Source organism: Ambystoma mexicanum, chromosome 5p, assembly GCF_040938575.1.
Source record: "Ambystoma mexicanum isolate Mex_15411 chromosome 5p, UKY_AmexF1_1, whole genome shotgun sequence".
In the NCBI taxonomy this organism is placed as follows: Eukaryota; Metazoa; Chordata; class Amphibia; order Caudata; family Ambystomatidae; genus Ambystoma; species Ambystoma mexicanum.
The window spans coordinates 1,180,530,979-1,180,603,067 of record NC_090930.1 but is presented as its reverse complement, the minus strand read 5'-3'; positions in this window follow the sequence as shown (position 1 = coordinate 1,180,603,067).

Genomic DNA, 72,089 nt, shown 5'->3' with positions numbered 1-72,089 from the left:
AACAGTTTTCTTGTTATTGTTTTTCGGCAAACATTTTTCTGTCGGTGGGCTGTATCATGACCGAATGGTAAACAACATGACAGTCAAGCTTGAAACATTCCTTAATGCTCATAACCCTTCTGTCAAATAAATGTTTTTGTAATCAACGTGTCATTTTATACTATCAGCAGTTTCTCTTAGTATTGTTTGCTTCAACTCTTACACCAACATTGACACACATGTGCAGTAACAGACATGGCATTAACACTTGAAAGTTTCCTTCTAAGTTCTCAATGCTCATTTTCTCCTCTTCCATTACAGCATTCCCAGATGCTTTCCTCTCCCAGCTCCCGGCATCCCTCTAGTTTCTCTATAGTCACAATCTCAGCTACAGCACTCTATCCTGGAATCCTATAAGCGCTATCTTGTGCTCACTATGCTGGGTCCGCCTCCCACTCATTGCCTGGCTTGTGTTGTGGACATACTTGGTTCTATCATATTGCTGTTCCCTCGCCCCCCCACATTTGGGTCAGGTGCCTCTGCTCCCGTATACTTCTTTCCAGCTCTCCTGTTCCAAGCAACCCTCCTTGCTCCACGTACAATGCATCTAGTTGTCTTGTCTCCTCTTTCTACTCTAGCTGTTATTTGCTTAGCCATGATTCCCCTTCAAGCGCATCCTAGGGTCCTTTCACGTTTGTACTGAATCAATAGGATATGTGTCAATTATCTGCTGACTAGCCATCCATTGAGGCTTGGGACTCAGCCTTTTAGCTGATTCATCTCCTGCTTGAATCAGCAGATCAAACATTGCTCTATCTACTCCTTCGACACGTGTTCCTCGACATTGCTTTTAGGCTTTGCAGCTTTGCGGCATGGGTACACTGATGTACAGAACAGGAAAGAGGCTCAGTGGGCCAGGGAATTGTCCCCAGTTTATCACCGTTGTTTGAAAAACACCTTAACTTGCAAATCCTCCCCACCATCACGAAGACAAGTCAAATTCACGATAATTAAGAATCAAACAAGGGGCCAGAATCTGTTAGTTCTTATGGGGCAATACCCTTATTGGGAATAGAAGTAGCATTGTTTTAAAAAATGCCTCGAAAATAGGCCCAAAAGATAACCCATGGCCTTACGAATGAGGATCATCAGCATTATGTATCCTCAAAATCTTTCTTCATTTCTTATACACACATTGTTTTATTCGATACACGTATTCAATGATAGAAAATGTACACTAGGCAGTATTAACTGTAGATGTCTTAAGGGCATTTGATAGGTTAAACTGATACTTTTTGTGTTACATATCAAATCAATTATAATTCCCAGGTATTATAGTCATTTACTTCCTGGTGGGGCGATCCGGCCAATCAGGTGACTAGGAACGCACTCCAGTGCCATGGAAAGGGAATGGGGTCTCTGTATGGGGCCTTGCTTCCCTTTCCATGGTGGCCATCTTGGAAAATATACTTTTTTGCCATCCCGGGTTACCTCTTTGGCAACAGGGGGTGTTGATAACCTTAATCCCCTGTTTCAAGGGCTGGAATGGGAGGAACACTCACTTGGCTCGGGCCGTTAACTTGGGCTGCTGGATCGTTAAGCCCCCTACCCCCCGTTCCAGCCCTTGAAACGGGGGATTAACACTATAATATCAGGAACTCCAGGCAAACATTTTTATCAACAGCGTTACCATTGAATCATTCATTATTGACAAGGTTATTCTGCAGTGTTGGCGTCTACCCACTCTTCATTCCAATTTTGGGTCTGAAACTACCAGAACACAATTCAGACAGTACAAAAACATTCCATCATTCACTTAAAAAGGATGTGCAGCCAAAATGAAACTTTGTGTCAGAGGTCTGCATCCCTTGGCTCTCCAGATATTTTGAACTACAGCCCCAATCAGCCCTAATCAGAACAGTCGTTTGTGACGGATCATGAAAGCCAAAGTCCAAAACAGCTGCAAAGCCACATATTGCATATTCCTGCTCTATGCAGTTGATCCAATCCTATGCTTTTGAAACCAAGAAACTGCAGAATGAATGCAACAATATACTGAGCAGGTATGCTGGATATAACATTAATATAAGTATAGCAGAAAATATGCAATAGAATGAAAATGTGTATTTAGAATTTGCAATATCAAATCTGTGCTACCTGGAACTCCAGTGTAGTGATGTTCCGTGCCTGCCTCTGGGGGTGTTGGATGGGGGTCACAGAGAACCAGTGTCATGTTGATGGGTCCAGATGTGATATATTGAGAATCCCCCAGATCACCACACTATGTCCCAGCTTTGTGGGGTAGGACTGTTGCTGCATCCGTGCATAGGCCATGCCTGCTTTGATGTCCAGCTCACTAAAGCTACATTTCTTAATCAGCCTGGTATGCAGAGACACAGCATACAATCCAGCTCAGCTGCCACATCAGCCTAGTGATGTAATGATGTCCATAGGCCACCCACCCAGTGACTGGTGAATCACACATGTCCACACCAAGAAGGTTAATGTGCTTCCTTGAGAGCTGAGGCTGCATCACACTGCATAGAAATTGATATTCATAAAACGAATCGCATGTGCATGTTACCCCAGTAAGCATGGCCCTGAGGGAGGGGGGTCAAGTGCAATAATAACTGTGGAGACTTTTGTTTCTGGGTGGGCGGTGAGAGCAGGTGAGAGAGACAACCCCATCAAGTCTGTCTAAATCTCCTCCTTCAGCAAACTCATCGCTCCTTTAGCTTCTTATATCACCCTTCTTAACCCCAGAACTCCTCTCGCATTAGCAACTACTTATCTACCATTAATCATTGGATGGCATTGCATTGCCTGATGCTTAATTCTTCTGAAAAAGGCGACTATTCTCGTAAACTTTAACCCTGCACCTCGCAGATTTCCTTTTCTATCTCTTGAGCTTCTCAGCTCACCTCCAAGTTGGGGACAAAGAGGGGACCATGAAAGACTGCATTTCTACTGTAGCCTACTGCTTGTTTCCCCTTTAAATGAAGTGCAACACTTTACCACTCGCTCCCCCTAGAACTCTGTGCTCATTTTCTATGTACAAGAATGCCTTGCCATGCAAAATCACTCCACAATTAAACTCTTTCTCAATATTCAATGCATCCTTGCACTAGAACCACCTTGATGTGAAGCGCTCTGTCCCCTTGCACTAGCGCCACGACTCCGATGTGAAGGGCTCTGTTCCCTTGCACTAGCTGCACCACCCTGATGTGATGGGCTCTGCCCCCTGGCAATAGCTCCACCACCCCAATGTGAAGGACTCTGCCCCCTTGCACTAGCGCCACCACTCCGATGTGAAGGGCTCTGTTCCCTTGCACTAGCTCCACCACCCCAATGTGAAGGACTCTGTCCCCTTGCACTAGCTCCACCACCCCGATGTGAAGGACTCTGTCCCCTTGCACTAGCGCCACCACCCCGATGTGAAGGACTCTGCCCCCTTGCAATAGCTCCACCACCCCAATGTGAAGGACTCTGCCCCCTTGCACTAGCTCCACCACCCTGATGTGAAGGACTCTGTCCCCTTGCACTAACTCCACCACCCCAATGTGAAGGACTCTGTCCCCTTGCACTAGCTCCACCACCCCGATGTGAAGGAATCTGTCCCCTAGCACCAGCTCCACCACCCCTATGTGAAGGACTCTGTCCCCTTGCACCAGCTTCACCACCCCGATGTGAAGGACTCTGTCCCCTTGGACTAGCTCCACCACCCCAATGTGAAGGACTCTGTCCCCTTGCACTAGCTCCACCACCCCTATATGAAGGACTCTGTCCCCTTGCACTAGCTCCACCACCTCAATGTGTAGGACTCTGTCCCCTTGCACTAACTCCACCACCCCGATGTGAAGGACTCTGTCCCTTTGCACTAGCTCCGCCACCTCAATGTGTAGGACTCTGTCCCCTTGCACTAACTCCACCACCTCAATGTGTAGGACTCTGTGCCCTTGCACTAGCTCCGCCACCCCGATGTGAAGGGCTCTGCCCCCTTCTATTCTCTCTTTTTCTCTCTTAGATTACAAACCATTCTCAAACTCAAACCCCCCCTCCACTCTGTGCTGACTTTTGGTATCAGTCAGTTTAAGATCTCCCTAAATTGACATCTCCTATCAGTAGAACGTGGCCAGTAGTAGATAGATTACACCCCTCGATTATCAAACGAATCCTTAAAGTATCCCCACTTTTAAAGCTATAAATGGTACAGGTTCATGTTGTATATGTGTATCCTTTGACCACCTGATCAGGTAGAAATCATAGCGGCGTCTGTTTCACCAATTAAGTTCATAGAACTGTTTTTAGGGGCAAGCCCCCCCATAACCCACTTCGATGCTTCTCCACCCTCACTACCCTTAAATGTAAGTTAAAATGTACTCTAACCCAATACCCTCTTAAAAATGTAGCATAAAAAATGAAATAAAACGGCCTTTCACCAAATGTGTTAAAACGGCCATGGAGAGTTGGGCAAGTACCTACCTATCCTGGCTGATGTTCCCACAACTCACTCCAACAGCAGTTCACATAGCATAAGGGTGCGCATAGCTCTAGTATTTAAAGCAACAAGAAATGGCAGTGTGCCACCCACCCTATACCCCTGTAAACAGCGCCTCTGGAGTACTATGCTGTTTTCACAATTAATAGATGAAAACAAAATGGCAAATGTGATCACATGATCACTACACTGATGACTCTGCTGCTCCCGGCTAGCCAGGCACAGAACCCGCAAAGGGCGGCGTCAGATAATATCTATGGAACACGGGAACGGCTACAGCTGTCACTGTGCAAGCCTTTAATCATTAGATCGGCGTGCGGTATTAAACTGAATTTCAGTGCAACAGATTTCAAAAGGGCCTCAAACAGTGGGCCTGATTCATGGAAGCGTTTTATAATGGTGCAATCCCATAGGAAAATGTTCTGGGAATCAGGCCCAGTGTTGCTTATGCTAATAAGGCCCGGTTATGGCTGCATGTGACAGCCATCCCTCAATCTTACAGGAGCAGGGAGAACACTAAACTAGCCTCAGCCCTTGTTACTTTCGCGATGAACGAACTCTTTCACCCACCGAAACTACCAAGCCACACCTCTTTCCGCTTTAGTAAATGTTCCTAATTATCAGTGATTGCTCAGCAGAATGCTCTACTTTATAATTCCAAAGGAACTTAGATGAGGTGAGAATTTATTTTAAAATGTTCTTTTCACCTTTCCTTGCGTGAACATGAATACATAATGTAGTCACAAACTACAGGAACCTTACATTGAACAACTAGAGTTGGCAGGGCACCCATTTCAAGCTTCACAGTGCATGCATTATGAACTTGTATGTCGCCCCTGAAATCAATGCCATTTCCAAATGCAAAGGACAGCAAAGCTGGGGTGCATCCTTCTGAAAGCAGCCTTTTCCTTGGCCTCGCTTCCACTAGAAATCGTACGGCTTTCAGACACTTGGCCAATGTTATCATAATCCATTTATAGTGAAAAAGATAGCACAGAACTGGCTAAACTAATAATGAACGCACGCGAGGGATCCAACCAGTTAAGATGCCATCATCCAATAGCTGTGTGTTCATTTCGCCCAGTATCATGTACACCCGGTTAGGCAACCCGAGCATTTTTAAATGTAGCGATTAAAGATTTGTTGGATGCAAATGTTTCCGTTCAACCATGTTAATATGTACATGCTTAAAGGGGCAGTGGCATAGGAAGGTCCCTACCATAAAACGAGACACCATTGTCATCCATTCATCTGGGTGATGATAAAAACTGAGATTACTAAGTTTAAAAGAGCAAAGAGTTTGGCTTGAAATGCAGCATGCAAAGCTGATAATATGAATATTTAGTGGTATATGTTATTGGGACTTGTGTGTAGCTAGTATGTGTTGCTGGCATGCATTTTTGATGAATCTAGCAGTGCATGACTGCACAACACCTATTGTAGTGGGCTGCAGATATGAACATGCATGCCGGGAGTAAGATCGGGTGTCTTCTAACAACGAGGGTATTGAGCAAGATTGTGGGAGACAAGTGGGTGCATACTGTGCGGCTGAGGGCAATGTGGGTTGTGCTGCTAGAGCTAATGCCAGCTGAAGGGAAGAATCTTGTTGGACATCGGATGCAGATTTGATCATGCTTATCGGGTGGCATTTAATGCCTAGATCCAGAGGCGTTGCTAGGGGCGGGCTGAGGGGGCTATATCACCGGATCTTTTGGTTGTAGCCTGGATAGAAGCTCAGGGGTTACAACTGTAAAGGCTAGCTAGCCCCCAGTCCAGACAGTCCCAAAATTAGCATAGCCCCGGATCTTTTCCAAATCTAGCAACACCCCTGCATAAATCCTTGAGATGTAGACTGAAGGTACGTGGTGAGGGTGGCCAATGAAAAGTCAGTTATGTTTAGAAGGTTCCATGACTTACTGTGGCTGGTGAAAGTTCAGTCAGGTAGGGAATATCTGATAAGTGCCGAAGAAAAGTGGTAGGGGACTGTATGGGTACAGCTACAGCACCCCAGTGCAGGGGGTGGCCTGGAGGCAGTGCATGAGGGTGGCAGGGTGCGAAGGTACCTGGGCCCGAATGACAGAGGGTGTCCAGGTGCACGATGCCAAGAAAAGAAACAGATCAACAGGGGAGAAAGGGGGCAAAGGCAGAGGCAAAGTGGAAGGTCTTGAGATGCTTCCGGAACTGGAGATGGTTCTTCAAGTTTCAAGGTGGCCGGGAGGCTGTTCCAAAGCGAGGCCCAGCCGAAGACAGAGATCTACCCCCAATTTGTTTCTTAGCAAAACGACTAACCATGAGGGAGTTAGAAGTAGAGGAGCGAAGGGCTCGAGAGGGGAGGTATTTACAGAGGGATAGTTGAAGGTATTTTGGACCCAGGCCCCACAAAGCCTTTTGGACATGCAATGGGTTTTGAATTTAATCCTTGCAGCCACTGGCAGCCAATGAAGGGATTTAAGGGCTGGAGAGATACGATCCCAGGGCTTGAGGCCATGGACAATTCTCACAGTCTGTACATTTATCCCTTGCAGAAGCTCAAAACACATTGGGTGTCATTCCGAGTTTGGAGGCAGCCATGGTGCTATTAGCACCATGGCTGCCTCCTCACTCGGGTCCGGGTCCGGGTCCGTGGTGTCGGAATGGGGAATTACCGGGACATTCTGACCTATGCAGACCCGGTAAGTCCCCATTTTGAAAACCATTTCCCATTCCAACTGCGAATGGGGAAGGAGCTAATAGCAGGCCCGTAAATTGAGGGCCCGTTATTAGCTCCATGGACCATTAACGGGTCCCGCTAAGGCCAGCTGGTAAAACCAGCAGACCCTGGTAGGACCCGCTAAGGGACTTCATAATAGGGCGGTAGGGGGTTAACGGCACCAGCATCCTTACCGATGCCATTAATAACATACCGCCAGCGTCGGAATGACCCCCATTGAGTATTGTAGGAATAGACTGAACAATGTAGAAATTAATTTAAAAATGTCAATCTTTTTTATTAAATCATCATTCTTTAAAAAAAAAAAACTTGAAGGCTGATTGTGTGTAAGTCAATAGTTCCACAAAAGTAGTCTGTAATCACATACATCAAAACAATGTGACACATACGTTGAATATGTTTAGCAATAGAAACACAACACACAATAGGAATACAAACATGTCAAACTGCACCCATTTGTGACTTCACTGGCCCTACATGTTTCTGTCCACCTAAAAAGGCAAATGTAATGGACATTCCTCAGGGGCTGAACTTTGAAGGTGACATGATTCAAGACACTTGAATGAGAGTAATATGGCGAATTCAATAAGCTTTAGAGTGCTTCCTCAATCTAAATAAAAAAGAGAGCAATATTATTTTTCAAATATAAGTGACCAATACTAATGTATCACACAGATAAAGACATGGAATATACTTCATCTGCATTTCGAGTAGGTAAAACAAAGATTTATAATATGGAGAGTACCTGCAGGGTGCACATAATATCTCCTGATGCTAGGATCTCCAATATCCTGTTTTAAGACAACAGCTGAAATCGCCTCATATGGCAGTTCTGCAAGGCAACACCCATACGAAAAACTGGCCCAGACAACATGCAAAAAAACAGGCTCTTCATGCCCAAGTCTCAAAATATGGCCAAATGAACATGACAATCTTTCACATCTTTGGTGAAGAAAGACATTCTTGGCTGTAAAATTCCACCCGGCTGCTTCAATGCATGACCTCTTATTTTGTGTCCAAAGTGAACGATAAGTGTGTCTATGGGGTCACAAGAAAACTCTATTAATCTCTTGCTGCCAAAGTCAAAGTATATGACTATGTCCAAAAAGCTTGCATGTTGAACAGGGCTCAAGTCGAGGGTACACGCCGGTGGGACGCAGTCCACCCACTTTTTTCAGAGGGTGTACTCAGTGCCCCCAGCTAAAATGAGAAACATTGACATTAAATGTCCTTTTTGAATGTGTGAATTATGACCTCAGGATCAAACCGCAGTCGTCAGGTTTGCGGGCCAGACACTTCACCGCTGCACTTTATAACGTGATAAAAAATAGCAAACAACTAAAGGTGAAATGTCCCATTTTGATACTACAAGTTCCAGGGAAAACATATTTATTGGTTCTTGGAGTTTAAAACATGGACACATGTTAATATTTTCAAAAACACTATTAGAAGAAAGTATCCACGCTTGGTGTTGTGTGTGTTGATTTTATGAAAGGCATACCCATTCGTCCTGCGCAATTTGGGTGGTTATGCAAAGCCAATTTAATGAAATGTCTATATTTCACGTTGATATGCTCATTTCTGGCGACGTCCCATCCCATTGCATTTGTTGATGAGTCCCCCCACTTTTATTTTTAGGACTTGACCCTTCATGGTGCATGTTGCTAATTTATTTACCTTATTTTCTCTCGTCCTAGATCCCAAACCCTTCAAAAGTAAGGACTTCTCAGAGTGGTCAAAGAAGTCCGCCATTAAATATATGGAGGGTAACGTGACCCGCTGATGTAAACATGTTCATCATGTGTAACCGGGACTGACGTCTGCATTTCCGAAATGATCTAATCACGTCTTAACCAAACATCACTACGTACTGTAATATATCACATTTGAAAGGAAGCCAGTGTCTGCACTGTTAGAGGACCTGCTAATGTAAACATGTACATCACGGGTAGGCACTGTGGTTAAATACATGGCCAGATGATATAATCATGTCCTTCACGAATCTGAAAAAATGTATATTGTAATCGCCTGCACAGTTGCTACTGAGGAAAGGAAGAAAACTGCCATAATATTGAAAGATCCTCATTATTTGGAATACCAAGAATCTATTTAATAAAATTGTTGACTACAAATTGATAAGATGCCCAATGCCCAATGGACAAATGCCAGGCATTACATGGTCAAAAAAGTGGTAATGCAGCCCATCACTCCAAGGCTCAGTCATATGTATAGTTACACTGGAAAGAATATAAATCTCTCAGACAATGCTTGTCCCATATGGTCAAATATTTGCTAATGGCAAACCTCCACTTTGGAAACATAAGTTGTATGCACCCCATTGAAATCATTGAGACCCCAGATCGAAAATGCTGTTCTTTACTAATAAACCCTACACTATGCTAGGTGGAGCAGAAAAACTCAGACAGAACATCAAATGTCAAACTGACATAAATCCGTAGTGTCTTAAAGCTTTGTTAAATACAAACCTAAGGACGTAATTTCCTGATACCACATAGAAGTAACGGGGGCAGTAATATGGATAGGGGTAAGCTAGCATAGAAAGAGAAGGGGAGAATACGTCACCACAAAACGTGTGTTTTGTATTGTTGATATCACACAAAATACAGCCTAAAATTATTGGGAAGCTACCTACAGCATTCTTTACTGATCTGAGAAGTTACCTTCAGGGTTCAGTCTCGGTAGGATGGGTTGCAATGTACTGTTTGTCAGGGACGCCATTTGGGGTTGACAGAGGTCACAACTCTGACCCCTGAGGTCTCCGTTGTTAACACTGTGGTCTACATTGTTACCCCTTAAAAAAAACAAAAATTAAGAAAAATGTGTATTTGTTTAGAAGCTCCTGGGCTGTGGCCAGTGCAATGTGGATCTTTGCTTCTGGAGTGGCTGGAATGTATGTTAGGCCTCTTAAAAAATGACAGGGGGTTACACAAGTGTAACACTTCGAGAAGTGACTCTAAATAAGAAGGACTAGGAATAACAAACTATTTGTCTTTCTGGAATTCTATACAATAATGGCTAGACTCATTGAAGCGGTGTAAGGTCATGTTCTATCGCTTCCCATGATGTCACTTCGGGGTGGGGTCAAATGACATCACTTCCTGTGATGTCATCAGAGGTCAAGGGTCATGTTTTGTCACTTCCTGCTACCCCTGGCATTTTGGTGAAATTACCTCCCTGCTGTTTGTATTGTTCCATGGACATAAAAGGTACATTATTTCTGCATAGAACCAGAAAAACGTATCTGCTGTTCACTTCCTTCACTTTTTTTAAACCAAATCAAAGTTCAAAATGGGTTTAATTAGTGTCTTGACAAATAGAGATAACATATCATATTCACGTATCCCTCCTAGGTGGTTGCATAACTCAAGAGCAACGCAGCATTTGAGGTTCTTACTTATACATATTACTAGAATTTCTCACATTTCTAATCAAGTACATGTTCTCAATTCCCTGTCCACATCCTACCATACATTGTCTTTAGAAATGTAGTTTGTTATTAAACCTGATTACCAACATTGCAAATGTGCAAGTTCAATCACTTCTGGAAGGTTTTTCCATTACCATGTTAGTGCTGCATCCTTCTCCAAACTCTGAAACCGAGAATACTTTTAGCACTTCTGTCTTAACTCCTGGAAAATCTGTCACGCCAAGCACATATGTGAAGGATGGAGAGGTATACTCAAATCCTGTTGTGTGACTTGTTCAAGTGATTTTGGGTGCAAACGTCACACTTCAAAAGGTTTTAAAGATACACAGTGCATCATTGAGTGTATCCAACTGCAGTGTTAAAAGACATGGGGCCTCATTACGAGGCTTGAGCTCCGGTAATGAAGGGTGCCGGTACGGGACCGGCACCATTCATTACGGGATGCCTGATTACGAGGTCCCCTAGCGGGACCCGGAACAGACATCTGGTAAAACCACACGTCCTTTCCGGGTCCCGCGAGGGGACCAAGGAGCTAATAACGGGCCCGTTATTAGCTCCATCCCCATTCCCATTGAGCCCTATAGGGGCTCAAATGGGAACGGGGAATGGTTTTGTGCATGAGGAATTACCAGGTCCTCCAAGGTTGCAATGACCCGGTAATTATTCATTCACAGAACCCGGTACTGGAACCCGATATGGAGGCAGCCATGCCCTTATTAAGGGCATGGCTGCCTCCATACTCATAATGAGGCCCATGGTCTCGTACATTCATGTAAAAAAAGGACAACATGTGATACCAGGCTGTAATTTGCATACTCCCATATGCACCAACAGCCTTCAGAGGTCTATATTTTTGATCATAAATGTTCTATATCCCGTACACCCCTTACCTCGCCATAGAGCTAAACAATTCATAATAGTTATTACTATTGTACCGATATTTTGCTAATTCCCTACAGTTACCATCGCTTCACTATTCTGCCCATAAGACTATTAATATTATGTTGCTTACCAGAGTGAGTGGAACAATGACTTGACATGCTTGTCTGGTGCAATTTACATGGCACAAGAGTCGGGATGTGGGACAAATGGTACCTGCCTTACTTCAGATAAGGAGAAGATTCTGATGGGATGTGAGTGTGTTGCTTAGTTGACTGGTAAGCAACGAGGTTGGCTGTCAGTACGTAACAGGAACAGATTGATACACAGAGCGCTGATGGTGGAGCTGCAAGTGCCTGGCAGAGAAGAGACTGGCAGTATGTCAGATGCTTTTTTGTTGTTGCAGAACACTGGCTGTGGTGCTGATGGTGACTGGCGTGAAGAGAAGGTACTAATGGTGGTTGGAGATTGCTTGGTGGACTGGAGATTAAGAAGAGATTGGCTGTGTGGCAGATGCTGTCACTATGGTGTTAATACTGCCCACGTGGTTTGACATGTAGATACTGATTGGATGGCTAATCATTGCTTGGTTGACTGGAAATTAAGAAGATGCTGGCAGTGTGGCACAGTGGCAGATGCTATAATTTGAGGGCACCGAAGGCTGCGTATGGGGTTTTTCGTACTTGGCAAACTTGTGAATGCTCTGATTTAATGATCCCTTGTTGCTTTGCTGACTGAGAACCAATAGGTTGCTGACAGACGCCAAGAGCATACCGGAAAGTGTTTTAATGGCACTGAAGACTGCTTATATGTTAGCAGTGTTGCAGTGTGGCTCAATCAGTGATGAGAAGAGAGTGATCATGTTGGACAATGTCAAATGCAGTTTTGAAGACTGGGTGTGGTGCTCGTTAGGTCTGTAAGATTTGAATAGAAGAATTGGTTAATTGTAAAGAAAGCTATAACCTAGAGCTTGTTTGAGGAAGAGGGTGATTTATCTTTTAAAGGGAAACCCCCTATGCTAGCATTATTCAAATCTATCTGCTTAACCTCTATAGGTTCACATGTCATTGTCACCCAATCACTAAGTATCTTTTCTAAACATGTATTCCATGAATAGTTGTTACCTCTTTTCAAGTAGATGAACCTCTCATTTGATGCAGTTGTAGTCAGCAATGCAAGGACCACATGCAGCAGATCTAGGACCTGAGCATATCCTCTGGGTACATAAAGGAGATACTGCCCGGCCTAATGAATGCCTGCCACCTTCTTGTTAGATAAATAGGTCTTTGCCATGTCAAGCTGTGACTGCAGAAGAATCACTGTTTCATGGTTCTGTGGGTAGTTCTCAGCAATTACCTATGCAGATGACGGGCTGAAGAAATGCACATCGCTTGGCTTGAACATGCCGGCAGCAGCGGGACTCCCCATGTTATCTTTATAACGAGCATCCAACTCCCTTACAAATCTAAGGTGGAGAAATAGACCTCACACAACATCTCTGTTCAGCCTTGAACGTGACTGACGCGCTGATGAATATGATTTCTTTCTCTATGGATTGTCGTCAACATTCAGTTAATGCATTCTGTGAGATGACTCTTGATAATCTGTTTCATCTCCATTTTTCAAACATTTCTGACCAATGGGGACTGAGTAGGGATTGATCCTTACCAAACCAAAAGGTCAAGTTGGAGGGCAATTTTTCCTTAGTTCTTTTTTTCCAGGTATAGGAACAAAGTCCTTGCTTAGCTGACATGTATTAATGGAATGAAATGTAAGTACACTACCCTATCTTTGTGATCAGTTTACATTAAACCAAAATGCAAGTTTGCAGTGTTTTTGTGCAACTATTTGTTTAACTTCAATGCTCTGTATGGCTAATTCAACTATCCAAATTCACCGGACGTAACAACCTTAAACCTAAACTCCAGAAGTGTAATACACAAATAACCGCATTTTCCGTCACAACTTTTGGCACACTCAATCTGTGGCTGTGTCTCCTGCATTTTGTGGGAACATTTTCATTCACAAAGCATCACTGATGTAGCCCTCGCAAGTTGAGTGTGTGCAGTAAATGGTATATGGTCCGAGTCACAAAACAAGTGCAAGACACCGAAATGTCAAAAAACCACAGAAACAAAAAATGAAAGATATCCATGCACACTTTTTTTTGCAGGTAATTTTATGTCTGCAGCTGGCCTTTCTTGCGTTTTCGGCGAATCGGACACAATTAGAGCCACCCCAATGTTGGACATTTTCGTAACTACAAGTTCACTTGTAGACTGTAAAATGTTTAGCGAATGAGGCCCTTTGCAAGCCATTCCAATTAGTCTTTCAATCTTCAACTTGTTAACGGTCCAAATAATTTGAATAGGCATTAAAGAGTTCAACTGCCTTTTTAAACTTGCTAGACACTTGCCTAAACAGATATACATTATTTGGTCAAAAAACCCGGTGATTTCCTGCTCCCTCTGCAGCCCGAGACGACCGGCTGATGCCCAGAAGTTCGTCAAAAAAACACACCTGCTCTTTTCCTTCTACGGTTCCTGTGGTGCTCACGCATTTCCTCTCAATACCCGTCGCCGTACCCGCCCACTGTACTTCTCACACTCGCAATTAGGCCAGTCTCTGTATGCATAAGCTCCACAGACATATCTGGACAAAATAAATGAAATAACATAAATGAACTGAAGCAGCCATCTTGCTGAAAGGGCCCGACTGCTTTGTCTTCTACTGGCTCTAGAGTGTTAAAACAGGACTGCACCTGGCTTTTCTACTTCAAAATGTAAAGGGTTTGCCTAAGGACTGTTATGAGTTTTGTAGAACACTGCAAAGGAAGCCTTGCCAGGTCCAATAAAGACAGCCTTCAGAATGCGACTGTAGACATAACTAGCTCATAAGTATTCTCCGCGCGCCTTAAATGTGTTCTAATTTTGAATTAGCAGTGACCCCTGTGGCACGCGTACTCTTTCGTTTTATGGGGTGCACGGCATACCGCCTCATTAACATGGAATCCATTTCCCCCGCTATAAACCACTTTGCGAATGTGCCCGAGTGTGGGCTGTGTGACACAACTGATAAATGCGGTGGCAGGCCGCACTTCTAGCTCTTCTGGGTATAACTAATCGGCAAGTCATTTTCATGCTGCCTTCATAAACAGGAGCGCGCGGCTGTCACGTCGTCGCGTTTGTGGGGTACGTGGCAAGATGGATGCGGCGAGTTAGGCGCCACCTTCACATATGAAATGTCAGCTGCTGAGGAATCCGGCGCGGCTAATTGATATTTAATGAACCTGTTAAAAAGTAATTATATTTCACACAAAGAAAATGACTATCAGTTCAATGTGCTAATAAGAATACTATCCAATTAGTGTTTACATCATTATATGGCACTGTTTACTGTTTGCATGCTAAGCATCGCACTCTGCGGAGTGTAGATCACAACAGCCCCATTAAATCGACGATACACGTGTTTAATCGAGATAAACTACATATGTCAGAACCCGGCGCATAAAGCGTTGAAAAGACACTAGCGGTTTCAGTATGAGTTTTGATAAGTTTGATTGGCATAGGAATATATTTGATAGCAGTAAGTATTCGTGCATCCCTCACTACTGTATATATACAAGGTGACAATGATGTTACTTCTCTATATGGTTATGCATCGCAGCGCGAGTACAAGGATGTTAAAGGTTGGCTTCGCGAGTCAAATGAACATCGGTATTGAATTGCAAATGTAAACCAAGTTACAGACTCATACGCTGTTTCACAACATTGTACAGTTTGTTTTACAACATGATGCAGAGATAAGGTCAAAGAAATATAATTATCCTGAAGTTTCTTTTGTTTTCAAGTGGCTGATAGGGCTTTAAGTGGGGTAAGAAATCGAGGGGGTACCCTCATTTGGGGGCCTGGCTAGCGGGATGGCCGTGGCCTGAAAAGTATGCAAACAAATATATACATGCATGGAAGCATTTATATATTTCTATGCGTACCTTACTATGGTTTGTGTACTAGGCAAGCCATCTTTTATAAACATAGAAATATATTACATATTTCTATGTTTATAAAAGATGTCTTGAAAAGTACACAAACCATAGTAAGGTACGAACATAAATATATAAATGCTTCCATTTATATAGTTGTTTACATGCCTTACTATGATCTGTGTACTTCAAGATGGCTTGAAAAGTACACAAACCATAGAAAGGTAGGCACACAAATAAATAACATTTATATATTTGTGTGCATACTTTATGATTTGCACACTTTTCAAACAATCTTGTTTAAACAGAAATATTTCTATGTTTATAAAAGATGGCTTGAAAAGTACACAATTCAATCCATCTTTTATAAAGCTTTGACAACGGACAAAGTCTGAGGCGTCTTTGTCTGTCGGCAAAGCTTTATAAAAGATGGCTTGAATTGTGTACTTTTCAAGCCCTCTTTTAAAAACATAGAAATTAACACAGAGTCCCCAGGTTTGCTGAGGGTCCTGGGTAGGGAGCGGTGAAACAAAATGATAGTAACTTCCTCTTGTGACCCCTCTCGCGAGGGGTCACAAGAGGAAGTTACAATCACTGAGAAGTGCCAGCCATTCACATGTGTGGCTGGCTGGCACTTCTGCCAGCTTGCCTGACTCGAAAATGGTGGGCACATTGTTGTTGCGGCTGCGGCAGGATTATGTGTCGCACAAATGTTGTGGTGGGACCCCGGGATCCCGGCAGGCCCGAGCCTACTTAAAGCACTGCTGATAGTTAGGAGACCATCAAGGTTGCACAAGTGAATAGCATGACACACATGGGTCTGAAATCTGCAGCTCTTCAGATATTTTGAACTCTTGCTCTCAGGAGCCCTCTCGATTGGCTTAGCGGCTGATGGGCCTAAAGAAATGCAGTCAGCTGGGATCAAGAGAGGAGTAGAGCAAATTCCTCTGATGTAGCTTAAACTTTGGGGATTCAAAGATGTAGACAGAGGCTTGGAGTGTTGGCTAAGTAGGGCTTGCGGTACAGAATGGTATAGAGAGAGCTCCAGGCGTTTGGGAGATGGGCAGTTGAGGTTAGACCAGGAGCAGGCTGTTCCGTGAATCACTGCGTGTAGCGAGTAAATGAGAATGGGCTAAATTCAATAGATCACAAAGGAATCTATTGAAGCAGAAAGCAAAAGGGCTTTGTTTTGTCATTTCCTGGTAGAGAAGAGCAGCATGCATTTAAACAACTCAAGTTCAAAAGGAGGAAGATGAGGAAGAAAATCATGAACCTGACCTAAGTTCAAGAAAAATATCAAGAACCCAAACCACAAAGATGAATAATGTTTTAAACAGAGATATAAAGGTACCAATCTGGAGCAAAGGAGCAAAAGGAAGGAGACTGCATAGATATCCTTACTGCCTTAAGAAGGTTGGTAACCAGTTGGGATTTTAAAGACACCTATGATGAGCAAATCAGAGACAAATTCATGATAAAGTGTTACTTGAGGAGGCAACAAGATGGTACCTAGAACACACAGAAAGGATTCCAGTCGATCTGTATGAAACGATCTGCATACCCTCATCGCAACTTCATATCAGCTATGATGTTCTGGTATGTATATTACTCCATCTCAATGGAATATAGCCGTATCCCTCCTGGGGCACGGCCACCCATGCGCATACACCCTCATTATCCCACTAGTTGACATCATAACGCACATCATCTCTGCCTCTAGAATACAGCTGAGTCCCATGAAAAAATGCAGTGCAGCTGGGCACATAATCAGTCTCTTTGACAAGCATGCTCTCCTGAAAGCCTATCACAGCACCCATCCACTATTGTAACGCTCACCTGATTCCCGTAGAAGCGCCGGTCTTGACTGGGCGTATACCGTATCTTCAAAGGTGATGTGTAACACACGGCTGGCTCTTTGGGCTGGACCTCTGTGCACTGTATGTCTGACTCGAAGGGTAAGATGTCTTAGGTAAGTGAACGCTGTGCTCTCCATCTGCCTCGGGGCAGGGTGCTGTAACCAGTTTCTTCACTGGATAAGGGGAGCAGGCCTCTTGACTTCAGAGGACTGCTGTCCGTCGTTTACTGCACGAACGGTAAGTTTCGAGTAATTCTAATGTCTTTAAAGTCTTTAGTAATGATGTCTCTTGTTTTGCAGGGTTCCGGCGATGGCGGATGGCGGGCTGAAGTGTGTTGAAGATGGAGCCCGTGTGATGAATAGAAGCGCCTGGAAGCACGTAAGTAAGCGCTTGTTGCCTGCTTCACGATGCGCTCTAACTGTCTTTTTATTTTGCAGGTACAAGTTCGGAGCGGCTGCAGGGTGCCGGAATACCCACTGGGTTAGATGTGGAAAGGAGTAATGGCACGTGAGTATTAAAGTTCCCCAATGTCTTTAAACGCACCTTGTTTTGTCTTTCAGATGCGGGATGCAGCGCCGAAGGCCTCCGGAGCGTGCAAAGAGTTGGTAAGCTTTTGTCTTTCAGATGCCGGAATGCAGTGTGAAGACCTCCGGAGCGCACGAAGAGTAGGTAAGCCTTTGTCTTTCAGATGCCGGAATGCAGCGCGAGGCGTTGGTGACAGCCGATGGACCAGGTAAGTGAAGAGCTGTCACTGAAGACCGTAATGCTAACCTGTTCTTTCTTGTCTTTATAGGTGTTGCTGAAGACTGGATTCAGGATGGTAAGCCTTTTTCCTTAGGCCCAGGATCAGATGCAGAAGACACGATGAGCGTTCTGCTGCAGAGGATGCAGAATAACGCAAAGCAAGATTCATCCATCGGGTGTGGTTTAAATAGCCTCCTGTAGAGTTTAGGTGTCTCCTTCCACAGCCACGCCTAGGTAAGAAAAGAGTTCCTGCTTTCCAGAAGAGTTCCAGTGTTCTGAATCTAGGGAGTGGCTCCTGCCCCACCCAACAGGAAAAGTAGTTCCAAACAGAAGAGGATCAGAGGCTCAACTGGCAGGCAAGTAAGCAGCATGGTCTGCTGCAGGTAAGTCCACCCAAGCATTATGAGCCCGGCGCTTCCAGCGCTGGGACTGGGCATATTTATGAGCCTGGTGCCACTGGCGCCAGGACTGGGTCCAAAAGGTCCCAATTGGGACTGGTTGGCACTCGGAACCTGGGTTATGGATCTGCTTCCAAGGGAGTTGGGAAAACCCTGACCTTTTGGAAGCAGAGATCATGACAGTACCCCCCCCTCAAGGCCCCTCCCAAACCGGGCTCTCCGGGGGTTTTGGCTTGTCAGGAAATGTTCGGTGAAATCTTTTGATTAGGCGAGGAGCGTGGACATATTCAGCAGGTTTCCAGGATCTCTCTTGGGGGCCGTAGCCTTTCCAGTCAATTAGGTAAAATAGTTTAGATTTGGAGATCTTGGAGTCCAGAATGCTTTTGACTTCAAACTCGAGTTCTCCATCAACTAGGATAGGTTTTGGAGATTTAGTTAGTCGGGTTTGAGGTTGCACGGGTTTTAATAGAGAGACGTGGAAGACCGGATGTATCTTCATGTGCAGGGGCAAGTCCAACTTGACCGCTACTGGGTTTACTATGGTAGTGATGGAATAGGGACCAAGGTATCTTGGGTTGAATGTGCGTGGCCCTTTTAGAGGTAGATATTTGGTGGATAACCAGACTTGATCCCCTACTTGATATTGAGGGGCTTCCTTCCGATGTTGATCTGCTCCTTTCTTGTATTGTTCTTTAGCCCTTTGAAGGTGAGAAACAGCTTCCTTAAAGGCTTGGGTGATTGTAGAATGCAGGTAGTCTACTGCTGGTGTTTCAAGATCTTGGAGGGGATCCAACTCCGAGGTTCGAGGGTGACCGCCGTACAAAAGAAAAAACGGGGTTTTCCCAGTTCCCGAATGGACAGAGTTATTGTAGGCATATTCGGCTATCCAAAGGATGTCTTTCCAAGTTTTTTCAGTTTGTTGCAGCATGCAGCGTAAATACTGTTCCAGAGTTTGATTGGTCCTCTCGGTTTGTCCGTCGGTCTGAGGGTGGTGACTGGTCGATAGTCTCACATCAATTTGAGCCGACCGACAGCAACTTCGCCAAAAATGAGAAATAAATTGACTACCTCGATCCGAAATTAGAACCGAAGGAAAACCGTGCAGTCGGACGATGTTTTCGAGAAATTCTCGGGCCAGAGTTGCTGCTGTTGGCAAGCCTTTGAGCGGAATGAAATGCGCCATCTTGGAGAATAAGTCCACGATTACTAGAATCGTATTGTATCAGGAGCATGGAGGTAGATCGGTGATGAAGTCCATAGAAAGCGTATGCCAAGAGCGAGGTGGGATGTCAATAGGGCGTAAGAGGCCTGCTGGTCTTTCCTTTTGACTCTTGTTTTGGGCGCATACTCCACAGGACATTATAAAGTCTCTGATATCTTTTTTCCAAGACGGCCACCAGAAGTAGCGCTTGATCTTTTCTGAGGTCTTGGCCATACCGGGATTTCCTTCCATTAAAGAATCGTGATAACAAGAGATTACTTTTTTCTGTAAATCTGTGCTGGGTAGGTATAATCGTTCTTGGAAATACAATAAGTTGTCCTTTACTGCAAAGTCCTTTCCCTGCAGATGCCAATTCTGTATGTCTGCTGGAGTTACAAGTTGCCTGGCTTTATCCTTAACTTCCTCTATGGATTCTGCGGCGATTACACCCAGAATTCTTTGTTCGGGAATGATTGGTACAGGTGTAGGGTTGATCAAGTGTTCTTCCACTCCCATCTGAGAAAGGGCATCAGCTTTACAGTTCTTTGTACCAGGTCGATAGGTAATTATGAAGTCAAACTCGGCAAAGAATAATGCCCAACGGAGTTGTCTAGAGGATTGGGCTTTTGCGGTTTTCAAATATTGCAGGTTTCGGTGATCCGTAATCACAGTAACGGTGTGTCGGGCCCCCAGCAGATAATGCCACCAAGCCTTAAAGGCAGACTTGATAGCCAGAAGTTCCTTGTCAGTAATCGTGTAATTGATTTCAGGAGGCGAGAATTTGCGGGACCAAAATGCCACGGGATGCAACTGATTGGTTACCGGGTCCTTTTGTGATAGAACTGCCCCCATGGCAAGGCTTGAAGCATCAGTTTCCACGATGTAGGGGAGTTCGGGGCGAGGGTGTTTTAAGATTGGTGCAGAGATAAATTTAGTCTTCAAATCCTGGAAAGCTTGTTCCGCCTCGGTAGACCATTCAAAACGTTTGTTTTTCTTTAACAAGGCAGTGATGGGCTGGACTATTCGAGAGAATTCGGGGATAAACCTGCGGTAAAAGTTAGCGAAGCCTAACATGCTTTGCACACCTTTTACGGAGGATGGTGATGGCCATTTGAGAACGGCATCGACCTTCTTTGAATCCATACGCACTCCGCCAGGTGATAATATGAATCCCAAGAATTCAACTTCAGTCACGTTGAAAACACATTTTTCCAACTTAGCGAAAAGTTTGTGTTGACGCAATCTTTCGAGGACCATTTTCATGTGTTTCCGATGTTCAGATTCCGATGAAGAATAAACGAGGATGTCGTCAATGTAAACAACAACACAAACATCTATGAGCTCTCTGAGGACATCGTTCATAAAATATTGAAAGGCGGCCGGGGCATTGCAAAGTCCGAAGGGCATGACCTGATATTCAAATAGCCCATACTTGGTGCGGAAGGCCGTCTTCCATTCATCGCCCTCTTTTACTCGTACCAAGTGGTAAGCTCCTCTAAGATCCAGCTTTGTATATATGCATGCTTTTCTGAATTGGTCCAGGAGTTCAGGGATCAAAGGCAACGGATATCTATTCTTAACGGTGTTCTGGTTCAGGGAGCGATAATCTATACAAGTTCTAAGGTCTCCTTCCTTTTTTGGAACGAAGAACAAAGCTGAAGAAGCAGGGGACTTGGAAGGACGAATAAACCCATTTGCCAGGTATTGATCCAGGTATTGTCGAAGGTGAAGGTTCTCAGGCTCGGTGAGGGCATAAATTCTACTACAAGGAGGAGTAGATCCAGGTATCAGGTCTATCTGGCAGTCATAAGACCTATGATGAGGTAGAGAGTTAGCCTGATCCTTCCGGAAAACATCTTGGTATTCTAGGTATTCGGGAGGTAACTGGGGAGTCTCTGAAGAAATTGCTGCCAGTGCAACACCAGGTGGAGGGTGACAAGAAGAGACACATTCTGGAAACTGGACCGTTCTTGCTCGCCAATCGATCAGAGGATTGTGTTTCTCTAACCAAGGTATTCCTAGAATAATCTGAAACTGAGGGGCCTTGATCACATCGAACACGATCTTCTCATGGTGTCCATCTTGACTTACTAGCGTCACCTCTTGAGTGGTATGCGTTACTGGCCCGGAGGCTATCTCCGTACCATCCACCGTAGTAATGACGTCCTTTACAGCCTTGGGACAAAGAGTTAGATTCATCCTCAAAACCATTTCATGATCCACATAATTGCCGATGGCACCGCTGTCGACGTAAGCTTCAATTGCATGTAATCGATCCGGATTATCAGGGCTAATGAGGACCATAGGTATCACGAAATGCGAGGTCACGGAACTGGTTTTCACGCTCGGCAAGAGGACCTCTATTCTTGTCGGGCGAGGTCGTTTCCCTGCTCAGAGTTTGTAACTTTGGTAACTGCAGCTCCTACTGCCTTCTTGGCAGGTTTCACCGGACAGTCTCGAAGAAAGTGCCCTGAGTTTCCGCAATAGAGGCATAATTGCAACTGTTTTCTCCTTTCCCGCTCCTTTTGTGTTAGAGGACCTTTCAGACCCCCTATTTGCATGGGTTCCCCGGAGTCTACTCCTTTGGAAGGAGTTGGCGGTTTGGAAAATACTCGAGCATCAAACTTGGAACGATCGGCCTTCCTGTTCTGCAGTCTGTGATCTATTTGAATGACTAAGTCTATATAGTCCGAACAATCTTGTGGGGGATTCACTACTTGGGCTAACACATCTTTGAGCTCTCCACGTAGACCTCTATAAAACAGCATAATCCTTTTGTCCTCAGGCCATTGAGTTTCCATTATCAGTCTGTTGAAAGACGCAATATAAGCCAAAAGGTCTTGATTACCTTGTCGCAACGAAAGAAGCTCATTGTCCAAGGCCTGCCCCTGTGAATGTCTTGCGAACAGTTTTTCCATACTGAGCTGAAAAGCTTGAAAATCATGGAGGACCGGATCATCTTGATTTACTAGAGGGATCGACCAGTCTGCCGCATTGCCACTAAGGTACGAAAGCACGAAAGCTACTTTAGCTTGATCAGTTGGAAAGGCTGCTGGCCGGCATAAGAAATGCAACCGGCACTGATTGATAAATACTGCAAACCTCTTTGGGTCACCAGAAAATCGTTCGGGCGGAGCCAGAGGTACATTCCCAGGTAGGTTGATCTGCACTGGATTCATAGAGGATGTAGAAGGAAGATTTCGCCCAGATGCGGGTAACGGGGTCTGTCCGGCTTGTGACTGTAGCAATTGTCTAGCGAGATCATCTGTTCGCTCCTTGGAAATAATAAGTTCCCTTCTTAGGGCGTTCGTTTCCTGACGGGCTGCATGCACTTCTGCCCTTAGTTCCCCAAGTAACTGGGCTAGCTGGTCGGTATCCGAGGTTTCCATAGCGCCTGGACGGGAGTTTTGTGGTAGGCTTTGCGGTCTGTAACGCTCACCTGATTCCCGTAGAAGCGCCGGTCTTGACTGGGCGTGTACCGTATCTTCAAAGGTGATGTGTAACACACGGCTGGCTCTTTGGGCTGGACCTCTGTGCACTGTATGTCTGACTCGAAGGGTAAGATGTCTTAGGTAAGTGAACGCCGTGCTCTCCATCTGCCTCGGGGCAGGGTGCTGTAACCAGTTTCTTCACTGGATAAGGGGAGCAGGCCTCTTGACTTCAGAGGACTGCTGTCCGTCGTTTACTGCACGAACGGTAAGTTTCGAGTAATTCTAATGTCTTTAAAGTCTTTAGTAATGATGTCTCTTGTTTTGCAGGGTTCCGGCGATGGCGGATGGCGGGCTGAAGTGTGTTGAAGATGGAGCCCGTGTGATGAATAGAAGCGCCTGGAAGCACGTAAGTAAGCGCTTGTTGCCTGCTTCACGATGCGCTCTAACTGTCTTTTTATTTTGCAGGTACAAGTTCGGAGCGGCTGCAGGGTGCCGGAATACCCACTGGGTTAGATGTGGAAAGGAGTAATGGCACGTGAGTATTAAAGTTCCCCAATGTCTTTAAACGCACCTTGTTTTGTCTTTCAGATGCGGGATGCAGCGCCGAAGGCCTCCGGAGCGTGCGAAGAGTTGGTAAGCTTTTGTCTTTCAGATGCCTGAATGCAGTGTGAAGACCACCGGAGCGCAGGAAGAGTAGGTAAGCCTTTGTCTTTCAGATGCCGGAATGCAGCGCGAGGCGTTGGTGACAGCCGATGGACCAGGTAAGTGAAGAGCTGTCACTGAAGACCGTAATGCTAACCTGTTCTTTCTTGTCTTTATAGGTGTTGCTGAAGACTGGATTCAGGATGGTAAGCCTTTTTCCTTAGGCCCAGGATCAGATGCAGAAGACACGATGAGCGTTCTGCTGCAGAGGATGCAGAATAACGCAAAGCAAGATTCATCCATCGGGTGTGGTTTAAATAGCCTCCTGTAGTGCTTAGGTGTCTCCTTCCACAGCCACGCCTAGGTAAGAAAAGAGTTCCTGCTTTCCAGAAGAGTTCCAGTGTTCTGAATCTAGGGAGTGGCTCCTGCCCCACCCAACAGGAAAAGTAGTTCCAAACAGAAGAGGATCAGAGGCTCAACTGGCAGGCAAGTAAGCAGCATGGTCTGCTGCAGGTAAGTCCACCCAAGCATTATGAGCCCGGCGCTTCCAGCGCTGGGACTGGGCATATTTATGAGCCTGGTGCCACTGGCGCCAGGACTGGGTCCAAAAGGTCCCAATTGGGACTGGTTGGCACTCGGAACCTGGGTTATGGATCTGCTTCCAAGGGAGTTGGGAAAACCCTGACCTTTTGGAAGCAGAGATCATGACAACTATCTGGTTCTCCATGGGTAGCTAGCAGGGACTTAGGCGTTGCTACCTACCTTCGTACCAGCTAAAATGCACCCGCACATTCTAAAATCCTATTCTCAGTTCTCAGACCTCTGACTTCTGTCCTGCCAGGGCGCTCACCCACAGTGCTTTGAGACCATACCAATGACATTAGGCGCTATACAAATGTGATATAACATAACATAACATAGAGTGGAGAGACGATTGTACATTGGAAGACATTTGAATGAAGATAACCTCACTATAGATGAAGATGAAAATCAATTAAATAGGAGCATGGAGCATACCCTAAACTGTAGATTAGACTAGCAAAGGTGAAGGGAAATCTAGCAGTAGAAAAGTTTGGGAAGTGTGGGGTTTAATACAATGCCCAAACAAACTAACACAAGGAAGTGCTATGTGAAAAAGGCCTATCTGTCATTATAAAAGGAAAATAAACCTTTTAATTCACAGTGGCAGAAGATATTCAAAGGCCCCCTTCACACGAAAATCAGGATTTGCAAAAATTGACAAGAAAATGGCTTTACTGTTGTGTTTGCAGCTTGAAAGCAAGACATTAGAAAAACATTCCCCTGTGAACATACAGATGTCAGGGAAAATACTTAGAGTGTGTTGACAAGATTTAATGTAAATTATGCTTCACAAGCACAATACCGGAAATTGAAAAGAAAAGGCCACTTTGTTCCATGGGTCACATGGAGATTGCATTAAGGCCCAAGGCAGACCCTTTTAGTTTTTGCTGGGCAGACTTCACAAAGGACTCGCCCACTGCAAGCCTGGTTTTTACAACACCCAGCTATTTATGACTACAATAAAGTATGGCCTGCAAAGGGTGTTGAAAACAAACTGTCCCCAGACTGGTTATCTTTGAGGGCTCCATTCTGTGAATAGCAAAGGGCCTTGCCCGTACATGGCTGGAATGTGGGAGGAGCTGCAAACAAGGCAGGCCGAACTCTGTAAAAAATGCAAGAAAATGGGAGGGATTCCAATCAAAATGGTGGTCCACTACAGATAACAGGACAGGATGACCGATGGCAGTATGGCCTCCTGACATCACAGGGTCAACCTAGCTCTTTATCTGCAGTGGGAGATTTATGTGCAGCTGAGACTATCCACGCAGTTACGACTGGCAGCCTGCTAACATCAAACAACAATGGGGTTAATCCAAATACATTCCAGGATGCTCTGGTCACATGCTGGCCAGGAACTGCAAACGTCCGGTAGGAAGGGGAGCTCACATTTACATAATATGAGGATTTCCCATTAGCATAAAAGAACAATCATAACGTAGGCTTTTTATTAGCAACCACAAGTCAGATTGCTTTAATTTATGCAGGATTGCATTCACTTAATTCCACACACTGATGGAAGGAACTATGTCCCACACACCTATGACACTGTATACAGGAGGAGGCTGATGCCTGATTCACTGCACTATTCACCAGAGCACTTGCTTCTGCAAAGATGGCCATCCTGCTTTCAGCCACACCATCGTGGAGGCAGCTGCCGGCCCGTTTCGACTCTCTTCCCCTGCATGGGGGACTCTGTTGCAGCCTGTGCCTCCCATTGGCTGGACTTGGATCTTAGTTCAAAATTGATATCAAGCCGCAAGGCTTGCCGGCATCCCCCTTTGAAGGCCCCCTTAAAAGGCTCTTCTGCTGTCTGGGCCATCCCTTACTTTGTTCCACACCCTTTTTTAAGCACCTATGCCCCTCCTCCAGCACACCATGTGCAGGGGGAGGCGGATCCCTGAGTCACACCACCATTTGCTGGAGCAGTTGCTCCTGCAAAGGTGGCTGCCCTGCTTCCAGCCACACCATCGAGGAGGCATGTGCCGGCTATGACGATTATTTTCCCCTGCTTGGGGGGCTGTATTGCAGGCCATGCATCCCATTGGCTGGACTTGGTTCTTAGTCCAGCATTGTTATCAAGCCGGAAGGCTTGCCGGCACCCCTGTTCGAAAAGGCCCCCTTAAAAGGCTCTTCTCAGGCTTTTAATGGCTGTGTGTGTTGCCATGCCCTTTTATTCCTCAATTGCACGAATCCAGATTCTTCGCTTTTGCAGTTCTCTCCACCTTTGGAATGCCCTGCACTGCCTAAGGAACCTGTCTCTACCCAAATACAACTCCTAGCCTCACACTGCACTGGTAAGATGCGTGTCATCTACTTGAAATGTCCCTTGTGAACTGTGCTATGTTCTGCTGCCTGCTACCTTCCTGACTGTGACTTTTGACTCATGCTGCATATGATCACGTTCCATACCTATCTGACTTGAATCTTGCCATGCCCACCTGATGTAGCCCCCTGCACTGTGAGGTGAGGCTTTGCCAGGTTATGTCTACCATACTTATTGTGATCTCTGACTAATGTGCTATGCTGCATTTTACCCACCTTGTACTGCATACTTGATATTGCCCCCATCACAATGATGTGAGGCTTTGCCAGGTTGTGTTTACTTTACCTTTGTGATCTCTGACTAATGTAGTATGTTGCATTCTACCTCCCTCGTGCTGCATACTTGAAATTACCTCTTGCACCACGAGGTAAGGCTTTGCCAGGTTGTGTTAACCTATTGTGGTATATGGCTAATGTGCTATGTTGTGTTTTACCCACATAGTACTGCATACTTGATACTGCCCCTACTCCGTGAGGTGAGGCTTTGTTAGTATGCTGACCCACACCTATTCTGTCTGTAACCATATGCGTATTCCTGCACTTCACTAATGTGCTTTGTACTTTCTTTTACTAGCGCCTAAATGCCTGAGGGCTTGGTGCACTGAAATAAATGCTAAAATAGAAATAAAAATAAAATAAAATGTGTCATTTTGAAGATAAATTCCAGGCGATTTTGTTGAAGTAACATAAATCCAACTGTGACTTAGGGAATTGTAATGGCAATCAAAAATGTGTTCCTGGCTGTTTCTAACATGCCCTGAATTTAAAAGTTGCCAAACTAGTGGAGGGTAGAATTATGTATTTGGAGAGTAAATTGCATGTTCCTAACAATTATGCGTTTTGAATAAACGGTGGCAAATTGCCACATGGCCGTGCAACATGATGCAGACCCGAATGTCGTTTTATTAAATTTCACTTGATTAGCTGAAGCAGAGTATAAATATATTATGGCAGTTACTAGTCAATTACAAAGTTTTGCTACATAATTAAATGTTTGCCGTATGTTTACATGAAAACTAAAGGGGATTTCAAATGGGAGTTGCCATATTTCTGCTCTTAGAGAGAGACTGGACTTGGAGTTCGAGAGAAGGGTAACTGTCCAATCCTGGTTGCGAGAATCCTAGTAGGGCACCGCCCAATGTTGAAATCTTGATGTGTCATCACTGGCATATAAAGTGGATGCACCGTGAGAGAAGGGAAGAGCTTCTAACAATTACCATCTGAATGCTGCAAGGAAACACCAAAGGAGATTTGCTGAGATTGCATCCAGGTGGAGCTGTCTATTGCTGCAGAGGCCTGACTGGGCCCTATGGCGAAGAGCTGGGGGCAATCCTTGAGAGTGGAGTTACAAGACCACTGCCCTGTGCGCCAGAGGGTCCTGAAATGCAACTAGCTTTCCTGAACTTTAAACAGAGGTTTTAAATCATATTAGAATTGAGCCATTTGAAACCAAAAGGTGGGAGAGTCTGCTTTCCTTCGGTCCTTTCCCTTGATAGTGAGCCGGAGTAGGGAGGGCGTGGGGACAAAACTGTTTAGATGTTTAGACTATTGAATTAAAAATAATAATTTAATTATTTCCCCATTTGACAGAACACCACAGAGTGTTTTTTGTGAAAATTCATAATTAACATAGCTCATTCTCAGTGTGCGCTGAAATATAGCCTGTAATTTAATTGGGTAATCCCGTTGGTCCAGCTTCCCCACGCAGGCCTTTAAGTGGAGACAGGGTCTAAAATCCAAAATTCCTACAAACCATCCCAATCTTTTTGTCCAGCTCCCCCACCACATGTGTTTATGTGGAGGGTGTCTGAAATCCAAAATTCCTAAAATAAGTTCCTCATCTTTCAGTCCAGCTCCCCCAACACATGCCTTTAAGTGGAGGTGGGCCTCAAATCAAAAGTTCCCAAATCATTCCAATGTTTCTATCCAACTTTCCAAACACAAACCAAAGCAGGGTGGGGTGGGTGGGGGGGAGGGGAGTGTCTGAAAAACAAACTGCTAAATCACCCAGTGTTTATTTTAAACCAGAAGTGAGGGGGTGGGGGGAGAATTGCCATATGATTCGTGCAAATCTGTAAACCAAATTGCTAGCCTTTTAAGCACACAGGGAAATCGAAATTGCATAGCATTGCATTTGTAAATTGATTTTGTTAATAGACCAGTGTTGTTTAATTCTGAAAATAAGCACTGTAGAAAGTAACTCATTGTGAGTGGCGTTTCCCAACCAATTTGCGTGATTTAGTTCTGTAACAAGAAGTTTAATTGTCAGCCACAAAGAAGGTGGTTTGTGTTGTTTTAGTGTGATCTCCATTCATTGAAATAAATACCAATACATTTCCTGTACAGCTGCCTGGTTCTTGGCTCATTGGTAGCTCAGGGGGAGGCATCCAATGGGTATGTGATAAATTGGAAATAGGGCCGAATGAAGACCTGACATTAAACAGTTTACTGTGTGATAGCTGTCTTGGGGAGGGAAGGGACTCCCCATGTTGAGGGTTCCCGCTCAATAAACTGTTACAAATTGGAGGCTTGTGGCAGGGAGCTGGCTGGCTATTTTTGACTCATGACAATTGCAATGTGACAGACTTTTCATTTTGATGAAATTGCATTAAGGTGGAGGGAAAGTCATCTTTACTTTGTTAAAGTGTCGCAAGGACTTGAACCCTCAGTTCCAGGTAGGCGTATGGCTGAAAAATTAAGATTGAGTAAGAATTGATCTTGATTTGACATTGTGAGTGGAAATTAAGCAGGAACAGTTTGATTTTGCCCCTGCACAAAGAACATTCTAAAAAAAAAGATAAATTGCAAAAAGCCAATTTTTAAAAATGAGTGCCCTTGAATTGGATGATGCCAGGAAATATTTCCTTACTAAGCTGTTCATTCTGGACGGAGGCGGATGAAGGGAGCTGGCAAGCTAAAATGATGCAAGATGTTACATGAGATGGAATTGACATCTGGTGTGAAGGTGGGATATGGCATAAAGCCTTAGAGGCATTTTATATGACTTGAAATGCTCAAGAAGAACTGAGTCAAATGGCTCAGCTCCCAACGTATCTATACTTCTACCTGTAGTTAGTGGAAGAGTAGTGCAGAAGAATGAGGCTGGTGCGCGGAGTCAGACTGAGATTCAAATTAGGTCCAGAAAGAACTTAAAAAGTTAGACGATCAAGCACAGCAGAGCTACAATTTCGAGTTAAAACAAAGCCTCATGGAACAACTCAAAATGAGTTAAAAACCCAGCAGCAAGAGAGTGCAGAGTGTGAAACACAGTTTAGGTTTCTGCACTGCAAGATGCACATGAAGAAAAGTGTTTCGTAAATTTGAGCACTCTGCAATATATCACATGAATGATCAGAATATTTATAATAGATGGCTGTTAGATGACTTTATGGTCTTTCAATTACAAATAAAGTGGTTGAACACTGAAAACAGTCAGTTAATTATAAAAGGCATTGATTCCCAAAATGACTTTGATCAGATATATCAGAAGGTACTTACTTTAAAACAACAGAAAATTTAACTGGTGAAGAAAAAATACCTCTTGAATCAGGTGAAAAGTTTCCTTGTACAGGAGGTGCATCCGTTGAAAATGGATACAGAAAAATGTCTGTCAGGTTCTCAGGAACTGACTGGAAATAAGCAAGAAAATGTAGAACTCATGGAGCATGTGAGGCAAGTGGAAGCTGACCCGTTACAAGCAGTGCAGTGATGAAAAACGCGTAAGAGAAAGAGATTGGTCTTTTGAAAGCAAACCGCTTTAAATATGTACGCACAATGCAGGCCACACAAAATGAAAATGAGTCAAGTAAGAATTAAATCAGGGAATTGAAAGATCGATTAATGGCCCAGAGTAAAGTGCTCGAGGCCAATCAGCCTCTGGTGTCAGTGTTAAAAAGGCACCTCTCTGAACACCATCAGAAAATAAGGACAGAGAGAAGTATATGTGAGAGTTTGACAAATGAAATTGAAAAAAATAACAGACATTGAGGCACCCTGACCAAGGTATGAGAAAGGGCCCTCTGATCCCGGGGTGATGCCCTCCCGATCAGAAACCTCATGCAAGTTAACCACAACTTCATATGGGTCAAATGCAACTGACCTCATGCTTTCCGCCTACAAATCCCAAGGAAACACGAGGCACCTGGACTTACCCAGGCCTGGTCAAACTGATGCAGAAGGCTAGTCATTATCTGAGATTGAGCACTACTCACCACTACTACTAAGAAGCCAAGGTAGCCGGACCAGTGTGTCCTGGGAAGTTAAGAATAATCCAGTGAGACCATGAAAACTCCCTTGATGAGAAAATTAGGGAGTTGGACTTAAAAACAATGAGACTGCAGAGAGACCCCCTAGCTCACTTTGTTGGAGAAGAACATTCAAAGTTTCAGCCCCAGAGGGGCATATTAAAAACCTCCTTAGTAAAACTTAGACAGGGAAACAAAGAAACGGTTTTGTCAAAGACCCAATTAGACAGATCAAGGCCATACAGAGATTCATAATCCCATGCCATAAAAACTCAAAGTATTCGGTATGGGAACATATAGATGTGTATGAACAAATGATATTCTCATTTGGAATAAAAATGACGTAAATTGTATGGAGTTTGTGAAATGGACATTCTCTCCTGAGTACTCCAGTTTCTTTTCAGGACTGGAGGATAAGAATCATTTTAAATGGTACACCTATAAGGCAGCCATTATGAAACATTTTTCCACACATAGGAACCCACAATAGGCCCTTCAGGCTGCATATCATTTGAAATGTGGGGGGGGATCCAATGCCTAGGGTGGGTATGCAGGAGTTAAAGTGGGCATTTGCTCAGACTTCTCGTTGGATGAACACAAAGAGTTGGGAGTTCATATCTGCATATTTTCATGCATTCCCCAAATACATAATGACTCTGTGGTGTGTGATTTTCGTGAGTACAGGACCCTGGATTGGGTGATTGAACAGGCCACCAGGATCTATGAGGTTCAAAAGCCCACTGAGAGTGAAAAAACACCCCTAAAACCTACAGACCATCTAACACCACAGCTGCTGCAAAGGTGGCAGAGGTAAAAACAACCCCTCCATTGGATCTGGGGACAGGAGGGCCTAAAAATACTTCTTCTGCCAACAAGCAGAATGACAGGAAGAGGAGACCCTTGGACCCAGCCCAATGAAAGGGTCTTCAGGCATGATCTCAAACCAATGACCTCTCTGACCCCACAATAGGTACAGGGGTACCAAACCAATCCTGGCGTATGTATACACTCCAAGACCCAAGGGAGAGAACCAATCAGTTAAGTACTCATCCGGTAAACTTCCCCCCAAACTTCCATCAGGAGAAAAGTATCACTCCACCTCCCAATCTGAACTTCCCCATATATCCCACATACCAGAACTTCCAGAATAATCCTCCTCTCTCTCCCCGATTCCAGGACAATAGATCCCTGAACCGAGGAGAAGGGAGATACAGGATGGACAATTATGGGGGAATTTCCAGTAACTGTGCTACTCCGGAAGAAGGGAGAGTTAACCTTTTCGTGAGCAGCATGGGTATGTCTTGAGAATTCCCTGCAATCCAGAAAAGTTCTTGCAGCTGGAGCGACAGGTCCAGCAACTGACGGAGGATATGGGTGCATACTGAGGGCTCAGTCCATCCCTCAACCTAACCCTGCTTTCCAGAATGCACCAACACCCAGGGCTGATGCCCCAGGGTACAATGATGGGAGGAAAGATCCAACAAACCACAGGTTTCTGAGGAGGTCACCCAGGTGGATGGAATATGCCAAGACATAGAGGAAGCTTCCTTTCTCACCCAGACAGAACCTCTGGATACCTCTCAGCCTGAAAGTGACTCTTCTACCCCCAAAATGTTAGAACCTAAAGAGCAATTGATAAGTGTAAGTAGCAGAGGCCAAAGAAGAACCCACTTTGTGGAGGAACTCTGGATAATCCCCTTTGAAAGAGAAGAGTCACTGGAGGACTCAGGTAAACAGATCTTCTCTTTCAAAAATGAGGAGATATCTCCCAAAGAAAAATGGGCCCCAAAAGACCCTGAGTGCGACTGGGTAAGTATGGAGATCGACCCAGATCAAGAAGCTATTCTACCCTATAAATGTGAGTAAGAAAAGGAGAAGCTGAGGTGTCCTTCCCCCAAACAGGCTATGAGAACTTTCTCCAGAAAATGGGGAACAGCAAAGAATTGGGGGAGAAAGTGGTTTCCCCAAATCTGCCCATTGTTAGTTGTAAAACTTTCTTTACAGATTCCTGATCTCTAACACAGAAAATCTCCCAAGATCCATGGTGCCAGAGTTCAATATTAAGAAAATGACCACCAGGCTGGCAAATACCTCACACTTTCTTTGCACCCTGGAGGAGAAACAAGGCAGATATTAGGCACCGGGTCAATGTGAATTATCAGCTCTGGTGGATACTGTATGTCAATCCACTCTCCCGTCCAAAAAGGCCTTTAACCAACTAAACTCAGGACGGATGAGGGCCACCAAATTCCCCTCACACCACTTGCCAGACAATTCGAAAATGTCGATGGGAATGACATTTCCATCGAAGGGACTACAGATGCGGAAATAAAAATTGGGCGACATTGATTCAAACATACAGTGATAGTCGTGACATTAGAGGGCACACCTTGTTTACTGGGGAGAAATCTCCTGAGGAGGTTATCTTTTTTTTTTATTGGTTAACTTACATTTTAAACCTTAAACATTAGCAATACTTCATCCATCAATGAAATTGAAAATTCAAACATCCATTCCAAAGACTACTGTTAGTGTTAATGTGGTGGCTTCAAGCCCAATTCCAAAGACGCCACTAGTTTTAGGGCTGCAAGTGTCGCTCCCATTTTCTCTGCCTCCATTAGCCCTTCCGAACACTCATCCTCCGTTTTCTGATCAAAGAGCCCCCTATATTCACCCAAGAAAAATGTTCTGCTTGGGGTAAGACTCTTGCAGTTTAACAGGAGGTGTTTTATTGTTTCCATTTCGTCCTGATTGCTGCAAAAGCGGAAAAATGCCTTTTAAGAAGTTATCTGTGTTCTTAGCAATTGAATTTCTCTTGTGGGCAAAATGTTCAATCTGCATCTAATCAACAAATCACAATAGAAGGGAGAGGGGAATTTATTCAGATACTTAGGTTATTGATTCAGCGACTTCCGTTCCCTATTTGGACAGAATCTATTACTAGTTTGGAACTTCAACGTTAAGTTTCAATCCAATCCCTGCTTTGCAGATTTTCATTTACCTTAGTGGGATTATTTATTAGCATTTCAATCCCAATCCCATTTGTTGTCAAGTATTCACTGAAGCGTGTTCCCAAAGCCTTTAGCAATTTATCCTTGGCATTTCCCTTATTACTTAAGATCTCAAAAGGTATTGCTGGAGTAGAGGTTATACATTTCTCAAACAGGGAGATGGTCTTCCACATGGTTATTGATTTTAGCGATTCCAGTCGTAGTTCGTATCTAATCATGTAACTAAATAGCGTGTTAGGCAGCCTCAAAATATTTTTCCAGAAGTAAGCTTCGAAAACTTCCCATGTCTTCCAGGATAGATTTAGTAGTGATTGAAATCTATAGGCCAGGACCGCCACCATCTTTGCTTGTAAAAAGTCCAAAATGGGGTCATCGAAAATGTTCTATATCACTTATGGATGGCTTTCCCCTGATTGGTCAATTTTACTAATTTATCTTTGATTAGATTAAATTGACCATGTTCATTGACGTTCTTGTTAATCATGACTCCTAAATAGATAATGGAGTCGACATTTTTAATTTTTTTTTACCATTTATAGTACAACAAGGTACTTTCCCCTTTTTTCCTTGCCTATGGGCTGACTCCATTATCATTTGCCCTCATCTTATTTTCATCCAGATATTTTTTGAAGGCATCCAGCTGCCTTTGGAGACCGATTTCTGTTTGGGCTATAAAGACCAAATCATCCGCGTACATGATCCATGGTATTGTCCCCTCATTTATTTTTGGAGGAAATGCTCAGATCTTACTTTGAGAATGACCTAAGTCTGCCATATCATATAGAGCACAAAGAGAAATGGAGCCAGGGCACAGCCTTGTTTTATACTTTGGTCGCTTTGGATCTTTTTTTCGTAATTGCACCTTCTCTAATTAAATGGACCTGTATTGTCGTGTTCATGTAGAGGCTGTTAGCCTCATTACACAGTAGGCGGTTGACCAAGGTGCTATTAGCACCTTGGTCCATGCCGGTAAAATACCGGCACCGCCTTGGAGGAAAGGGGAATTACCACCCTATTCCAAGGTTGGCGGGGCGGTAATTCTCCCTCCCCCCATTGCCCTTCCCCATTCCCATTTTTGCCCCATAGGGCATAATGGGAATGGGGAAGGTGCTAATTACGGTACCGCAAATTGCGGTACCGTAATTAGCACCCTGGTCCCTTTGCGGGTTGGTTTTTAACACCTGCTAAAAAGCAGGCGTTAATGTACCAACCCGCAAAGGCACCTCGTAGTAAGGCGGTAAGGGTTAATGGTCACAGATACCATTACCGGTGACCGTTAACCCTTACCGCCTTCCGTGTAATGAGGCCCTTTGTATAGCCTCCACTAAATCCTAAGGACAATTCCATTATTTTAGTTTTAGCCATAAGCTCTTGTGATTTACTGTATCAAACGCTTGTTCCAAATCCATAAATGCCAAATACAGCCTTGTATTGGAATCCAACGTTCTCAGTTTTAATAAATTCAAAATGAATAAATTCAGTGATGTTCCCACTCTGGCAGTAAAGGAAGTTTGTTGCTGATCTAAAGTCCAAGCCGATGTTGCCCATTTTTTTAGATTTTGAAGGAGTAATGTGGCAAATAACTTCCCTATTGAGTCCAGGAGGGCAATTGGCTGATAATTGACAGGTCTACTCTGATCCTTCTTTTTGAAGATCGGGACGATCAACGTTTCTTTCCAAGATGGTGGTAATTTCTTTGTTTTCAACACTTGTGAGAATAGTAGCGTGATTAAATCTGCCCAGCATTCCTCATTTGCTTTTATGATATGATTCGAAATACCATCCGGTCCAGCCGCCCTCGATTGACTCAGATGTTTGATCATTCTTAAGATGTCCTCTCTGTCAAATTCAATATTCTATGGCTTCGAAGTTTTCCCTAGTTCTTCCCTTCAATCCACCGGCTCTTTCTTAAAAAGTGCAGTATAATGATCATCCCAATGCTCTTCCAAGACTTGTGCTATGCTCGCCGCTGCTTGAAAATCATCCCCATGGTTGATAATATCCCAAAGATTTCTACAATTACTAGTAGAAATTGCTGCTAGCATTTTTCAGCATCATATTGGGCTCGGTTTGCTTGGGTTGCTTTCCTCCAATTTTTGTACTGTTGTTTCAATTTCCATATCTTTCTCTCACTATCACCCCCTTCAGACATACTCAATCTTTTAAAATCTTTTCTATATTCTTTTCTTTTTTGCACAACCTTCGTATTATAGAAATGGTTCTTTTTGATCGTTGGCCCCTTATTTGGTCCTTTCTTTATTACAAATTCCTTCAACATCCAACTGTAGTCCGCCTCTTCTGGATTCTCATAGACAAATGTGGTATAACTCTTCACCAAATTAGGCAGTGCTTTCTGTTGTATCCGTAGTCTATTCATGCCCCAGGTAACCTCTACTTTATTTGTCATTGTGGGCTGTGTCTCTTTCATTGGTACAAACAGTTCAATCCTCAGTAGATCTGGATTACTCTTATATGTTTTTTTTTATCTCAAAGGACTTTATCCACTGTAATCATTTTTCTGTGACAAAATAATAGTGCAGGCGTGCCCCACTTGTGCCCCTATGCCAGGTTTCAGCTCCTCTTAGGTCACCCGTGCTTTGGGGGTTTTAGCATTCTCAAATCCCTGATTTTCATTTCATTCGACCAATGCAATGCTCGCCATTAAGCGGGGAATCAGTTATCACTTTTCCGCCTTTAGTTAGTAATTTTATATTCATATCTCCACAGATCATTATTAATTGATCCCTTTTATGGGTTGTTAGGGAGAATTCTCACCCAAGCTCTATATTCCCTCTACCTTAGAGCCCTCCAGCTCATTTGCTATATTTTGGGACTTGCAGTGTGTTTTACTTTTGTGTTCTTTGGATGTGGAGTTTTAAAACAACTCCATAGGCATCATCCTTTTCTGTGTGTCACACAGCACCCTCAGTGCAGTGGCACAGGGGTGTCTTTCAGACTCCCCAATGTTTAAATACCTCCTCTGGGACGGACTACTGTCTCCCAGAGCATGTAAAGTTAAATTGACTTTACTAGTCTTTTTAAATTTACTGACCCAGCACAGCCTATCTTCCTATAGAGTGCAGGAGGGGTTGCCTAGCTTCCCCTGAGTCTAAACACTTATGTAACAGTCAAATGTTACCCTTTCCCACTTGAAATGGTGGGTGGCAGTGGTTTTAAACAAACTATCGTGATTTTTCCCGACGGCAAACACCGGTAGCTAAAAATTGGGTCAGCCATGTTTTCCAATATGGTGCCCAAGACCTATCTGTAAAAACAGACTCCGGTCAACTTTTTTGACCATTTCTTTTTGGAAAGGTCCTTCTTGTGTTTGTCTCTGTGCGCCAAACCAGGTTTGGTCCCTTTGTTCATTGGCCTTTGGCGGGCTTCAGTGCTGAAGCCCTCTGGTGCCTGAGTGTCTAGGGTGGACGGGATGTGAGGGAGGTGCCCGAAACTCCCCATGCTTAGTCTTCTAGGAGACCTGATGCACTCTGACATGATTGGTGGGCTGGCTGTCCAGCAAGGACAGCCACCCTGCTGTGTGAGTGACAGCCATGACGGAATGAATGGGGGAAACCTGTTTAAAAGCAGGTCTGTGGGACTTGGAAAGCAGAGTCGACCACTGGAGCGAAAGAACTGAAGACGATCTGAAGGAAGACGACTGCTGGAACCACTGGTCCACCTGTGATGCCCTGCTGCAGCTCCGAATTGCCTGAAACTCCATCGACCGAAAAGCCCTTCAAGATGAGCTTCTTCCCTTGAGTTTGGTAGGAACAACCAACTCGCAAGCCACCTGGACACCGTCCCTATCCTGGTCGAATTTTCTTCAGAGTGCTGTTGAAAACCAGATAGCCGGGGAGAAGGAAACCAGTTTGTGGACTTTAAGGCACTCACACCTGAAACCAACATTTTTCCAAGCTTGTGGCCTCTTCCCTGGGCAGTGCAGGAACCTCCCGACGTCCTCCTCCTTGTCCCCACGACGGAAGCTCAGGAATAGCGAGATCTGCAGGAACTGACTGGAACAACTGCCTCAGCTACAGCTTTTCTTCACTTACAAGGTACTGTGCAAGTGCGGTGCAGAACTCTTTCGGCCGCAGTGAAAGTTTGTGCAACTTTCCTGACTTTGAGGGCTCGTCCTTCCCTAAACCAACATCTAACTTTTCGTCTGCTCAAATTCTTCTAAGATCCGTGGCGAAGACTTAACCGTTTACTACCAGAACTGTGCTATACTATACACGACTCTGAACCATTGACTTTGGCCCAAGCCTATCAAATTGAATTGCTGGTTGTAGTGAACTGAAACTCTTTGCCCTGCCTATGAAAGCATTTGTGCTGTTGATTCTTATAACCTTGTCTTTTAACCAGTTTTTAAAGTAACTGAAGTGCCATTTTGCTCCAACTTCAGGGGAGCTGAACTTGTTCAGAAACTGATTGGTTGTGTATTGTAGTATATTAGATTGTGATATTGAGCTGCTCTTACTAGTGGAATATTTTCCAAATGACTGTGTAAATAAATGTGTATTCTTTTACCAAGAAACCTTGAGTAAGCGTTTGTTTGAATCACTGTATTTGGTAGTCCTTTGTGTAACCTGTTGTACTGCTCACTTTACTCTTGAGATAAGTCGGGCTGCTCAGCCACTGCTACTATGCTGCTGTGTAGTACAGGCATGTACCAAAGGTGAAATTGTACTTAAATTTGTAGTCTTAATTGTGTGCAGTGTTGCCAAAGGGTCCTGAATATGATTCTGCCTAACATGGAGCATTGCTCTATCTTCTTCTTTTGTGATATCCGCTAGATAGACCTATGTTTTGGTATGTTTTCACTCCAATATGTATTTCTTAGTAGGAGTTCCATTAGGCTTTCATCCAGCTGTTTTTGGAGTTACAGAACTTGGACATATGGATTTGGAATGCGATGATCCATTACCTTAAACCCAGCCTCTATTTTAATTAGGGTTAATGATCCAACATACGGTCTTCCATTTGTCTCAAATCATGGCCGGATTTATATATACTTCATATCTCTCACATAGTGGTTTAGTTCTAATCAATGTTTCCTGAAGGTAAACAATTTAATGCTCATCGAGGAATTTGTCTTCGCCTGAGTAGAGATGTTGAAAACCACATGTATTCCATGAGTGTCACGTCTCGGCTAAATTGGAAACTGCCTTAGCGATTGTCTGAGCGCTATCCGGCACGTAAAACCCTTTGAAACTACAACTCCCACAACTCTTCCTATTATAGCCACGTGACATACACGCATGACGTTGCTGTATTTTCATTTGTTTGGGAACTGCATTTAACTCCCGTCGATCCGGAGATCGAGTGCTCCTAAACTGTTGTTAGTTACGAGCTCTGTTCCCGGACTCCTGTTTGAACCCTTGACTACCCGGCGCTCGAATCAAGTTGTTGTCTCTCCCTTGTCCTTGTCTGCCTCCCGACGCCTGCCTCCCTCGATTGTTCCCCTTGGATTATATGAACCCGGGTTGCTCATTATTGACCTCCCATTTCTGAATCCTTAAGTTTTGGTGACCTGATAACCTGATCATTTCATTTCTTTCCTTGTCCACTCCTGTTACTTTGAACACTTTTGGGACACTCTGCTGTTTACACTTTGGATTGCTTTGAACCTTTTTTGGGACGCTCTGCTGTTTAAACTTGGATTGCTTCGAACACTTTTTGGGACGCTCTGCTGCATTAACTCTGGATTGCTTTGAACACTTTTTGGGACGCTCTGCTGCATTAACTCTGGATTGCTTTGAACACTTTTTGAGACGCTCTGCTGCTTTCACCGTGGTGTTCCTAGGATACTGGCACACCTTCCCTTCACCAGACATCCTCCTTGTTTCTGCATTTCGATACTAGTAGGTTACTGGTATATTGTTCCTACGGAGCAGGTAAGAGTGGGTAATAGTGGGCGGTGTTGGCTGTTTGTTCTCCGGCACTACTTGGCTGCATTTCCTGAACAACTGTTTTGTTCTTTGTCCCTCTAGCTCTGACGATTCTGCTCCGGCCTTTTCACTCAAGCCCCCGGCCTGCCAGGTGTATTGATCCCTGTAGGCTGAGCTCTTGGGAGGGAAGTCTTTGGCACATCACCATAAAGACTTCAGATTCCTTGAGTGAAAGGAACTTCCCCAGAAGAGTGGGGAAGTATTATCTGCAACGACCGGACAACAATCTCTGAGTTGTGACAATGAGGCACAAAGGAGTCCTTTCCCTACGCTGGTCCCCTTCCCCTCACTGCAGATCTCGAAATAAAAATTGGGCCACATTGATTCAAACATACAGTGATAGTCGTGACATTAGAGGACATACCTTGTTTACTGGGGAAGAATCTCCTGAGGAGGTTATCACCTCTGATCAACTGTGTAAACAAGGTCCTCTGGACCCAGACTAACCAGCCTATAAAATAAACCATAATTACCAATTATGTAAGCATGAATGGTACCCTTCATTTAATTGATCAACTTTCTGAGACCAGTCAAAATCAGAAGAAACCTTGAGTCCCGTGAAAACTGACAAAGTCTGATGGACATTCAGAAAAAGGGAGAACAATTGTGTTTCCCCATTCAAGTAAATGAGGGGGCGGAGTCAGTGCTCTCCATATTATACCAGAATAATGGAAGGAGCTTCATCAGCGAAGGATTATTCAGGAAACTCCCAAAAGATCAGACCATTCCTACATTTAAAGTGATTGACAAATGGGAAGTAGGTCTGGAACTTCAAACTCCAAACATATTCTGCCTAGCAGGTGTATGCATTGGAAACAAATAAAAAAAGCATAATTGTTGGGTCGTGCGAGATGTCCCTTTCACCCTTTATCTGGGAAATGACATTCTCAACTGATTCGCAATCAATTTGGACCTAATTAATAATAAAGCCTGGTCCCAACTGGGGGGTAACCCCATGGGCTTCGACTACACCGGTCAGCTCTCTTGATGCCTTTTGCAGTTGATGTTCAAGTGCGAGAAGAGTTTTCCATCCCAGGACAGGTGCGACAATGTACTATTCCAGTCAAAACTTAGCGAGGACAGAACCTCATACATCAGGACACCTTTATAAATCTAAATGCACACCTCCAACAACAACAAAGTTTGTATTTAAATCTGTAGAAAGTTTTAGTAATGTGAGTTTTTACTCAAATGCGCCAACTTTTACCATTTTGGTTCATTGCGGTGAGTGTTTGGAAATTATTAAAGGTGAAAGAATAAAGATAATCAAATCTTGAGTTTGTTGATGCTGATATGTTATTTTTTATTAACAATTTCACATGTTCCCATCACATGAATGATTCCATTATCCAAGTATTTATTTAACATTCGGTACTTGACAATTCAAAGAGCAAATATGCATATCCCAATCTCTCTCAACACGTGTTTCCACATTGCTAATTACAATGGTTCTTCAGGAGAGCAAACTTTGGTCTGTTGATAGTTTTGTAGAAAAAAGAAAAGAACTTTAAAACGAAAAAGAAATAGAAACCATTCGAGCAATTGTATTTTTCCAAAATAAAATCTTAAAGGTAAGGGATAATACATTGTTTCTTAACTCACTTCAATTAGTTCCTCCATAGACACTTTTGGTAGTGCATTCACTTTAACCATGTTTATTTGGCTTTTCTATCATTTTTTATCCATCAATTGTATTTTTAGAAACAGATATTTTGTTTTCCAACTCTCTGCTAATAATGTTTTGTGAATTCTGTAGGGATAGAGAAGGATTTCTTAATAATTGTTAAAGTATCACTAATTATTTTTTCTGAAAATGGCTTTGGAAATATTTTTTGTAAAGTTACCATCACAAAAACCCCATAGGAATAGCTAACTTAACTGACCTGTTTTTCCTGTTGTTTTCCTTCTTAAGAAACTTTTTTTTGGTCCTGGAATCTAGCAGAGTGCTGCTGGAGGCTTTCGCAGCAACTCTGTGTTCAAGCGCTGTTTTTATGCTACGGTGTGAGCCGCAATAACGTCATCACGTCGCGCGCCACGTTATAGCGCATTGCGTGATGATGTCATCGCGTAGATTACATTTCGGCGGCCATTTTTGGTTTTAGGTTCGTAGCAATCTATTTATGTAGAAGGAGTGCCTAATTTGTTTATAAAGACTATGAATCAGTGGATCAATTTTGTATACTGTTTTATGGTGGTTTATTGCCAGGTAATTCAATTTTCTATCATTTATTCGTGTTGGGCAACATTATTATTAAATTATTACTTTTTACTCTATTTATTGTATTTTTAGTGCTAACTTTTATTTGCAAAATAAACAATTAAATTTAGCTGGGTGTCCTTTTGATAGATCGAATATCAAGATAAACAATATAAAAATCAAAAACAATTATACATCTCTGTGTCACAGTTTAGACCATTAGAACATGTGTCCATAATACAAATCCATTTACTTTCCTGTTTTCTCAAAATGTCTTCTTTGTTACCTCCTCTTGGAGGTAAAGAGATTTTTTCCAGGCCAAATATTTTTAAATCTGTAGTATCCATCATTGGATGATTTTCTATTATATGGGCTGATATGGGGGATCTTAGGTCTTTGTTTTGGACAGCTCTCAAATGTTCAAACATTCCTACCTTGAATTTACGTATTGTGCTTCCAATGTACAATTTTTTACAAACACATTCTAATCCATAAATTACAAAGATTGAATTACAATTGATTAGTTGGTTTATTTGCTTGGTTCGTCCATTTGGTAATGTGATATCCTTTTTTCCTGTAATCAAAAATGGGAATAATTTACAATGTCCACACTTTTGAGTGCCTTTTGTGAGTGATTGAAAGAGTATTTTCAATTTTGTCTGGTAATGGTTTGAGGAAGCTGGGACTGATGAGGTTTCTAATGGTTGGAGCTTTCCGATAACATATCCTTGGTGTTTCATCCAAATGATTTCTCAAACTTGAGTCTGTTAGGAGAATATTCCAGTTTTCCAATAGTATCTTTATGGTCTTCTTTGATTCTGTACTGTACGTTGTGATGAATTGAATCTTTCGTCTGTCATTTATTTCTTTCGGTTTATTAATTAGTAGTGATTCTCTGGAAATGTTGTCTGCTTTTTTTATGCCGGTTTTAATATTATTTGCACCATAGCCTCTTTGTCTGAATTTTGTAAAAGTAATCTTCAAATTTTCTTGAAAGGTAGAAGTGGTGCTGCAATTGCGTTTGATTCTAAGAATCTCCCCATATGGTATATTTTGTACTATGTGTCTTGTATGATAAGATGTTGCATAGAGGAGACTATTTCCTGCTGATGGTTTGTATACAATTTAGTTTGAATCTGTGAATTCTCAACAAAGAGTTCCAGGTCTAAAAATTCTATCTTTGTTTGGCTAACCGATTTTGTGAAGGAAAGATTGTAATTATTGTCATTGAGATAAGTTACATAGTTTTCCTGCTCTATAGTGTTGCCTTCCCAAATGAGCAAAATATCATAAATAAAGCGTCCCCAGAATTTAACATTGTTGTTGAAAAGTGGATGTCTCCATGCATACTTTATTTCAAAGAAGCCCATAAATAGGTTTGCATACGGTGGCGCGAATTTTGAGCCCATCACTGTGCCTTGACATTGTTTATATAAGGTATTGTTAAAGGTGAAAATATTGTGATGAACAAAAAAACGAAGCATTTCTTATATCATTTGATTTTGTTGTTGATAGGAGATAGATCTTGTTTTTAGAAAAAATGCTGTGCTTTCTAATCCTCTATTATGTTGCATACTCGTGTAAAGTTGTACTACATCCAGGGTAACGAATAGGTAGTTTTCTTCCCACGGAATCTGATTCACCTGTTGAATGATGTGTTTTGAATCCTTCACAAAAGAGGCAAGATTGGTAGTTAGTGGTTGAAGATGTTTGTCGATATATTGCGAGGTGTTTTCCGTGATTGATTCTATTCCATTTATTATGGGTCGTATTGGTGGAAAATGCCTGTATGTTTTATGTACTTTTGGTAGAAAATACATGGTTGCTAAAATCGAGTTTTTGGTAAGTAGACCATAGTATTCTTTTTCACTTAGCAAGCTCTGTTCATACCAATTCTTGATTTTGTTGTTCCATTCTGATTCCAAGTCTGGGATGGGTTTGTTGACAATCTTTCATAACAGTCAACCATGTTTAGGTGTTTTAGACCTTCATTTATATAATCAGTTCTGTTCATTAGAACAATTTTTCCTCCTTTATCAGCTGCTTATAACTGATGTGTCTTCGGCTAGTTTTCTAATTGCAAATTTTTCTTCTTGAGTCAAATTGCTTTTTGTTTTGATTTGTTTTCCACTTAAATAATTTTTCCTCAGTTTGTCACTCACAGTTTTTCTAAACATATCTATTGCATTTTCAGATGGAAATACCAGTGTGAATTTTGATTTGGGCTCAACAGAAACCTTCCTACAAGAACAAGGAATACTAACTTGCTTATCTGAGGAGACCAACATCAAGCTCAAATCAAAATTCAACTTGATAATCGGGAGCTTTCTTTCGATGTCGGTCTGAGAATTTATTTTGTCTTTCTTTGGCTTGCAGTAAATGTTCATTTGCCCTTTTGAAGGCTTGGGTTATGCTTTTGTGTAGAGTCTTTACTGCTTGCATTTCCAAGGTCATGGAGGATTCTAGTTCACAGGTACGTATATTGTATAGAATGGGTTTTGTCCCGTGCTGGTGTGTATGGTTATTGTGTGCCTATTCCGTTATCCATAACAAGTCTTTCCAATTCTCTTCCACTTTATGCAGCATGCAACATAGATACTGTTCTAATGTCTGGTTTGTTCATTCTGTTTGTCCATCCATTTGGGGGTGATGGCTAGTGGATAATTGAACATCGATTTGAGCCATGGTACAACATTTCCTCCAACAGTTGGATACAAATTGGCTTCCACGATCTGAGATTAGGTCTGAGGGGAAACCATGCAGTTTTATAATCTGTTCAAGAAATGCTTTTGCCAGACCTGTAGCATTAGGAAGTCCTTTGAATGGAATGAAATGTGCCATTTTAGAGATCAGGTCTACAACCACCAGAATGGTATTAAAACCTTGACAGAAAAGCATTTCTAATATCATTTGATTTTTTTGTTGTTAGGAGATAGATCTCGTTTTTAGAAAAAATGCTGTGCTTTCTAATCCTCTATTATGTTGCATACTCGTGTAAAGTTTTACTACATCCAGGGTAACGAATAGGTAGTTTTCTTCCCATGGAATCTGATTGACCTGTTGAATGATGTGTTTTGAATCCTTCACAAAAGAGGCAAGGTTGGTAGTTAGTGGTTGAAGATGTTTGTCGATATATTGCAAGGTGTTTTCCGTGATTGATCCTATTCCATTTATTATGGGTCGTATTGGTGGAAAATGCCTGTATGTTTTATGTACTTTTGGTAGAAAATACATGGTTGCTAAAATCGAGTTTTTGGTAAGTAGCCATAGTATTCTTTTTCACTTAGCAAGCTCTGTTCATACCAATTCTTGATTTTGTTGTTCCATTCTGATTCCAAGTCTTGTAATGGGTTTGTTGACAATCTTTCATAACAGTCAACCATGTTTAGGTGTTTTAGACCTTCATTTATATAATCAGTTCTGTTCATTAGAACAATTTTTCCTCCTTTATCAGCTGCTTATAACGGATGTGTCTTCGGCTAGTTTTCTAATTGCCAACTTTTCTTCTTGAGTCAAATTGCTTTTTGTTTTGATTTGTTTTCCACTTAAATAACTTTTCCTCAGTTTGTCACTCACAGTTTTTCTAAACATATCTATTGCATTTTCTGATGGAAATACCAGTGTGAATTTTGATTTGGGCTCAACAGAAACCTTCCTACAAGAACAAGGAATACTAACCTGCTTATCTGAGGAGACCAACATCAAGCTCAAATCAAAATTCAACTTGGTAATCGGGAGCTTTCTTTCGATGTCGGTCCGAGAATTTATTTTGTCTTTCTTTGGCTTGCAGTAAATGTTCATTTGCCCTTTTGAAGGCTTGGGTTATGCTTGTGTGTAGAGTCTTTACTGCTTGCATTTCCAAGGTCATGGAGGAGTCTAGTTCACAGGTACGTATATTGTATAGAATGGGTTTTTTCCCGTGCTGGTGTGTATGGTTATTGTATGCCTATTCCGTTATCCATAACAAGTCTTTCCAATTCTCTTCCACTTCATGCAGCATGCAACATAGATACTGTTCTAATGTCTGGTTTGTTCTTTCTGTTTGTCCATCCATTTGGGGGTGATGGCTAGTGGATAATTGAACATCGATTGGAGCCATGGTACAACATTTCCTCCAGTAGTTGGATACAAATTGGCTTCCACGATCTGAGATTAGGACTGAGGGGAAACCATGCAGTTTTATAATCTGTTCAAGAAATGCTTTTGCCAGACCTGTAGCGTTAGGAAGTCCTTTGAATGGAATGAAATGTGCCATTTTAGAGATCAGGTCTACAACCACCAGAATGGTATTAAAACCTTGACAGAGAGGTAAGTGCATAATAAAATCAAGAGGAAGAGTATGTCAGCGAGCCGGTAGAATATCCAGTGGTTGGAGGAGGCCCGCTGGTTTCTGTTTTTGTGATTTATTCTGTGCACATATCCCACAGGATAGAACAAATCGAGCAATGTCCTCACTCCAGGGTGGCCACCAATAATTCTGTTTAACCTTGGCTATAGTCTTAGCAATTCTGGGATGGCCTTCGATCAGGGAATCGTGATAACCAGACATGACCAATTCTTGCAGATCTTTACTTGGTAGATATAATCGTTCCCTGAAGTAGAGTAATCCATCCAGAACCATGTGATGTTCATTTTGTGAATTCCATTTCTACAAGATCTCGGGGTTCATTAAGGTACGAATCTTATCTTGAAGTTCACTCAGAGTCAATGTGGTGGTGATTCCCAGTAGTTTATCACTTGGGATGATGGCAACAGGGTCCAGGGTACTGTTCGTTTTCTCTTCAACACCCATACGAGACAAGGCATCAGCCTTCCCATTCCGAACTCCCGGTCGTTATGTTATTACATAATCGTATTCTGTGAAGAATAGAGCCCACCCCAACTGTCATGACGATTGGGCTTTTGCTTACTTTAGGTATTGAAGGTTTCGGTGATCTGTGATTACTGTGATAGTATATCTGACACCTAATAGCTACTGCCGCCAGGCTATGAAGGCTGATTTTATTGCCAACAATTCTTTGTCTGTAATTGGATAGTTAAGTTCTGGTGATGAGAATTTACATGACCAAAAGGCCATTGGGTGTACTTGTCATGTCTCTGGATCTCTTTGAGAGAGACCTGTTCCCATAGCTACGCTAGATATCGTTATCCATAACAAGTCTTTCCAATTCTCTTCCACTTCATGCAGCATGCAACATAGATACTGTTCTAATGTCTGGTTTGTTCTTTCTGTTTGTCCATCCATTTGGGGGTGATGGCTAGTGGATAATTGAACATCGATTGGAGCCATGGTACAACATTTCCTCCAGTAGTTGGATACAAATTGGCTTCCACGATCTGAGATTAGGACTGAGGGGAAACCATGCAGTTTTATAATCTGTTCAAGAAATGCTTTTGCCAGACCTGTAGCGTTAGGAAGTCCTTTGAATGGAATTAAATGTGCCATTTTAGAGATCAGGTCTACAACCACCAGAATGGTATTAAAACCTTGACAGAAAAGCATTTCTAATATCATTTGATTTTGTTGTTGATAGGAGATAGATTTCGTTTTTAGAAAAAATGCTGTGCTTTCTAATCCTCTATTATGTTGCATACTCTTGTAAAGTTGTACTACATCCAGGGTAACGAATAGGTAGTTTTCTTCCCACGGAATATGATTCACCTGTTGAATGATGTGTTTTGAATCCTTCACAAAAGAGGCAAGGTTGGTAGTTAGTGGTTGAAGATGTTTGTCGATATATTGCAAGGTGTTTTCCGTGATTGATCCTATTCCATTTATTATGGGTCGTATTGGTGGAAAATGCCTGTATGTTTTATGTACTTTTGGTAGAAAATACATGGTTGCTAAAATCGAGTTTTTGGTAAGTAGACCATAGTATTCTTTTTCACTTAGCAAGCTCTGTTCATACCAATTCTTGATTTTGTTGTTCCATTCTGATTCCAAGTCTTGTAATGGGTTTGTTGACAATCTTTCATAACAGTCAACCATGTTTAGGTGTTTTAGACCTTCATTTATATAATGATTTCTGTTCATTAGAACAATTTTTCCTCCTTTATCAGCTGCTTATAACGGATGTGTCTTCGGCTAGTTTTCTAATTGCCAACTTTTCTTCTTGAGTCAAATTGCTTTTTGTTTTGATTTGTTTTCCACTTAAATAACTTTTCCTCAGTTTGTCACTCACAGTTTTTCTAAACATATCTATTGCATTTTCTGATGGAAATACCAGTGTGAATTTTGATTTGGGCTCAACAGAAACCTTCCTACAAGAACAAGGAATACTAACCTGCTTATCTGAGGAGACCAACATCAAGCTCAAATCAAAATTCAACTTGGTAATCGGGAGCTTTCTTTCGATGTCGGTCCGAGAATTTATTTTGTCTTTCTTTGGCTTGCAGTAAATGTTCATTTGCCCTTTTGAAGGCTTGGGTTATGCTTGTGTGTAGAGTCTTTACTGCTTGCATTTCCAAGGTCATGGAGGAGTCTAGTTCACAGGTACGTATATTGTATAGAATGGGTTTTTTCCCGTGCTGGTGTGTATGGTTATTGTATGCCTATTCCGTTATCCATAACAAGTCTTTCCAATTCTCTTCCACTTCATGCAGCATGCAACATAGATACTGTTCTAATGTCTGGTTTGTTCTTTCTGTTTGTCCATCCATTTGGGGGTGATGGCTAGTGGATAATTGAACATCGATTGGAGCCATGGTACAACATTTCCTCCAGTAGTTGGATACAAATTGGCTTCCACGATCTGAGATTAGGACTGAGGGGAAACCATGCAGTTTTATAATCTGTTCAAGAAATGCTTTTGCCAGACCTGTAGCGTTAGGAAGTCCTTTGAATGGAATGAAATGTGCCATTTTAGAGATCAGGTCTACAACCACCAGAATGGTATTAAAACCTTGACAGAGAGGTAAGTGCATAATAAAATCAAGAGGAAGAGTATGTCAGCGAGCCGGTAGAATATCCAGTGGTTGGAGGAGGCCCGCTGGTTTCTGTTTTTGTGATTTATTCTGTGCACATATCCCACAGGATAGAACAAATCGAGCAATGTCCTCACTCCAGGGTGGCCACCAATAATTCTGTTTAACCTTGGCTATAGTCTTAGCAATTCTGGGATGGCCTTCGATCAGGGAATCGTGATAACCAGACATGACCAATTCTTGCAGATCTTTACTTGGTAGATATAATCGTTCCCTGAAGTAGAGTAATCCATCCAGAACCATGTGATGTTCATTTTGTGAATTCCATTTCTACAAGATCTCGGGGTTCATTAAGGTACGAATCTTATCTTGAAGTTCACTCAGAGTCAATGTGGTGGTGATTCCCAGTAGTTTATCACTTGGGATGATGGCAACAGGGTCCAGGGTACTGTTCGTTTTCTCTTCAACACCCATACGAGACAAGGCATCAGCCTTCCCATTCCGAACTCCCGGTCGTTATGTTATTACATAATCGTATTCTGTGAAGAATAGAGCCCACCCCAACTGTCATGACGATTGGGCTTTTGCTTACTTTAGGTATTGAAGGTTTCGGTGATCTGTGATTACTGTGATAGTATATCTGACACCTAATAGCTACTGCCGCCAGGCTATGAAGGCTGATTTTATTGCCAACAATTCTTTGTCTGTAATTGGATAGTTAAGTTCTGGTGATGAGAATTTACATGACCAAAAGGCCATTGGGTGTACTTGTCATGTCTCTGGATCTCTTTGAGAGAGACCTGTTCCCATAGCTACGCTAGATATCGTTATCCATAACAAGTCTTTCCAATTCTCTTCCACTTCATGCAGCATGCAACATAGATACTGTTCTAATGTCTGGTTTGTTCTTTCTGTTTGTCCATCCATTTGGGGGTGATGGCTAGTGGATAATTGAACATCGATTGGAGCCATGGTACAACATTTCCTCCAGTAGTTGGATACAAATTGGCTTCCACGATCTGAGATTAGGACTGAGGGGAAACCATGCAGTTTTATAATCTGTTCAAGAAATGCTTTTGCCAGACCTGTAGCGTTAGGAAGTCCTTTGAATGGAATTAAATGTGCCATTTTAGAGATCAGGTCTACAACCACCAGAATGGTATTAAAACCTTGACAGAAAAGCATTTCTAATATCATTTGATTTTGTTGTTGATAGGAGATAGATTTCGTTTTTAGAAAAAATGCTGTGCTTTCTAATCCTCTATTATGTTGCATACTCTTGTAAAGTGGTACTACATCCAGGGTAACGAATAGGTAGTTTTCTTCCCACGGAATATGATTCACCTGTTGAATGATGTGTTTTGAATCCTTCACAAAAGAGGCAAGATTGGTAGTTAGTGGTTGAAGATGTTTGTCGATATATTGCGAGGTGTTTTCCGTGATTGATCCTATTCCATTTATTATGGGTCGTATTGGTGGAAAATGCCTGTATGTTTTATGTACTTTTGGTAGAAAATACATGGTTGCTAAAATCGAGTTTTTGGTAAGTAGACCATAGTATTCTTTTTCACTTAGCAAGCTCTGTTCATACCAATTCTTGATTTTGTTGTTCCATTCTGATTCCAAGTCTTGTAATGGGTTTGTTGACAATCTTTCATAACAGTCAACCATGTTTAGGTGTTTTAGACCTTCATATATATAATGATTTCTGTTCATTAGAACAATTTTTCCTCCTTTATCAGCTGCTTATAACGGATGTGTCTTCGGCTAGTTTTCTAATTGCCAACTTTTCTTCTTGAGTCAAATTGCTTTTTGTTTTGATTTGTTTTCCACTTAAATAACTTTTCCTCAGTTTGTCACTCACAGTTTTTCTAAACATATCTATTGAATTTTCTGATGGAAATACCAGTGTGAATTTTGATTTGGGCTCAACAGAAACCTTCCTACAAGAACAAGGAATACTAACCTGCTTATCTGAGGAGACCAACATCAAGCTCAAATCAAAATTCAACTTGGTAATCGGGAGCTTTCTTTCGATGTCGGTCCGAGAATTTATTTTGTCTTTCTTTGGCTTGCAGTAAATGTTCATTTGCCCTTTTGAAGGCTTGGGTTATGCTTGTGTGTAGAGTCTTTACTGCTTGCATTTCCAAGGTCATGGAGGAGTCTAGTTCACAGGTACGTATATTGTATAGAATGGGTTTTTTCCCGTGCTGGTGTGTATGGTTATTGTATGCCTATTCCGTTATCCATAACAAGTCTTTCCAATTCTCTTCCACTTCATGCAGCATGCAACATAGATACTGTTCTAATGTCTGGTTTGTTCTTTCTGTTTGTCCATCCATTTGGGGGTGATGGCTAGTGGATAATTGAACATCGATTGGAGCCATGGTACAACATTTCCTCCAGTAGTTGGATACAAATTGGCTTCCACGATCTGAGATTAGGACTGAGGGGAAACCATGCAGTTTTATAATCTGTTCAAGAAATGCTTTTGCCAGACCTGTAGCGTTAGGAAGTCCTTTGAATGGAATGAAATGTGCCATTTTAGAGATCAGGTCTACAACCACCAGAATGGTATTAAAACCTTGACAGAGAGGTAAGTCCATAATAAAATCAAGAGGAAGAGTATGTCAGCGAGCCGGTAGAATATCCAGTGGTTGGAGGAGGCCCGCTGGTTTCTGTTTTTGTGATTTATTCTGTGCACATATCCCACAGGATAGAACAAATCGAGCAATGTCCTCACTCCAGGGTGGCCACCAATAATTCTGTTTAACCTTGGCTATAGTCTTAGCAATTCTGGGATGGCCTTCGATCAGGGAATCGTGATAACCAGACATGACCAATTCTTGCAGATCTTTACTTGGTAGATATAATCGTTCCCTGAAGTAGAGTAATCCATCCAGAACCATGTGATGTTCATTTTGTGAATTCCATTTCTACAAGATCTCGGGGTTCATTAAGGTACGAATCTTATCTTGAAGTTCACTCAGAGTCAATGTGGTGGTGATTCCCAGTAGTTTATCACTTGGGATGATGGCAACAGGGTCCAGGGTACTGTTCGTTTTCTCTTCAACACCCATACGAGACAAGGCATCAGCCTTCCCATTCCGAACTCCCGGTCGTTATGTTATTACATAATCGTATTCTGTGAAGAATAGAGCCCACCCCAACTGTCATGACGATTGGGCTTTTGCTTACTTTAGGTATTGAAGGTTTTGGTGATCTGTGATTACTGTGATAGTATATCTGACACCTAATAGCTACTGCCGCCAGGCTATGAAGGCTGATTTTATTGCCAACAATTCTTTGTCTGTAATTGGATAGTTAAGTTCTGGTGATGAGAATTTACATGACCAAAAGGCCATTGGGTGTACTTGTCATGTCTCTGGATCTCTTTGAGAGAGACCTGCTCCCATAGCTACGCTGGAAGCATCAGTTTCCACTATATAGGGGAGATCAGGGCGAGGATGTTGTAAAATTGGCGCAGAGGTGAATCTTTTCTTGAGTTCTTAAAAGGCCTGTTCCGCCTCTTCAGTCCATTGGATTTTTTTGTTGTTTTTTTCTCAGTAACGATGTGATTGGGTTGACTATCCGTGAGAGATCTGGAATAAATCGGCGATAAAAATTTGCAAAGCCGAGCATGCTTTGGGTTCCTTTAAGTGAAGAAAATGACAGCCAATTAAGGATAGCATCTACTTTGTGTAAATCCATCTTGACTCCCTTTGGCGAGAGAACAAAACCGAGGAACTCAACTTCGGTGACATGAAAGGAGCATTTCTCGAGTTTAGCGTACAGTTTGTGATGGCGAAGTTTTGCAAGTACTGAGCGAATATGTTCCACATGATCTCTTTCAAAGGGGGAATACACCAGGATGTCGTCAATATAGACCAGGGCACAGACATCGATGAATTCCCGTAATACATAATTCATGAAGTATTGGAACGCTGCGGGAGTGTTGCACTGCCCGAAAAGCATTACCTGTTATTCGTACAGGCCACACTTGGTGCGAAACGTGGTTTTCCATTCATCCCCTTTCTTAACACGTACAAGGTGGTATCCTCCTCTGAGGTCTAGTTTGGTGTAGATTCAGGCATCCTTGACTTGGTCCAACAGTTCCGGGATAAGGGGCAAAGGGGAGAGTTTTTTTACTGTAAGAGGCTGCCGGTGACTTTGACAGGTAGACAAACCCATTAGCCAGGTATTGATCCAGACAGGACTTCAAGTGGAGATTTTTGGTTTCTGTAAGTGCATAAATTCGACCACAAGGAACCTGTGCGCTAGGTATCAGGTCGATCTGACAGTCATAGGGCCTATGTGGCGGTAATGTGTTAGCCTGTTCCTTCTGAAAAACATCTTGATAATCCTGATATTCTTTTGGTAAGGTGTCCATTGGTTCCGCAATCCCTGATGCTATTCCTTGAACAGATTTCAGGTTTGGCTGGGGTATAGATTTCGCGTAGCAAGCGTTCATCGGAAAAGGTCAGTCTCTTTGCACACCAGTCTACGTGGGGATTGTGAGTTACTAACCATGGCATCCCTAAAATCAACCGGAAACCAAGGAGCTTTGATGAGGTCAAACGTGATTGCTTCTTGATGTCCATCCTGAGAAAGAAGGCTTAATTCAGTTGTGCATTGGGCTACTGGTCCCGAAGGAATTTCTGTACCGTCAACAGTAGTTACCTTTTCAGTTGTTGGTTTTGTGCATAAGGGAAGTCCCATTTCTGTTGCCAGATCTCAATCTATGTAATTACCAACTGCTCCGCTGTCTATGTATGCCTCTATGGCATGCATCCGTGACGGTCGTTGGTGATTGATCAAGGTTACTGGTAGGGCAAAATGTGAGGTCTGTGACTCATCCTTCTCGCTAGACAAGCTTACCTCTACGCTTGCCGGGCCTGGTAGTTTTCTGATTCCTTTCCATCATCTTCTTTCTCTGTAGCGCCTACCACCTTACTTGGTGGTTTCACTGGGAATTCTTTGAGGTAGAGACTGATTTACCGCAGTATAGGCATAACTGTAGCTGTCTCCTCTTGTTTCTTTCAACCTTGGTTAAAGGGAGTCGTACTCCTCCAATCTGCATGGGTTCTGTGGTATTTTCTGATGGACGTTGAACATTATCTTTTGAACGTATGTACATGGCACTATTTTCGAGTCTACTTCGGTCTATTCTTCGATCCTGTAATCTGTTGTCCAACTGAACTACCAGGTGGAGAAACTCTGCACAGTCTTTGGGTGGGTCTACCACTTGAGCAATCACATCCTTCAGGTCTCCTCGTAGGCCCCAATGAAACAACGTGGTTCTTTTATCTTCTGGCCAACCCGCTTGTACAACCAGTCTATTAAAGGTGGCAATATAAGTCAGCACATCTTAATTCCCTTGGTGGAGGGACAGGAGTTCGTTATCAAGAGCTTGTCCATGCAAGTGTTGAGCAAATAACTTTTCCATATCCTGTTGAAAACCCCTGAAGTTCTGCACTAATGGGTCATCCTGGCTCACTAAAGGTACCGACCAGTCTGCAGCTCTTCCACTCATATATGATAACACAAAAGCAACCCTCGCGTGGTCGTTTGGGAAAGCCCCAGGCCTACAAAGAAAATGGAGGCAGCACTGGTTCATGAATGTTGCGTATCTCCTGGGGTCTCCATTAAACTGTTCTGGTGGTGCCAGGGGTACTGCTCCCAGCAACGTTATCTGTACTGGATTGACTGATGATGGTGTAGCGACGGATGGGGAGAATCTGGGCAATGGAGCCTGCCCCGTCTGTGTTTGTAGTAGCTGTTTGCTTAGTTCATCAATAAAGTCTTTTGTGAATATTAACTCTTGTTTTAAGGCACTGGTTTCCTGCTGGGCTGCGTCTACCTCAGCGCGTAATTGTCCCAAAAGCTGTGCTAACTAATCAGTTTCAGATGTCTCCATGACACCCAGGTGGATAAGGTTTAAAGGCTTCATGTTCTGTTACGCTCACCTGATATCCCGGGGGCATCTGGAAGGCTCTGAAATCTGGAACCCTGGATGCGTAGTTGCCCAGTGCCGAATAATGAATATGCAATTACAGAAGGGAGGATTTGTTATAACTGTCTCTAATGGGTGACTCTCCCACCTCCCTCTGACGGATTCCCTTCTCACTGGGTTCTTTTCTCACCTTAGTTATTTGCGTTTCTTGTGCAGGGGCGCTTGATGTTTGTTGGCGAGCTGCCCGAGTTGCTTCACTGGTGCAGTACGCCTTCCTTGGGCCCAGGCCTGCTGTGACCCCGAATCTGCTGGTAGGCAGGTAGGTTTGTTAATTGTAAGTCTTTGTTCTGTTTATGGTGGGAATTTGTTAATGTCTTTAACTCCTTCTTTTCAGGTGCGAAGGTCATGATACTGGCGTGCCGGATGCAGAAGCACGTTTCTAGGTAAGAGAAAGCGCGAAGCACAGCGCCTTTATTGTCTTTTAAAGCTAACCTGTGTTTTTTTCTTCTTCTCCTCACAGGCCGCGGTGGTGCTGTGAGTGGATGAGAGCGCGATGAAAAACAGGCCCCCGGAATCCGTTAAGGTAAGTACAGCGCTGTGCGGTTGTTTAATATTGAAAGCGAACCTGAATATGTCTCTTTTCCTTTGCAGATGTTACTGTGGTACCCCGGATGAAGCGTGGCGTAGCGCGATGGAATTCAAGTAAGACTGTTGGAATTCGATGTTTTGGAAGAGCGCGTTCTAACATTGTTTTTCCCTTTCTCGTTATTGCAGGTCGCAATGTTTGAACAGCAGGTGTGGTAGCGGTTCGCCGGAAGTCCTTAAACTAGTACTCACAGGTGAGTGATGTTTCTTTTTCTCTCAGTTTCCACAGATTGCAGCCCAGTTGAGATGCTGAGTGCTGGATGGTGTTTTCTGAGGTAAGACAGAATAATCTTGTTCTTGCAGGATTACAGGAAGATGCTGAAGACCAGGAGCTGGACACGGTGAGCGTCACACTGCTGGTTGCAGAATAACACAAAGCGTGTTCTGCAGTCAGGGTGTGGTTTATATAGCTCAGGTAAAGTAGTACCATGGAAAGTAGTTCCAGGCCTGCCACACCCAAAATTCTAGACCGCATGGCTTGGTTCTTAGAACTAGACTGTGTGGGTGCTTCCATGTTGGATTTAAAGGCCCATGTACATAAATGGGACTTAGTTTGAACAGCCCTTCTTTCTTACATATGAGCCTGGTGCCAAAGGCACCAGTACTGGCTTCAGGAGCCATTTTGCAGTGGTTTTAAAGCCCTCAGGGCTCTGGTGGGAGCCTGCTTGTGGCACAGCTTGTGCCTCCTCACAGTGGTCATGACAGACTATGTGCAGACCTGAGGGAGTTGAACAAATGGGTCCACATGTCAAAATGCTCACTTCCCTACCTCAGGCAGGGGCTGGCACAGACCCAAGGGTCAAAGGTGTACACAGCCATTAACCTGACCAACAGCTACTGGACAGTACCCATGAGTAGAGAAGACCAGTACAAGCTTGTCTTTTCCTTCGGGCAGCAGGACATGTGGACCTGAACCCCCTTTGGATACATAAACTCTGGCAATGAGTTCAACATCTACATAAGATCATGCCCGACTTGGGAGAAAGCCAAAACCTGGCCTATGTAGCTGATGTTCTGATCAAGAGCTCAACTGTGGTGGAAGATATAGCAGAGATCTGCTATTTTCTAACACAGTTGCAGAAAGCCAGAGCAAAACTGTCCTTTCATAGGGCACATTGGTGTAATGAGTGAACTTCTAAGGGCACGAGATCAACCATGAGAGTCTTAATCCCCAGGCAAAGAAGGTGGAATCCTTACCGATATTGAAAGACCGTACTACTCTGCGAGAATTAGGAAACCTTCTTGGACTCACTCATTTTGGTCGGAAGTTCATTGAAGACTATGCAGTGATCACTTGACCCTTGGTCCATTTATTAAAGGCCAGCGTGAAGTGGAAGTGGGGTCCAGAATAAGCTGAGGCAGTTAAACAACTGAAAAGAAGCCTTTCCCAGGCTCTGTGTTTGGCTTACCCCATAAAGAATAAGGTGTTTGTCTTGGAGACGGGGTTCTCTGATACGTGCACCCGCCTGCAGAGTTGTAGTGTGCTGTCCATAAACAACAGTGCAGTAAGTTTACCGGCACTGTTGTTTCCAAACCAGCACACTTGGAATGCAGCCTATTGACTCCATAATCATTACCTGCCATCACAAAATGCAAGTCGTGGAGGAGGTCATGTGTGAACCTTTTTTACTTTGAGAAATGCAAACTTGTTTCTTTGTGCCCTCAGTGTTAGACATAATTGCATGTAGTAACTTTGTGGGAGACTACACCAGCCTTGGCAATAGGTCCCCCAACCTTTGGTATAAGCCTGTACTACACACGTTGGCAGAGTGACTGAGCAGCCAGGCTTATCTCAAGAGGGGTCAATGTGAGCTGTAGGGTTGCAACATAGAGATTCACAGTGACAAGTATTCAAATAAAACATATCTTCAAGGTTTCTTACTAAAATAATTATTTATTAATGTAACAGTCCGTTTTAAAATAAGCCTTCTTTAGAAAGGGCAATATGTAACAATAAAACACACTTCAAAGATACACTCCTTCACACTTCAAACATACACTCCTTCCGTTTCAATAAGTAAGTAGATACCCTTTTGGGATGTCACACACACCCTTCCTACACAGGTGACTTCAAATGCTAGGACACTGTGAACATTGATATATCACTTTAACACTAAATGCAATACTGAAGTTGTGGAAAAAGGAATAGGTTAGGGAAGGAAACAAAGGTTAACAAGTTTCTCCAAACAGGTAAGCACTTCACAATCCCCCAATGAAATATAGGTTAACCCTTAGCCAGCTATGCAAGTAACTTATGTATGACTTTTTGAGGGACAGATAAACACAAAGTCAGAGGGTTTGAAGATTCTTCAGGGAACCAAGACAGCCAATGTCAGTTGAGCAAAGTCTAGGGGAGCTGAGGCACTTCTTGAAGATAGCACAATAGTCTTGCACAATGTTAAAGAGAGTTTTGTTGGAAAAGAATCGATGTTGGGCCACAAACTGCGAGGCTTGTGAAAAGTAAAGCTTCAAGCAACTCTGCAAAGGGCAGCCAATGCAAGTCTCCAGTGAGAGCAAGCAAGCTACACACAAGAGGTAAGTACCCCTAGTTACACAGTACCATGAGTCTGAAGAAAAGGTTCTAGCTGACTTCTGTTCATGCTGTAGTCCTGCAGATCCTGTTGTTCCTGGGTCTTAGTTGTGGGGACAAGAGTGAGGACATCTGGGGACTCCTGCACTAGAGTTTGAAGGTCGGTGGCAGCATAATGCGTACTCCAGATCAGCAGCACTTCGCGGTTTCAGCTATTCACAAATAGCACCACCACGGTTCTTGGACACCTTGTGGGCTCTCCTTGCTTCTGGGGTCCAACACTTTGTAGTGTTTGGAAAGTCCTGCTTTGAGGGAGTCTGGAGGATCTTCCTAGAGCTCAGGTCTGGTTTGAAAATGATGCACTCCATTCCCGTGTTCCTGTCCCCTGGCAATCGGTTCCAGCAGCAACAAAGAAGTGCAGCCTCCAGGGAGAGGGGTTCCAGTCAAGTTCGTCTTGGGGTCAGTTGGTCCCACCAACCCAAGGAAAGAGGTTTTCAGTTCCGGGCTTCTCTAGTCAATGCGACAATTGGAGCTTCAGCAGTGCAGCAGGGCTTCACCGGGCAAAACAATGTTTCAGGAGGGTGCATCAAGCTTCTCTTCAGGTTTCTTCTTCGGTTCCTTCATCTAGTGGTCAACTCTGCCTTCTTTGCAAAAGACCTTGCATTTTATACAAGTTTCTCCCATTCATTTGCAGCCTAGCTGTCACTCACACAGCAGGGTGGCTGTCCTTCAAGGACAGCCAGCCAGCCAATCACCTTTGGGTGCATTCCTGTAACTAAGGAGACTAAGCACAGGGAGTTTCGGGAACCTCCCTCGCTTCCTTCCCTGCCAGACACCCTGGAGCCAGGGACGGGCTTCATCTGTGAATTCCGCCAAAGATAAAATGAACAAAGGGACCAAACATGGTTTGGCATGGAGAGTAAACCTCAGGAAGGACCATACAAAGAAGAAATGGGGAAAAAGAAGACCATGGCCATTTTGACGAAATGGGCACCCATGGTTGCAATACTGCTGCTGAGGTTTCAGCCTGCGGTAAAAATGCACAACGGCAGGAAAATTAAACCACTGCCACCAGCCATTAATTATGGTGAAGGTAACAAAAAACATGCTACATGAGAAGGTAGACAAAGGGGATACTAAGTAACCCCCCAGCACACCACATACAATGGTGTATGCTGGGTCTACAAAGAGAAAAAGGTAATTAAAGTCAATTTCACTTTACTACTCTTGGAAACAGTAGTTTATACAAGAGAAGGTATTCACACCTTGGCACAAATCCAAAGGACTTTTCTGTGAGACTGCACTGAAGGTGCTGTGTGTCACAATATAAAAGAGGATGCCTATGGAGTTTGTCAGATTCCAAAACCAAAAGAAACACAGGGTTCAAATCAAAGAAAAATACTCGAGAGAGTGAAAAAAAGGTTTCACTCACTCCAGGATATAAATTAACAGTCCTAAAGTCCATCAAAATAGTTGGGGGTCTCTAAGGTAGAAGGCAATTAGCACAGGAATGAGAATTCTCCCTAACACTCAGTATCTATAAAGGATTAGCATAGATGTTCCTCTATATTAACCCTTTAATTGGTTGCTATTTTTTAAATGCTTTACATAAATTGATTTTAATACTTTCGATTCTATCTAAAGTTGTTTGGATTTGCCTCACGTTGCTGGCCCATTTTTTCCCGTACACTTCGGAAGTTCATATAAATTGGCTTTTGTGAAAGTAAAGAACACTAAATCTATTTAGGTGGCATTTCAAAATATCATGATTTAGGGGCTATTTTGTTAAAGTATTTCTTTCTTTGATCTGAGTGACCTAAGACTTCTTTCCTCCTATATTTGACGTGGCAAAAAGAAACATAATTTTTCACATAAAATTAGGGGAGATAATGAAAGGCACATCCAAGGAGTACCATAGAAACAGTTGTTACAGAGTTAAATTGAAGGATTTTACATCAGATTGACACCTTCACAATTAGTGTGGTTTGCAGTGAAAGAGAGGTATTGTTGAGACAACTTTGAACTCTGATACATCTCAGCCAGGAGAAATTTTTGGCAAAGGCTTCATTGAGGGAACCTCTAGGTCATCAGTTGTTTCCATAATTACTACAACTAACTGATGCTCTGGTACTGCAAAACACATTACCACCATCAACTTTGGTACTAGAAAATAGCTATCCTACTGAAATGAAGATGCCCTGTGAGGAAGCCCACAAGATTTGAAAAAAGTGAAAATGTCTCACGAAATCTGCTTAAAGAGTAAGTAAAAACCTTTACCTCACTCCCAAAAACTCCAATTTATTTGTATTACTGCATGGACCATTGCGGTTATCTGTTGGAATTGCTTGACCTGGCTTCACTTAATAGATGATACCTTAGATTTACACACTGTAAGGTTCCTCTAAACTCCAGAGTTTTAAAATTAGAACATTATGTTCACTTGATCCTCTCCTACTATTGGTTTATGTACCAAAGAAAAATCTATTGCTCCTTGTCAATTGTGTCAGTCAACTATGACTGCAGTATTGTTCCAAAAGGGACCTGTTGTGGGGTACATTTACCCACCCAGCATAATTACCCTCCATCACCAAGCTGCAATTCAGCAGTACCAGCAGAATGGCTGCCAGTATGTTTCCTTATGTGGACCAAAGAAGAGAATTGAAAAGCAACGCTGCTTTGCTGCTAGCTCAAAATTTCCCACTGAAAAAAGAAATATTTGGCATGTAAATGTTGGTGCCCTAATGCTCTTTTTCATCTGTTCAACAGTACACAGTTCTGATCCAGTGAGACCAAGCTATGCCCAGCCATATTCAGATTGCGCTTCAACAAAAAGGGGCCTTTTTCATTGAATGACAGGCTGTGTCAGACAAGATCTGTGAAATCACCAAGAACTTTATTCCCAGCCATACGGAAAAAAACCTTACTTTGCAACAATAGATCACACCCGAACTCTTCAACAAGAAGCCCTATTTCTCTGTGCTTATGTTACCGTCAGTGGATCTTTGCCTTGAACAGATTGCTGTGTATGAGAAATTGACTAGGCTGCAATTGATGTTTGGAATCCAGATGGAAGAGAAAACTGTATTGGAAGTGACAGCGAAAGGAGAATTCACCACGTGTAAAAAGGGGTGCTTTTTGCAAAACTGATGGCTGTTCAAAAGTAAATTGTTGAGTAAGTCCCTGTCCTTGCCTAGAAATGTAAGGATGGTTTTTGTTTGAAATCATTTATGGGATGTTTTATTTCAACAGAATTGCTTCTGATTCAGAAAAAAAAGTAAATAAAGAAATGCATTTACTGTGCTCAAGCCACAGAACAGGTTTCCTGCCCTGGCTTCAAAGGACATTTGCTTTCTGAGAACAGAATTTGCATTCCCCCAACGGGGCCAGTCCCTTAAAAATTATGAATGGACCAAGAGGAAGCATATTGTACGCTCATCAGACTTTGTGGCTGGGCTTTGGCCTGGTAGAATAGATTTCTGGGACACTTAAGTGTGACATTTCATGTTGCCCCTCCCCTCAAATTAAACTGGAGGGCTTCAAAGACAAACTCCAAGGCAGCACTGGGCTTAACTGACATTTTCCCATCTGGCTCAAAAGACTATTTTAATTAATAAACGTTAAGACTGTTATTTCTGCAACCGGACAACGCAGTAATGTGAAAGTTTTACAGTTTAAATGCAATTTTTGTGGCTGTAAATTAAGACATGGTAGCTTTCACTAGCATGTTGGGGACGGAAATGGCATAGAATTGTATATTTCCGAGGAAAGTGTATATGGTGCCATTTTGAAATTCAATACTAACATGCTTTGTGATAAAATGTATGCATGTATACAATTATAGAATTTTAGGTGTAATATTTCCCACTGAAAACAGAAAAAGATTATTAGAAGGACGAAACAAAGTCCTACAAACTTGGGATTGGGAGTATTATGCGCTGTGTGGAATATGCAATTTGCCTATATGATTTGCGAAAGCGCCACAACTGTTAAAATGTGCAATTTATGTCACAACTAACCTTTTGGCAAAAATAACTGTGGGAGGGCCTGGGCATAGTAAACCCACACCATAAAACTGATATCATGTCTCTAAAGTCTAACCGGCTTACAGGGAGGTGGTCACAGTAAACTCTGACCAATCCAGTTGTTTAGAGGCATGTCCAGCCAAAGCCTGCCCCCATGGTAAATCCTGTGATGTCACCTGCCTTATAATAGGGGGAAGCACACAGAGACAAAGGACAAACTATTCTGAATTTTCCAGCTCCTGCGTATCCAGACAATTCATTTTCATCCTGCAAGATTCCAGATTACCCTGCCAAGCCAAAGCATAGCTGATCCTATCCAGGCAGAACCACCCTTCAGAACTAAACCCCATAACAAAATCCCACTAACTCAGGGAGAATGGGGCAAAGGCTGCGGTACCCTTTTTGAGAGTATCCTGTGAGGAGACCGGCTATTTTTCCCCACTACCTGCATGCCGCTGTGCCGTGACCAGACAGGCCCAGCTGTTTCCTGCTAGGAGAGCCCCACGGTGGTGCCATGCCCACATCCTTTGAGTCCAGAAACCCGGTTGGCTGTCTCAAATCCCAAACTTCAGCGCTGATTGTGAGTAACTCCCCATCCCATAGCAACACAAAGTGTATCCCCATTTGATACCTTGTTTTGGTTCCACCCTCTAAGTAATCCCATCCATACCCTGATAACTTGTTTAAGATGGTCTGAATCCTCTGTGTATTCTGTTCCTTGATTTCTAGTGTTAGCGCCATTCTTCCACTCATTTCTGTCTTGTGTAAGTTGTTAGTCCTACTTTTGATTAAACAAATTAATTCCCCCATAAAGAGCGAAGGGGTTACACTTGTAAAGTAACCTGTATCGCAGGCAGCGTCTCTCTTTTCTAGCCATTAAAATATAGTTATGTAAGACTTGTCCTTTCCGTTTTAAACCGATTTTCTCTGTTAACTGCTTTCATTTTTAAAACAGAATCTCCTTTCAGATTGAAAATCTCATCTAATTATTCAGGTAGAGTCACTCTTTCACTTTCGTATGATCCATGTGATGTGCATCTATCACCCTGCCTAAAAACCACATTCCGATTGTGTATATTTCACCCGTTTTTCAAACCGTTTTGACATTTAAACCTTTAAAAAGAAGAAAATGAAATTTTCCAACAAGTGATTTGGCTGCACTGTGTCATACTTCCAAGTTGATTTTTGAATTGTAAGCCCTTTGTTGATACCTTGCCGTGTAGTTGCTAGTGTTCTTACATCCTTGATACTGTTAGAACTCACATTTACCTCATTTATTCAACTGCACATTCAATTAAATATTTTGTAATTCTGAGCGCTATTTATACAATTGCAAAGGATTTGGAATCCGTGGGGGAAGATTGGATTTTAATTCTGTTTGCTGGTTAGTATTCCTGACTCCTTTGTGGTCCTTTCTATCCACTCAAAATTGAATTAATAGGCGTTTGAGGGAGCATTGCAGGGGGAAATCTTAACTCGGGTGCTATGTACCCGAACAGTAAAATTGCTTCCATTCATCTGTGCTTTGGATATGTTATGGTAGAAGGTCAACCAAGTGTATTTCATCATTTTACATTGTAATTATCGCCCCATTGGTGATAGCTGCCCAATATTAAAATTGTGTGATTTTCTTTGAATTTAAAATAAATAAATATTGTATTTCCACCCACCTGCCTGGTTCATGGTCCATTGTGACACGAGTTCCTGTCACGATCCATGCCCCTGACCCCCTCAGGTATAACAGCTCCCTGGCAGCAGTGGGGCTAAAGCCCTTAGCACTGGCCCCAAGGGCCTTAAAACTCCATCAGAAACATACATGGAGTCAGTCCTGGTGCCTTTGGCGCCAGGCTCATTATCAGGAATAAAGCAATACCAGTTTGGGACCTTAATCCAACATGGAGGCCTATTACACAGCTTGGTTCTTTAGAAACAAGCCATGGGGTCTAGTGTTTTGGTGTGGCTGGGCCTGGAACTACTTGGCCTGGAACTACTTTACATGGGCTATTTAAACCACACCCAAACAACAGAACACGCTTCGCGTTATTCTGCACTCCTGCAGCGAAACACTCACCGTGTCCAGCTCCTGCTCATCTGCTTCTCCTGCAGCCCAATCCTGAAGCCCCTAGATCTGGATTCCATTAATAACCTGGAAGAACAAGAACAGCATTAGTGAGCAAGAACACTTACTGTGAAGTAACCAGTCTTGAATCCATCCTGCACTTCGCTTACCTCGCCCATCTCCGGAGTTCACCGCAACCTGCAAGGGAGAAGGAACAAGGTCAGCATTAACAAAGCACTTACCTGGGCAAGCAGCGCTTCAATTGCTCATCACTCCGGCACATCACTGCAACCTGTACAAAGAAGGGAAGAGAACACAGGATAGCAATTAACACCAATAAACAGTGCAGCGCTCTGCGCATCAATAGCTCACTGTGATCTGCGCCATTAGCGCGGCAACTCCGACATCGCAACCATCCCTGTGAAAACAAAAAGAGACATTGTTATGGAACAATGTAGTGGAGCAAGATGCCGAGAAGACAGAAAAAACAGAGGGAAAGAAAGAGACAGAATAAAGACGAAAAGACATTATAACTCACCTGGAAGACAGCAAGCAGAGTCAGAGTCACAGCCAGTCTAGACCTGACATAAGGGCACACGGACCAGTGAAGCAACTAGGTCCACAGAACTCCCGCACCAACCACGCACCCCTGCACAGAGACGCAGGACAGAGAGTTCAATGCACAAAAACCTAAGGTGAGCAATAACCCCAAGGGAGGGGATTTAGACCAGAGGGAGGTGGGAGTCCACCCATCACAGAACCAGTAGCTTAACCCTCCATTCTCCTGTTATAGGCGCTACCCAACGTCTGGCACGTAACCAAGCAGAGAGCGGTACGGGATAGCGCTTAGACCTCCATCCAGTATCGTGTGGCGCCCCCGTGGATACCAGGTGAGCGTAACAGAACGCAAAGCCTCAATTTAAAACATCCACCTGGACATCATGGAAACATCAGAGACTGACCAACTAGCCCAGTTACTGGGAGAATTACGGGCCGAGGTGCACTCCACCTGACAAGAGACCAAACGCCCTTAGGAGGGATTTGATTGTCACCAAGGACCGCACCGATGAATTAGCCAGACAATTGCTCCAAACACAGGCTGGGCAGGTTCCATTGCCAGGAAGTATTCCGTCGGTTCCAGCCACATCCCTCAATCCAGTGCAGGTGGTCCTCCCTGGGGCAGTTCCTTTGACCCCACCAGAATGTTTTACGGGGGACCCAAGAAAATATACAGTATTCATGAACCAGTGCGCCTCCATTTTCTTTGTCGACTCAGAGCCTTTCCTAACGATCAGTCTCGGGTTGCCTTTGTTCTGTCATATCTGAGTGGCAGTGTCGCAGATTGGTCCATACCGTTAGTAAGCCAGGATGACCCACTCCTGCGGGATTTCAGGGGGTTTCAACAGGAGATGGAGAAGCTGTTCACCCGACATACCCAGGGACAAGCTCTGGATAACGAACTTCTGTCCCTCTGCCAAGGCAGCCAAGATTTGTTAACATTTATCGCCACTTTTAACAAACTTGTCGTTGAAACTGGGTGGCCTGAGGAGAAACGAACAACGTTATTCCATCGAGGATTATGGGGGGAATTGAAAGATGTCCTAGCTCAGGTGGTAAACCCGCCAAAAGACTGTGCAGAGTTCATCAACCTAGTGGTGCAGCTAGACCACAGGCTCCAAGATCGAAGGACAGATCGAGCCAGAACGGAGAATTGGACTGTCTATGTACGCTCAAAGGAGAACATTCCGCGTTCATCAGAAAACACTTCGGAACCCATGTAAATTGGGGGGTTACAGAGCCCATTAACCAAGGCCGAAAGAGACAAAAGGAGACAACAGCAATTATGCCTGTACTGCGGGAAATCAGGTCACTTTCTCAGAGAATGTCTGGTAAAACCCCCTAGGAGAACAGTTGGAGCTACAGAGAAAGAAGGAGGAGAACAAGAGTCGGAAAACCTCTAAGCCCGGCAAGCGTAGAGGTCCGTTTGTCGAGCAAAGGAAAAGAACCACAGACCTCACACCTTGCCCTGCCTGTGATTTTGATCAGTCACCAACAACCATCTCGGATACATGCTGTGGAGTCATACATTGACAGCAGAGCCGTTGGTAACTACATTTCCCAAGGCCTGGCAACAAGGATGAGGCTTCCCCTCTGTCAGAAAACGACAACTGAGATGGTCACCACTGTCGACGGCACGGAGATAGCTTTTGGTCCTCTAACTCAACGCACAGCAGATTTGACCCTTGTGTGCCAAGACGGACATCAGGAAGCCATTGCCTTCGACCTTATCAAGGCCCCTCAGTTCCGGGTGATTATAGGGATGCCCTGGTTGGTGGCTCACAATCCTAACATTGACTAGTGAGCCAAACAATTAGCCTTCTCCAACGAGTGTGCTCATGCATGCTACCAAGTGGAAATGCCATTGTCTGACCCAGAGACACATGTCCAAGATAAAAAGGTGTTGGTACTAGGTGTAACAAGTACACTACCAAGCGAATACCACAATTTCCAAGACGTTTTTCAAAAAGAACAGGCTAATACCTTAACCCCTCACAGGCCATATGACTGTCAGATCGACCTCGTACCTGGTGCACAAATCCTGTGTAGCTGAATTTATGCACTCACTGAACCTGAAAATCTTCACTTGAAATCATATCTAGACCAATACCTGGCAAGCGGTTTTATCCGCTCTTCCAAATCCCCTGCAGCCTCGCCCCTATTCTTTGTACCCAAGAAAGAAGGGGGACATGAGAACGTTCTCTTCACTGCCAAACAGCATGCAAGACAAATACATGGCTTTGGGCGCATCTCCCCACTAAAGAATCTCCACTTACATCAACCCCATGCTTACATGTAAAACAAAACTCTATCCCTCGCTCTACCAACGCCATGAACTTCAAATGCATCCTTTGCTATCGTGCACGGAACTGAATGACACCTCGCATTTTGGACATGCTCATGTGCTCATCATATGTTGCGCACTGTATTTACAGCTAAACATGCCGTGCCTTGCCTCTTCGTCGATGTTCAAGTGTTTTACCTGCTCTATTGTCTAATTGGCCAATCCTTCCGCTCCCTTGCATACCCGCCTCCACACGGTGTGCACTATAGAAAATGATCTTAGACACTGTATCAGCATACTTGTAATTCGATTCTAGGCATTATGTCAGCTCACATTGAAATTTGAATCTAGGCATTATGTCAGCTTACTTTGAAATTTGAATCTAGGCATTATGTCAGCTTGCTTTGAAATTTGAATCTAGGCATTGTGTCAGCTTACTTTAAAATTTGAATCTAGGCATTGTGTCAGCTTACTTTGAAATTTGAATCTAGGCATTATGTCAGCTTACTTTGAAATTTGAATCTAGGCATTGTGTCAGCTTACTTTACCATTTGAACCTAGCCATTGTGCAGCTTGCTTTAAAATTTGAATCTAGGCATTGTGTCAGCTTACTTTGACATTTGAACCTAGGCATTGTGTCAGCTTGCTTTGAAGTTTGAACCTAGGCATTGTGTCAGCTTACTTTGAAATTTGAATCTAGGCATTGTGTCAGCTTACTTTAAAATTTGAATCTAGGCATTGTGTCAGCTTACTTTAAAATTCGAATCTAAGCATTGTGTCAGCTTGCTTTCAAATTTGAATCTATTTGAATCTAAGCATTGTGTCAGCTTACTTTGAAATTTTAACCTAGGCATTGTGTCAGCTTGCTTTGAAATTTGAACCTAGGCATTGTGTCAGCTTACTTTGAAATTTGAATCTAGGCATTGTGTCAGCCTACTTTAAAATTCAAATCTAGTCACTGTGTTAACACACATAGCATCTAAGCATTTTATTGTTCAAAATGTTCCTACCAGGCATCAACTCAATACTGTTGAGAACTATTCTCTACCTTATAAATTCTACATGCCCTCCTAGTTACACCCTGAGTTTGACCACCATAGGCACCACTCCACCACCCCCCATAGAGCCCCACGCCACAACCCTGCTGCTCCAATTCTCCCTACCATGCAGCTTCTCTGAAGGAAATACCAGACTACGGTCCAGACTACCTAAACTGTACGAGCCTCAAGCCAGGGACTCTATCCAGTCCGAACTGACTAACCGTTCCACTACCATTAGCACCTGCGCCAACCTTACGCTGGTAAGACCCAAGTCAAGCCCACCTAATACTACGCACAAACACAAAACTCACAACACAGCCACCATCCCCACCCCCACTAAGAATACTACCACACCTGTAAAAGGCACCCTCATTAATGCATGCTCCATAATAGCCCATGCTACAGATATAGGAGACCTCATTATAGTAGAAGATTTAGATTTCTTAGCCATAACCGAGTCCTGGCTCCATGCAGCCACAGGTCCAGCCCTCTCGCTAGCCATCCCCAACGACTACATCATCCTCCGAGCAGACAGAACAGAATCTAGAGGTGGTGGCCTGGCCATACTTGCCAAAACACATCTCAACATTAGACTTGATTTCTTTACCCACCTCTCATCATGCAAATCACTCACAGCTAAGCTGCCTACTACTAACTCCCAAACGATATCCATTCACTTACTCTACAGACCTCCCGGACCCTTAGGATCCTTCGAGGAAGATCTCAGCACCATCCTCACCAATAACCTAAAAAACACCTCCCAGTGCTTCCTCCTAGGGGACTTCAACCTAGGTTTTAAAGACTCTAAAGATCACCAGGCCCCCCTCATCAACAATACTCTCTCTGAATTAGGCTTTACCCAAAAAGTATCTGGCCCCACCCATAACAAAGGGAGAACCCTCGACTGGGTAGCAGACTACAACTGTGCGGCCTCCATCAGCGATAAATCCTCTCAACCATGGTCCGACCACCATCTCCTCTCCTTTACCCTCGAAGCCTCGAACCCCATCACCAACAATATGCTAGCCTCAGCCATCCCCACGAGAAGGAAAAAAAATATCACAGTGGAAAAACTGATCCCTCTCAGCCTTAGACTCCATTGCACCATTAAAACTAAGAAAATGTAAACCGAAAAAAACATCTCAACTATTGGTTCTCTAGTCACCTAAAAACTCTCAGATTAGAAACACGCAAAAAGGAACAAGCCTGGAGAAATCTCCCACAGACCATAACAAAATATTGCTCAATAAAATAACCTCCAACTACAAAAAAGAAATCATAGCTGTCAAAAAAGAGTCTTACAACCAGAGAATTGCACAATCCAACTCCAGTTCCAAGAGCTGTTTACGATCATTAAAGAACTGGAAACACCCGTGCTAACTCCAGACACTTGTGTCAAGGACAAAGAATGGTGCACCAATGTCCAAAATGCCCTAAACAATAAAGTCACAGGCCTACAAACTAAAATTAAAAACAAGGAAGATTCCATAGCTAAACCAACCAACCCTACTAACACGACCCCGAGCCCCACACCCCAACACCCTCTTCCCAACCCCAATCGCTTCAGCTTCTCCAAAGTCTCCACTCTTGAAGTGGAAAAAATCATTCTCAGCCTAAAACCATCTAACTGTCAGGGCCACCTCTGCCCCCCACACATTATTAAAGATTCGGCAAGAGACCTCCCGCCATTCATCACCAGACTCATCAACACCTCCTTCACTTAAGGTACCGTCCCCAGCAACCTCAAAGAGTCCTGGGTCCTCCCCCTACTCAAAAAGCCCTCTCTTGACCACTCCACTCCCACCAACTACAGACCTATTACCACCGTCCCGTTCCTGCTCAAGATATTAGACAAGACAGCCTACCAACAAATCCAAAAAACACCTTGAAATAAACCATCTCCTAGTTATTTGGCAATCAGGCTTCAGACCCAAAAACGGGACAGAAAAGGCCCTTATCGACCTGAAGGCTCAAATTGACACTCTTAGAGACAAAGGGAAAACTGCTTTCTTGCTTCTCCTTGACCTCTCCACGGCATTTGATCTAGTTGATCACAAAATCTTATGCAATCACCTGGATTCAGCTGCCCACTTCTCCCAAGAAGCCATCGGCTGGATCGAGTCATTCCTCAGCAACAGATCCATTCGTGCCTTCTCCACCACAGCTGCCGCCGACCCCATTCCCATCACATGCGGAGTCCCCCAGGGCTCATGCATCTCCCCTACACTGTACAACGTGTTCATGAAGCCCCTGTTTGATGATCTAGATGGTCTGGGTATCACCTACACTAATTATGCCGATGATACCCAGATCCTCATCCCGTTGACAGGAGATTAGAACCATGATTTGGCCTTGGTGAACAAGGTGTACCTCATCATCCAGGCATGGATGGCAACTCACAGTCTATGCCTGAATGATGACAAGACTGAACTCATCATACTTGGTTCCACCGCAAACCTAACTAAATTGGACCACAACTACTCCAGCTTCATTATAGACGGGAACCCGATCAAAGAAGCCAAGGAAGTGAAAACCTTAGGAATATACATTGACTCTTCCCTCTCCTTCCATAAACAAGTTAGCTCTATGGCATCCTCCACGGCCTATACATGTAAGCTTATAAGAACAGCCAAACCCTTCTTATCCACCCAGAGCTGCATTACGTTAGCCAGAGCCCTTGTAATATCAAAACCGGACTATTGTAATGCCCTCTACATAGGAGCTAGCAAACAGGTTATTAACAAAATACAAACGCTACAAAACAACACTCTCAGAACAGCGCTTAGCATCCCCAAGTGAGAACACATCTCTAACATCAGGAGAGCCCATAACTGGCTCAACACTTCAGATAAAATACTCAACGTAGCCTCACTAACTCACAAATGCCTCAACAACGCTGCCCCCACTACTTAGTGACAGAATAAGTAAACATACCTCCAATAGACCTACTAGAACCTCCAACGCTAATCTACTCACAGTTCCCAGGTTCCACCACACCTAAATGGGTGGCAACAGCTTCCAAGTGAAAGCAGCCCAACATTGGAACTCCCAACCACCCTCTCTAAGGACACCCCAAACCTACACACACTTTAGACGCAACTATATACAATGGTTAAAGAACAATGACTGCTAATACCATCCAACCCACCTCACCGCTATAAACTATGTAAATGTGTATATTTGTAAATCAGTAAACTCTTGCCTTTATCATGACTGCTTCTACCATCTATTGTCCCATTGTAATTACTGTTATGCATTGTAACGTGTAACCAAGCTGCGAATAACCTTGTTGCTCCTGCGCCCTCATACCCTCAGGTCTGGTGCGCAATACAAATGAATAAACTAAACCTCAAGATGGCAAAGGCTCAATCATCCCGTCAACTCCGGTGGGCTTTATTCTTCACAGAATATGATTACATAATCACGTACCGACCTGGAGTCCAGAATGGAAAAGCCGACACCCTATCCCGCATTGGTATTGATGAGAACGCATATTCAACCCCAGACCCAGTGGCCATTATTCCAGGTGACAAAGTACTAGGACTTATCACAACATTATCGTTGGACAAACTCCAAAAGGAAATTCGGCTCCTAATGAACACTGAGGCTCTACTCAAGGTGAACATTACACAACAAAGAACCAACTCCTGTATTTCAGAGGGTGTTTATATCTACCAAATAAGGCACTACAAGAACAAGTCATTTCTGGTTATCATGACCCTTTGATAGAAGGACATCCAGGAATTGCCAAGGCCCTAGCCAAGGTGAAAAGAAATTATTGGTGGCCAACCTGGCGAAAGGACATTACACAGTTTATTCTGTCATTTGGCATTTGTGCACAGAATAAATCCCAGAAACAAAGACCTGCTGGCCTTCTGCATCCCCTGAATATTCCACCTGCACCTTGGCACACACTCTCCCTCGATTTCATCACAGATCTGCCTCCCTGTCAAGGGTTCAACACTATCCTAGAGGTTGTTGACCTATTCTCTAAAATGGCCC